Below are 57,061 nucleotides of genomic sequence, written 5' to 3'. Positions count from 1 at the left end.
CAGTACCGAAGACATGATACCAAGGGACCCAGGGCCCTTTCCCTCTGCCTCTGTACATTATGCAACTCGGGACCACACGCCTGATCCCTGCCAAGAAAGGGAGGGTTCCAGTCCATGGTCTTATTTTTTATTCATGTTTCCTCATGTCTTTTTTCTGCCCCAGGATCCCACACTGCATTGGCGTCCCATCTTCTTTGGTTCCTATGGGCTATGACGGTCCTCGTTTTTGGTATCCTGGAGGAGGTCCTGGAGGACTCCATGGAGTTTTTCTGGTTTTCATGTCTCGGGACGACAGGGTGATGGTTATTGAGAGGAGGGCCATGGAAGTAAAGTGCTGTTCTCATCACACCCCCGCAGGACGCCATGCTTTCCACATGACTCCCACTGTCAGTGTTGACCTCGGTCACCTGGCTGAGATGTCCCTGTTTTCATCCTGTCCTCTTGGGAATTAAGTCACTGTGCATGGCCCACCCTTGATGAGTGGTGGTTATGCTCCTGAGATAGGAAGAAAGGGACCAAGGCACAGTCCTTAAAGAATGACACACCCATTAAGAAAAGCAGGATATTGGAGAAGGAAATGGCAACCCACTCCAGTATTCTTGCCTGGAAAAGTCCATGGACAGAGGAGCCTGGCGGCTGAAGTCCATGGGATTACATGACTGAGCATGTGTGCACGAGGGTGGAGGAAGATGGGTTGGTAGCAATAAAGTGGTAGAACTAAAAAAAAAAAAGAAAAAAGCAGGATATGACAGAAACTGGTTAAAACTGATTACTTCCAAGATGGCAGAAGATTCTACTTTCAGTAGACCTTGAGCCCCAATGTAATGCATTAACATACTAAATGACACACCCACAGGTGACAAGACAGTTCACAGGCTGACTATAAAAGGCCAAAAAGAGGGCAATGGCCCAGTTCTTGTCAGTTTCCACCCCTTCTCCAAAATAGTTGGGATAATCCTCCCCCTAGGTAGCCTATGAAGCTTCCCAGCCCCTAAAAACTAAGCACCTATATTTCAGGACCACTGTCACCTCTGAGACACCCCACACTCTGCCTATCGAGTGTGTTGTTTGCTGCTTAGTCACCAAGTTGTGCCCCATGTTTTGCAACCCCATAGACTGTAGCCTCCCAGGCTCCTCTGTCCATGAGATTTCCAGGCAAGAATACTGGAGTGGGTTGCCATTCCCTCCTCCAGGGGATCTTCCCTATCCAAGGATCGAACCTGAGTTTCCTGCATTGGCAGGTGGATTCTTTACCACTGAGTCACCAGGGAAGCTAAGGAGTATGTTTCTCTCTGTAAACCTGCTTTCACTTTACTCTGGCTCACCCTTGGATTCTTTCCTATACAGAGCCAAGGACCCTCACCTGAGACCTGGGCATGACTATGCTCTTATGGCCCATTTTCCTGCACCATCTTTCCTGATGGTGGGACCTCAAAGGGCATAATCTTAGTCCATCTGTTGGGCTGTGGCTCTCCTCTGTGAAGGGTGGCTGGGACTCATCCCAAGCCAGGTAGATTCAAGTAGCCTCTCAGGTGGTGGCTGACACTGCCTGTGGAATCTAGCAGAGACCAGTTCTCTGGCCATGAAGGAGCCCGAGGCTTTTCTCCGTTCATCTTTTTCACTCTCCCCTACTGCTCTATCTCTTTGGACTCGAGAAGATTCACCAAGAGAACCATGGAGACATCCTAATTACGGGGGCAAATAGGGGATAAGCCAAAAAGTTCATTTGTTTTTTTCCCTAAGATGGTTCTAGTAGCACTTAGTTGTCTTTAACTTCATTCAAAATGATGCTTTTAGATTCTTTGGTGACAGCTGTCATATCAGTGAGCATTTTTTAAAAAGCATCAAAATCTGTAAACGTTTGTGTAACCATTTTAATATTGAAGATGGAAGAAAAAAGCAACATTTTCAGCATATTATGCTTTATTATTTCAAGAAAGGTAAAAATGCAACTGAAATGCAAAAAAAAAATTATGCTGTGACTGATTGAATGTGTCAAAAGTGGTTTGTGAAGTTTCATGCTGGAGATTTCTCACTGGACAATGCTCCATGGTCAGGTAGACCAGTTGAAGTTGATAGTGATCAAACTGAGACCTTAACTGAGAACAATTAACTTTACACCATTCACGAGACAGATGACATATTCAAAATATCCAAATCAAGCATTGAAAAGTCATTTGCACCAGCTTGATTATGTTAATCACTTTGATGTTTGGGTTTCATATAAATTAAGGGGGCAAGGGGTTGGGGGGAACCAAACTGTGACAGGGGATGGAAAGTGGATACTATACAATATTGTGGAATGGAAGAGATTGTGGGGCCCGTGAAATGAACCACCACCAACCACACCAAAGGCCAGTCTTCATCCAAAGAAGGTGATGTTGTATATATGGTGGGATTGGAAGGGAGTCCTCTATTATGAGCTCCTTCCAGAAAACCAAATTAATTCCAAGTACTGCTCCCAATTAGACCAAATGAAGTCAACAGCAAACACATAATCTTCCATCAGGAGAACACAAGATCACATGTTTCTTTGATGACCAGGCAAAAACTGTTACAGCTTGGCTGGGAAGTTCTGATTCATCCACCATATTCACCAGACATTGCACCTTTGGATTTCCATTTATTTCGGTATTTACAAAATTCTCTTCATGGAAAATATTTCAATTCCCTGGAAGATTGTAAAAGGAACCGGAAATAGTTCTTTGCTCAAAAAGCCAAACTGTTTCGGCAGGATGGAATTATGAAGGTGCCTGAAAAATGGTGGCTCAGACAGTAAAGCGTCTGCTTACAATGCAGGAGACCTGGGTTCAATCCCTGGGTCGGGAAGATCCCCTGGAGAAGGAAATGGCAACCCACTCCAGTATTCTTGCCTGGAAAATCCCATGGACAGAGAAGCCTGGTAGGCTACAGTCCACAGGGTCACAAAGAGTCAGACATGACTGAGCAACTTCACTTTTTCTTTCTTTAGTGGGAAAAAATGGTGACTATGTTGTTTATTAAAGTTCATGGTGAAAATGAAAAATGTGTCTTTTTTTTTTTTTTTAAAGCCCAAGGAAATTTTTTTGGCCAACCCACTCACTGGCAACTCAATTGGGTTGTTTCCCCTCTGTGGCTCCTTGGGCCTGACTCCAGCTCCATACTGGATCACAGTGTCAGTCTGGTTCCTAGACACTGGAACTGTGATGAAGAACAATTTGGGGGACTCTCTGAGGCTTCCTCAAAGTTTGCAGCTCGGCCCCCTGTGAGGGCTGTTGGGACTAGGGCCCTCATAGCACCCACAAACAGAAGTTGTAGGCGAGCACCTCCTTCTTGAGGGTCACAGTCCCTTCCCATGCTAGGAAGTGCACCTTCCTAGTCCCACCCAGTCTTCCTCTTGATTTCAACACCCTCGTTTATGGTATCACTGAAATGAGGACTGTGTTCCCCACTTGCATCTCTTAGGGGAACCTGGATACCCCTGAGTGGAAGCTGTGAGTGAACGCCTTCTCAGGGGGCTTAGGGATCTCTCCTGGGAATGGTCGTGGTTGGACACCTTCCCTCCTATCTTGGATATCCCTTATGTTTTCCTTGTCTCCTGATTTCTTGGACTTACTCCTGATCCTTGAACCTCTTAGCCAGCTTTCCCAGCAGATGGGTGTTGCCTCTTTTACTTCTGAGGAGAGGGAGGCTCTTCTCCATCACAAGGTCCATATCCTGAGGGGAACTTCAGCCTTGAGTTGTTATCACTGCCTGGTGGGTTATGAACGAGCCCTACCCTTCAACTCTATTTGTTTCTCTTTTGTGGCTGTGATAAAGGTAATCTCTAGTTGACTCAGAGCCTAGGTCTCCTCCCTCCTTCTCTGAAGGATTTAGGCCGTGGGACTCTGGTGGGTTTTTTCTCCCCCATTAATCCAAGGGGCATCCTCAGGCTAACAAACCTGGCACATTTAGGGTGCTCAACAGGGAACCCATGGTTGCCTTTGCCAAACAGACCCTTTCTCTCATAGATGGACAGCCACAAGCCCAGTTTTCCATGCTTAATTAAACACCTTTTCTGCCAAATTCCCAGAGTCAGGGACTGTCAGGGATCAGGCCAATTATACTGTCTCCTAAATTGCCATCAATGAATAGCAAGAAGACATAAGAAGACCTTAGATGAACAGTGCAAAGAAATAGAGGAAAACAACAGGATGGGAAAGACTAGAGATCTCTTCAAGAAAGTTCGAGATATCAAGGGAGTATTTCCTGCAAGAGTGGACATGATAAGGACAGAAATGGCAGGGACCTAACAGAAACAGAAGAGATTAAGACAAAAAAAGAGAGAGAGAGATTAAGAAGAGATGGCAAGAATGCACAGAAAAGTGAAAGTGAAGTTGCTCAGTCGTGTCCAACTCCTTGCGACCCCATGGACTATAGCTTGCCAGACTCCTCTGTCCATGGGATTCTCCAGGCAAGAATACTGGAGTGGGTTGCCATTTCCTTCTCCAGGGGATCTTCCTGACCCAGGGATCGAACTCTGGTCTCCTGCATTGCAGGCAGACTCTTCACCATCTGAGCCACCAGGGAAGTCCACAGACGAGCTATACAAAAAAATATCTTAATGACCTAGATAACCACAATGGTGAGCCAGACATCCTGGAGTGAGAAGTCAAGTGGGCCTTAGGAAGCATTACTACAAACAAAGTTAGTGGAGGTGATGGAATTCCAGCTGAGCTATTTCAAATCCTAAAAGATGATGCTGTTAAAGTGCTGCACTCAATATACGAGCAAACTTGGAAAACTCAGCAGTGACTACAGGACTGGAAAAGGTCAGTTTTCATTCCAAGCCCAAGGAAGGCAATGTCAAAGAATGTTCAAACTACAGTATACAGTTGTGCTCATTTCACACACTAGCAAGGTAATGCTCAAAATCCTTCAAGCTAGGCTTCAACAGTACATGAATCAAGAACTTCCAGATGTACAACCTGGATTTAGAAAAGGCAGAAAAACCAGAGATCAAATTGCCAACATCTGTTGGATCGTTGAGAAAGCAAAGCGACTCCAGAAAAACATCTGCTTCATTGACTATGCTAAAGCTTTGACTGTGTGAGTCACAACAAACTGTGGAAAATTCTTCAAGAGATGGGAATACCAGACCACCTTACCTGTCTCCTGAGAAATCTGTATGCAGGTCAAGAAGCAACAGTTAGAATTGGACATGGAACAATGGACTGGTTCAAAATTGGGAAAGGAGTATGTCAAGGCTGTATATTGTCACCCTGCTTATTTAACTTATATGCAGAGTACATCACACAAAATGCTGGGCTGGATGAAGCACAAACTGGAATCAAGATTGCCTGGAGAAATATCAATAACCTCAGATATGCAGATGACACCACCCTAATGGCAGAAAGCAAAGAGGAACTAAAGAGCTTCTTGATGAAGGTGAAAGAGGAGAGTGAAAAAGCTGACTTAAAACTCAACATTCCAGAAACTAAGATCGGGTTGGCAGCCAGTCCCATCACCTCAGGGCAAATAGGAGGGAAGAAAGTGCAAGCAGTGACAGATTTTATTTTCTCAATTCAGTTCAGTCACTCAGTCCTGTCCAACTCTTTGCAACCCCATGAACTGAAGCATGCCAGGCTTCCCTGTCTATCACCAACTCCTGGAGCTTGCTCAAACTCATGACCATCGAGTCGGTGATGCCATCCAACCATCTCATCCTGTCATCCCGTTCTTGGGCTCCAAAAATCACTGCAGACGGTGACTGCAGCCATGAAATTAAAAGACCTTTGCTCCTTGGAAGGAAAGCTATGACAAACCTAGACAGTGTATTAAAAAGCAGAGATATCACTTTGCTGACAAAGGTCTGTATAGTCAAAGCTATGGTTTTTCCAGTAGTCATGTACAGATGTGAGAGTTGGACCATAAAGAAGGCTGAGCACCAAAGAATTGATGCTTTCGAACTGTGGTGCTGGAGAAGACTCTTGAGAGTCCCTTGGACAGGAAGGAGATCAAACCAGTCAATCCTAAAGGAAATCAACCCTGAATATTCATTGGAAGGACTGATGCTAAAGCTGAAGCTCCAATACTTGGGCCACCTGATGTGAAGAACTGACTCATTGGAAAAGACCCTGATGCTGGGAAAGATTGAAGGCAGGAGGAGAAGGGGATGACAGAGGATGAGATGGTTGGATGACATCACTGACTCAATGGACATGAGTTTGAGCAAACTCTGGGAGATGGTGAAGGACAGGGAAGCCTGGTGTGCTGCAATCCACAGGGTCACAAAGAGTTGGACATGGCTTAGTGACTGAACAACAACAACAAAATTGCCATCAAGGCTTATCTCTGAAACACTGTCTCGAATGTTTAACGAGGTCTACCCATTTCACCCATTCAAATCCCTGACAGCACACTCCCTTCTTAGGCTTGTGGGATATCTATCAGGGACACTGGCAAAGTGCCAGGATGAATAACCAGGATCTGGCCAGAATCCATCAGACCCCTGTGTCGTCATGACACCCTAAACAAAATGGGAACAACTGTAGACCCCCTGAAAGAGTCTTAGCTATGATGCATATTAGCTAATTGGGGAAATTTTAGACAGTGTGGTTTAAGAAAAAAAATTAATTTTCTTTTGTAATCCTGTATGGCTCCAATACAAACTAGAAGACCAAGACATCTGGCCAGAAAATTGAGTCATTGAGTTACAACCTTATCTTGCAGCTGGACCTATTTTGTCAAAGGAAAGGGGAATGGAGGGGAGTCCCATTTGTTCAAATTCCTGTCCTTAATCTAAGATCCAAGTCTAAAGAACTCCCATCAGACGTGGCTGGCTGACACCCCTTCAAAGTGGCTTCTTCCCTGACAGGAGACTGATGTTTTGGAGAGTCCCCTTATGAGTCCAGCTCTGGGAATTCCCACCTCCCCCGATTCTGAGAGGGGACAGTCTTCCAGATCATCCCCCCTAACTCCTCATCTGGGCGTCTGCAGTCCCCAGGTCCCCATGAATCAGCTCATGGACTTGGCCTTTGGAGTATTCAGTGATACTCCAAAGTATCACTCCAGCGATAAGGTTGAAGAAACAAACAAGATTCAGGGACAATAAGGATGAAAAGCACAATTACTGGGGGCAGCCCTGACCCCTGCACCACCTCAGAGTTACCCTCCCTTACAAAAGCCCATGGTGTGGCCAGAGTTCAAGAAGCCGGGATCAGAGCCACTGTCTTGCCAAGAAAGTATCAAAGTTTGGCCCAGAGGGCCATTGCAAGGATGAATGCCCTCTGTATGGGAAAAGCCCACTGGGTCCCTGCCCAATATGAAAACGAGAGGGCCACTGGAAGTGGGACTGGCTAGGACCCTCCCTTGCTTGAAAAGGAAACCTGGTCATTTGTCTGGAGGAGCCTCAGGTAACACTTGACGTGGCAGGTAGGACAGTTATTTTCTTATCAGATACGAGGGCCACCTACTCTGTGCTAACTGATTTCCCAGGATCCTGGTCATCCTGATCGTGTGTGATAATGGGGCTCGATGGATAGCCAAAGCGAAGCAATAAGCCCCCTACCACCTTCAACTGCTTGCTAGGAAGTCATACCTTCACACGTCAGTTTCTGCTCAGGCCTGAGCATGCCTTCCCCTTGCTGGGAAGGGACTTGCTCACTCAATTCGAGATAAGAGTCCAATTTGGAGAACCTTACAAGGAAGCCACCCCCCAAGAGAAATGATCATTCTTGCCTGTGGGAGCCTGCCTCAGTTTTAAGCCAGAGGGAGTCTCCCCTCCACCTCAGGTCGATTCTCAAGGGAACCCCACTGTGTGTGATGCTGAGATTTTTGGTGGAGCTACTGCTGTCAGGCTACTTTTAGAAACAAGACCACGTGAGGCTGTTGGCCAGTCTCTGCAGATATGAGGCTGAACTGGGGGCCATCATCAGAGAATTTTTTTAAATCCATGGAAGATCTTCAAATAAATAGTTTATAGATAAGTTACCAAAATGGGAGGCCACCTCTCTGATTAAACTAACCATGTGTTAGTCGCTCAGTTGTGTCTGACTCTTTGCGACCCTGTGGACTGTAGCCCACCAGGCTCCTCTGTCCATGGGATTCTCCAGGCAAGAATACTGGAGTGGGTTGCCATTTCCTTCTCCAGGGGATCTTCCTGACCCAGAGATCGAACCTGGGTCTCCTGCACTGCAGGCAGACTCTTTACCATCTGAGCCACCAGGGAAGCCCTGTAACCATAGCTAACCATAGCTGGTAGGAATCTGGGGGGAGGCTTTCTCCCCTAAGCTAAATGAGGGAAACTGAAACATGCCAACATAGGTGAATGGATGTGTCAGTCCTTTAATGTCATTGAGGTGGCCACCCAATTGTTTGATGTAAAAAAAAAAACAAAACAACAATGATCTTCTTGTTTTGTAAATCTAGTCTTTACAGGACCAGAGGTGTGGCTCCAGAAATAATCAAATGCAGGGGACGTGAGTTGGCTCCCTGGTCTGGGAAGATCCCACCTGCTGTGGAGCAACTAAGCCCATGTGCCACAACCACTGAGCCTGTGATCGCAGAACTCGTGAGCTGCAATTACCGAGCCTACGCCCCCTAGAGCCCATGCTCAGCAACAAGAGAAGCCACCGCAATGAGAAGCCTGCACACTGCAACTAGAGAGTAGCCCCCACTTGCTGCAACTAGAGAAAAGCCCACACAGCAACGAAGACCCAGCACAGCCAAAATAATAATAATAATAATGATAATATAAAGCTGAAAAAATGCACATCTTGCAAAAGAGGGTAGGTAACTTAGACCTTAACTGGTTAAGGACAAATAGAAATTCCTTCTAGTACTTGCCCCTGCTCGTGTGTATCTTCCCACTGGCTCCCAGCATTTGCCTTCCATGTATTTAATTGACTAATTCCAGCGGGCAGGCAGAGAGTGCTCAGAATTATTAACCCTTACCTTCAGGAGAAGCAATGTTGGAAACTACAGCCAAGGGCTTACATGTTGCTCCTTCTGCCTTTGCTTTTGACAGATGCCACTCATTTCCAAAGACGTAGATCAGCTCCTTTCCACCCCACCCCCTATTCAGTGACATGGTTTTGTACATTTCTAACCCGTGTCGATTCTTTTTGTCACAGTCTGCATTCCTTCTGAGGCTGAAAGCTCAGCCTCTCTGCACACTGGAGCTGAATCGAGTCTCAGAGACAGAGTTTCATGTAAAGTAGAAAGAAAGAAAGAAAAGTGAAGTCACTCAGTTGTGTCCACCTCTTTGTGACCCCATGGACTGTAGCCCACCAGGCTCCTCCATCCATGGAATTTTCCAGGCAAGAGTACTGGAGTGGGTTGCCATTTTCTTCTCCAGGGGATCTTCCTGACCCAGGGATCAAACCCCACATTGCGGGCAGATGCTTTACCATCTGAGCCACCAGGGAATCCCAAAGTAGAAAAGTAGAAAAGAATAGCTTTATTGCTTTGTCAGGCAAAGGGGGACACAGTAGACTACTGCCCTCAAAACCGTGTGTCCTAGCTTGGAGAAGACAGTGAGGAATTTTATAGTAATTGTTCAAAGAGAGCAGGATCAGCTTGTGGAGCTTCTTCAGATGGTGGTGAGGTAAGTAAGCGTCAATATTATCAAACTTCACGTCCAACTGATCTGGGGTCTAAATTTTTTGTGGGCAGTGTACCAGAGGGTGTTTCCAGAATCTGCAGGACAGCTCAAAGATGTTGTTCTGTGTAGACAGGGAAACAAGACCTTGCACCAACCCTGCTCTGAACAGTTGATTTCTCCCTGGTGTGACATCCCCTCCCTCTCCTAATGAACAACTGCTTGAATCTGCCCATTGGAACTCAGGGAAGGTCATGGAGGCTGAATGAAGGCTGTTTCCTGTGATCAAAGACACAGGCACACAGAAAGGGTTTGGGCCCCGGAGGATCACTTCCTGGGATCTCCCAACCTCCTCCCTCTTTCTACTTGACGGCTTTCTGCAGGGTGTCACGTATCTACCATTGACAGCATCATCACGCAGAGTATTTTCATGGCCCTAAACACACCCCGGGCTTACCCTAGTCAAACCCTACCCACCTTCTCAAACCCCTGGCAATCCCTGATCTGTTACCACCTGTAGCTTTGCTTTTTCTGAAATATCATATAAATGTAATCATACAGTATGCAGCCTTTCCCAAACTGGCTTGTTTTGTTTATCAATGTGTATTTAAGATCTGTGCTTTTTTTTTTTTATGCTCTTTCCTCTTTATCACTGAATCGTATTTCATTGACCAGATGGGCCACAGTGCGTTGATACATTCACCTAAGAAAGTACATGTTGGCTGCTTCCAGTTTTTGCTGATTGTGAATACAGCTGATGTAAATATTTGTGTGCAGGTTTTTCTGTGCCTGGTTTGTCTCTGAAAATACAAAGGGGTGTAGTTGCAGGATTGTATGGTAAGAGTGCATTTAGTTTGGTAAAACACCACTAAGCTGTCCTCCAAAGTGGCTGCACCATTTTGCAATCCCTCCAGATTGCAAACTCCAGGAATCAGAGTTCCTGTTGCTCTACAGCCTCTACATGCCACTATGGGTGTTGTCCATGGTCCGGATTTTGGCCATTATCATGGGTATGTAGTGGTGAATTTGAATTTGCAGTGCATAAATCACCTATGATGTTAAACACCTTTTCATATGCTTATTTGCCCTCTGTATTTTTCCTTAATTAGGTATCTTCGGCCTATCTTTAAATTGGGTTGTTTGTGTTCTGTTCAATTCTCAGAGTTCCTTATCTATTTTGGTCCTTTCATGGATCACAACCTTGAGATGGTGAAGGGGCTTGCATAACTCAATGAGAAAGCAAAGGAATTCCAGAAAAACATCTATCTACTTCTGCTTCATTGACTACAGGGAAGCCTTTGACTGTGTGGATCACAGCAAACTGTGGAAAATTTTTAAAGGGATGGGAATATCAGACCACCCAACCTGTCTTCTGAGAAACCTGTATGCAGGTCAAGAAACAACAGTTAGAACCTTACATGGAACAACAGACTGGTTCCAAATTGGGAAAGGAGTATGTCAAGGCTGTATATTGTCACCCTGCTTATTTAACTTATATGCAGAGTACATCATGCAAAATGCCAGACTGGATGAAGCACAAGCTGGAATCAAGATTGCTGGGAAAAATATCAACAGCCTCAGATATGCAGATGATACCACCCTTAATGGCAGAAAGTGAAGAGGAACTAAAGGGCTTCTTGATGAAAGTGAAAGAGGAGAGTGAAAAAGCTGGCTTAAAACTCAACATTCAAAAACGAAGATCATGGCATCTGGTCCCATCACTTCATGGCAAATAGATGGGGAAACAATGGAAACAGTGACAGACTTTATTTTTATTTTCTTGGGCTCCAAAATCACTGCAGATGGTGACTGCAGCCATGAAATTAAAAGACACTTTCTCCTTGGAAGAAAAGCTATGACAAACCTAGACAGCATATTAAAAAGCAGAGACATTACTTTGCCAACAAAGGTCCATGTAGTCAAAGCTATGGTTTTTCCAGTAGTCATGTATGGATGTGTAGAGTTGGACTATAAAGAAAGCTGAGCACTAAAGAATTGATGCTTTTGAACTGTGGTGTTGAAGACTCTTGAGAGTCCCTTGGACTGCAAGAGATCAAACCAGTCAATAAAGGAAATCAGTCCTGAATATTCATTGGAAGGACTGATGCTGAAACTGAAACTCCAATACTTTGGCCACCTGATGTGAAGAACTGACTCACTGGAAAAGACCCTGATGCTGGGAAAGATTGAAGACAGGAGGAGAAGGGGATGACAGAGGATGAGATGATTGGATGGCATCACTGACTCAATGGACATGAGTTTGAGCAAGCTCCAGGAGATAGTGAAGGACAGGGAAGCCTGGTGTGCTGCAACCTATGGGGACCCAAAGAGTTGGACACGACTTAGTGACTGAACAGCACCATCTATTCTAGATACCAGTCCTATATCAGATATACCTTTTGCAAAGATTTTCTCCCAGGCTGTGGCTTGTCTTCTCCCTGTCTCTCTCTTTTTTTCTCATTGTTTTAATAGTGTTGTCTACATAGCAAACATCACAGTTTGATACAGTGCAAAGTATCATTTTTTCTTTCATGGACCATGCTTTCCATATTGCATCCCTAAATTCATCACCAAACCCGAGGTAAGACAAATTTTTCTCCTATGTTTTCTTCTAGATGTTTGCCATTTTACATTTAGGTCTGTAATCCATTTTGAGTTCATTTTTCTGTAAGGGATCCCCTGAAAAGACTTTGAAAATCTCTTTACCCACCACCATATAACACACACACACATGTATTGTGAAGTTGACATCTACAGTATTTCAACGGATGTTTCAACAGTCGTGAAGGTATAATTTCCGGTGTATTGTAAATAGTAGATTTCAAACAAAAACTATGAGATCACCTTTTCCACTTCCACAGGTGATTTTCATGCCGCAGGCCCTTTGGAGGTGGTTCTTTTTCTTCCTGCCTCCCCTTTCCATCTGCTGCCCCTCCTTTGCGGTCCTTCTTCACGCGGGCCGCCTTTTATTATTCACCCATCCTTGTACTTCTCCAAAACACCAATTACATTTCTTGTTAGGACCTGTGACCATGGGGGCAGTGGATTAGACATGTGGATGTGTAATTATGAAACAAGCAAGTAAGATGTGGTTTCTGTGTCAATTAGTTCAAGTGTCCAAAAACAAATAGTACTTCCTGCCAGCATGAGATGAGTTTCACTGTTGGCTCCGTTCCTCATTTTTTCGTCTTTTAGGTGGAGACTCTAGGAAACCCTGTGCACAGATCAGAGCAGTTGGGAGGGGGGCCCAGGCTGCCAAGGGCTGAGGCCCCTGGAGCCTTCTCAAGGGAATTGAGAGAGGCGGTTGAGAAAGCGAACCTGAGGGGGTGTTCCCCGACCCCCAGGTTTTAAAATGTAGTTTGAATTGGAGGATAATTGCTTTACAATGTTGTGTTGGTTTCTGCCATACATCAACATGAATCAGCCATAGGTATACATATGTCCCCCTCCCTCTTGAACCTCCCTCCCATCTCCTATCCCAGCTCACCCCCTCGGTTGTCACAGAGCACCGAGACCCTCTCTTTCGAACAGAGGATATGCAAGCATTGAGTTATGGAGAGATGATTTTCATTTTTTTATCTTTTGGCCTGCATGGCATGTGGGATCTTTGTGTTTCCCCTGACCAGGGATCAAACCCATGCCCCTCCACTGGAACAGCAGGGTCTTAACCACTGGACCGCCAGGGGTCTTGAGAGAGAGTTTTAAAAACCTTTGCCTGCCCCGTGGACCCTCTTGAACACTTTGTGTCAGACTGAGGGCCTACAGACACCTAGAGGACAGATTCAGTGGGATACTCCCAGACCCTGAGATTCCTTGAAGACCCCACAACACTGGCCTGTGTGGGTGCCCTCCTGTCAACAGCCAGGACACCTGTTGTCCCCATCCTTGGTGGGACCTGGACCCCCTGGGAGGAGTGCCAGAACTGAGATGTGACTGGATGGGCCGAATCACTTATTGTCGGATGAAGGACTGGATTCAGTCACCCAGCACTTACCTTCCTAAGCGATTCTCCTGGGCCAGGTCGGCAGAGACACTTTCTGGGAATGGACGCTTTGCTGAGATGTATGCTCTTCAGACAAGGCAGGCAGGGTGAGGTTTTATAGAACGTGTTGGAGGGGGACAGTTGAGGCCTGTTGGAGGAAGTAACATTCAAGTTGAGACCTGATGGAATGAGGGAACCAGCCAAGCAGAGGCCTGAGTGAAGAGTATTCCAGGTGCAAGGCTGGCAAGGGCCAGTGCAGAAGCCCTAGGGCACGTGCCTGGGTGGCATGTTTGAGCAGCAGTTAAGCCGGTGTGGCTGAAGCTGGCCACAGCTGCTAGAGCAAGGGGCAGAGTGTGTAGAGAGCGGCCAGAGCATTGATGGGGGAGAGGGACCCATCCTGCAGAACCCTGGGCCCCCTGAAGGATTCCTGCTTTGGTTTGCAGTGACACAGAGTGCCCCAGCAGGGTTTGGAACTCATGGTTGGCCAGATCTCAAAGAAAGGCATACTCCAGCGGCTCTGGGTGGGGGGGGTGGGGTGGGGAGAAGGGGTCAGTCGGAGAGGGTAAGGGTGTAATCAGAGGGCAGGGGACCCCAGCGAGGAGGCTGGTGCTGTCCCCACCTGAGTGCCCAGGCGGGCTCAGGCCAGGGCTGCCAGAAGAGGCAGTGGCAAGGCTGGGGTGAGGGCGGGAAGCTGTTTTTGGCCAATTGGTCTGGACGGCCTGTCGTCGGAGAGGACGGTAGAGCGGGAGACCTGAAGGCAGACGAAGAGCCAAGGGCAACATGTGGGTGAAGAAACTTCTGCATGGCTGCCGCTGGTGGTGGTGCAAAGGCCCTGGGGTTGACCCTGTCAGGGTTTCGGGAGGTGGTGGTTTCTGCAGCCAGCGGGAACCCGCACAAATGACCAAGGAAGGAGGTGGGGGCGGCCGGCATGGGCCGATTGCCTTACAAGGCGCCCTGTAGGGCCACGGCCACGTGCCGCGTGCTCGGCTGCCAGCGGGCAGCAAGGCTGTGCACGGAGGAGGCGGGGCTGCCAGGGCGCGGGAGGGGGGCTTGGCGCGGCGGCCACTGCCCAGGGGCGACGCTGCGGCTTCGCCGGGGCCCCAGGTCCGCAACGGGCGCGCGCCCAGGCGGGGCGCTGGCTGGCGGAGGCGGGGGGGCGCGCAGGCAGGGGGGCGCGCGCAGGGGCTCGGGCCGTGGCCGGCGCCGCGCACACCTGTCACGCCCAGCGCGCCCCCGGCCGGCACGCGCGCGGCCCACGCAGCTCCGGACGCGGGAGGCCCGGGCTGCCGAGTCCCTCCCGCCGCGAGGCGCCGCGGGGCTGGGCTGCGCTGGGCCGCCGCGTGGGTAGCCGTGGCGGGCGGCTGTGCGCGGGGGTCGCAGGTGCATCTCGGGCGGGTCGGAGCCCTCGGGGGGCGGAGGGGGGCCGTGGGTGGCAGGTCTAGGCCTGGGGGTGAGCGCGAGCGGTGGGGGGGGGGCGAGCGGCCGCGGGGGGGCGGGAAGGGGTACGGAGCCTTCTGGAAGGCAGCCGATCACGGCTGACTAGGGGGTGCAGGGGCGGAGAGGGGGCGTCTGGGCGCTGGGCGCTGTCGGGGGTGGCCGTGCGCGGGAGCTGGGAGGAGGGTGGGCGTCCGCCTGGGAGTGCGGACCCGGACGGTGGGGGAGGGGTGGGCCGGGCCGGGCCGGGCTGAGGGAGGGTGTGCGGGACTGGGTTTCCGGACTGAGGCTGTCGCTGAGGGCGCCCTGGGGGCACTGCTGAGTCTGGGATTGGAGGCCGGGCTGCCCCTCGCCCCGGGGAGCCTCCCCCCACCTCGCACTGCGCCCCCAGATATGCTGCTGCTCAAGAAACAGACGGAGGATATCAGCAGCGTCTATGAGATCCGGGAGAAGCTCGGCTCGTGAGTGTGTGTGTGTGTCTAAGGGAATTTGTGTGTCTGCGTCGGGGGTGGGGGGAGGGTGCCATGGGACCGAGAGGGCTTCCCCATCTCCTTCAGCTCGGGGGGTCCTTTCCTGTCCTCTCCCTCCCTGCCAGCCTGCCTCTCTCCCGCAGGGGCGCTTTCTCCGAGGTGGTCCTGGCCCAGGAGCGCGGCTCCTCACACCTTGTCGCTCTCAAGTGCATCCCCAAGAAGGCTCTTCGAGGCAAGGAGGCCTTGGTGGAAAATGAGATCGCGGTGCTCCGAAGGTGTGCGCCCCGCCGGGTCCGGGGAGTATTCTGGGCTGGAGTGCCTCCCCCCCCCCGCCCCCCCCCCCCCCCCCCCCCCCCCCCGCCTCCTCCGTGGCCCCAAGAAAGGCCTGTCCTGGGGCTCTGCCTGGCTGGACTGGGCTGAGAGGAAGTAAAGAAGGTGCTGGGCTTCCCAGTGGCGGCCCACAGGGGACTTCTTTGTGCCGTTGCAGGGTCAGCCACCCCAACATCGTGGCTCTGGAAGATGTCCACGAGAGCCCTTCCCACCTCTATCTGGCCATGGAGCTGTGAGGAGGGCAGGATCAGGCGGGGTGGGGTGGGGGGGCGCTTGGTTTGGGTGGTAAGCTGGGGCCCGGGAGGTGCCTGGGTCTGCTGAGTTGCTGCTCTCCTCAGGGTGACAGGGGGTGAGCTGTTCGATCGAATCATGGAGCGTGGTTCCTACACGGAGAAGGACGCTAGCCACCTGGTGGGCCAGGTCCTTGGCGCTGTCTCCTACCTGCACAGCCTGGGCATCGTGCACCGAGACCTCAAGGTGCCTGCCCACCTTGGGCTTGCCCGGTGTCCCTGTGCCAGGGATCTGGGGAACCTGAAGGCACCCAGCTCCAAGAGCTGCTCCAGGGCTGACCTGCCGTTCTTTCTGCTATCTGTGCATCACAGCCTGAAAACCTCCTCTATGCCACCCCCTTCGAGGACTCCAAGATCATGGTCTCTGACTTCGGCCTCTCCAAAATCCAGGCTGGCAACATGCTAGGCACCGCTTGTGGGACCCCAGGCTATGTGGGTGAGTGAGGGGGTGCCCCCAGGCTCCACCGGGAGCTGGGGGAGGGGGCAGGGGACCCTGTGGGTGCCGTGGTGCCAGGGGTAGGCCAGGTGGTGGGTCCACTAAGCCATACTGAAGGCTCAGTGTGCGTCTGTCTGTCTCTGGCCTCCAGCCCCGGAGCTCTTGGAGCAGAAACCCTATGGGAAGGCTGTAGATGTGTGGGCCCTGGGTGTCATCTCCTACATCCTGTGAGTGACCACGGGGAAGGTTTTTCTTCTGCCTGCCTGCCCCCAGCTGGGTTGGGGAGGTTTGGACAGCTGGCTGATTCATCTGTGGGTGCCAGGCTGTGTGGGTACCCCCCCTTCTACGACGAGAGCGACCCTGAACTCTTCAGCCAGATCCTGAGGGCCAGCTACGAGTTTGACTCTCCCTTTTGGGATGACATCTCAGAATCAGGTGAACTTGAGGCTGATCCAGAGCTCAGGGAGGCGGGTAGGGACGAGGGCCCGTGGGGACGTGGGGGACTGACCCCAGCCTGATCTGGCTTCCTGGCTCCAGCCAAAGACTTCATCCGGCACCTTCTGGAGCGAGACCCTCAGAAGAGATTCACCTGCCAGCAGGCCTTACAGCATCTTTGGTGAGTGGGACCCCTGCTGAGCTGTCCAAGGGGACCTTCAGAACCCCCACTGCCACTGACCTCCGGCTGCCCCCTAGGATCTCTGGGGATACAGCCTTTGACAAGGACATCCTGGGTTCTGTCAGTGAGCAGATCCAGAAGAATTTTGCTCGGAATCACTGGAAGGTCAGTGTGGACAGGGACCTGGGGGAACTATCTTAAGGCTGGCTGCTCCTTCCGTCAGTCTCAGGAGGATGGTCTGGGCGACCAGTGACCTTTGTGGGCCTGCAAGTCTTAGAGGACCTCTTTATGGGCCTTCAAGTCTTGGGCCTGAGACGTGGTGGCCTGATACCCCTCTCTCCTGGCAGCGCGCATTCAATGCTACCTCCTTCCTTCGCCACATCCGCAAGTTGGGGCAGAGCCCAGAGGGTGAGGACGTCTCTGGAAGAAGGGTGATGAGCCGCAGCCACCCGGGCCTCCCGACTGGCCAGCCTCCTGAGTGGTGACAGCCAGGTGCATGCTGGGAGATGGCTCCTTGACGAACTCCAGAAGTGGCAGGCCTCAGGCGGCCTAGAGCTCAGTGGGCTGAGGGCGGAGAGTGCAGACAGGGGTGGGGGGGTGGGGGCGGGGTCCCTGAGAAACGGATGAGTGAGGTGGGGGGTCAGGCCATGCTGCCGGCCTGGATTCTTGAGGGGCCGAGTGCCGGGCCCCAGTGGGCACCTGTGCTGAGAGCCTGGGCTGGAGGCCGGGGGCACAGGGCAGGCCATGGGGGGCCTCCTGAGCGTCAGCTTTCCTGTGCTTCTCTCCTCCCCTCTCCTCCAGGCAGGTGTCCAGGCTGAGTGCATGGCCCCTCAGACCCCCCCTGCTCCACACCCCCCCCCCCCGCCAGTCCAGGGCGGGTCACCACAGGGAGAGTTCGAGTCCTGTTGGGTGGGGTGCATGGCACTGGGGTGGGGTGTTTGCAGACTTCCCCTCCCCTGTTGCCACCACACCCCAGCTACGAGCCAAGAGGCCCCCAGGGGTGTCCGGCCCTCACGTGTTCTGTGCTTCACTGTGGGTGGTCCTGCTTGTGTTGTGGCCCTCCGGATCCCCCACCTGCCCCAGTCTCCCCCAAATCAATAAAGACAGACAGAGCAGTGGGCAGTGGTGAACTGGAAGGAGGGATGAGGGGTGGAAGGGCGAGGGTGGAGGGGGCTGGATGTCTTCCACGGGAAGGAAATCAAGGAGGCAGGTCCACTGCCATGAGACTTGGCCCATCACTGCCCGAGCGTTCGCACACAAGCGCCTGGCGGGCCAAGGATTTCCTGTCCCCACTCTCCAAAGTGCCAGCAAGAGGCAGCCCAGAGGGCCAGCGGGGCCACCAGTCGGGGTTGGCCTGCATGTGGCTCTGGGGCCCTGGGAGAGAATGGGTGCATCTCCTGCTGGCAGCGGGGGTGGGAGGCGGGGAGGGCTGTCTCCAGGCCTCCAGGGATGGGCTGGGTCAGGCTCAGGGGCAACCAGAGTCCGGGACATTTTTTGCCCACTCTCCATTCCTTCCCCTGCTTCCTGGGGCCCTGGATGGACAGTGCACGCCCTGTATTTGCAGGCAAAGGCTCTCCCGCCTCAGTATCCAAGGCTGAGGGAGACGCCCCTGGCCAGTAGAGGGCTGCACTGGGGCCCCCACCATCTGCTGGGTCGTGGCTTCGGTGCACCTGGGCTCCAGGTTCCACAGGGCCTTTGCCCTGTTTGTGCTCATCATGGGAAGACTCTGAGGACCTTGGCCCCATCCGGGGCAGAGGGAGCACCCTGAGTTCTGGGCGAGCGGGCCACCCCTTTGCCCCACCGCTCTGTGCTAGCCTGAGACGCCCTGAGCAGCACCAGGCTCTGGGCCCATCAAGGCCAGCCTCTGGAGCTCCGCCCTGTCCAGCCACTGCAGAACCTGATGAAGACGCTTTTCCATGTTGACATTTGGGCCCTGAACGGAGGCAGTGAGAAAGCCCAGAGCAGGACTGGCCTGGGGCTCAGGGGTGGGGCTGGAACAGGGCATGCCTGCCTGCTGCTTCCCAAACCCCAAGTGCCTTCTCTGGCTTTCTCCTCTCCCCACTCACTACCTTCCATGTACATCTGCCCACGGGCCCCTGAGCCCCGGGGCAAGTCTTGAGGGCGTAGGCAGCTTCGTCCTCTGTTGCTACGGGCACTTTTTGCTCCAGGCTTCAGGGTCAAACAGGGTCAAACACTGAGGTCCCACCACACCAGCTGCCAACAGCTCAAGGAACCATGGACAGGTCTCCAGAGCTTGGCCTCTTAACCTCCAACAACCTGGCCTGCCTGCCACTTGGGGCCTTGTCAAGAACTGTCCTGCCCCCTAGGACATCCACTTCACTGGCCCCCCTTCCCTGATTTCGGTTGTTCACACTGTCTCCCCAGTGCACTCACACTGTCTCATTTTGCTGTCCAAATTAATGAGGCCTGTAGTGTGTGCCAAGCGCTGGGCCCGCGGGCCAAGGGTGCCTGCCTTTATGCAGAAGGCCCTGCAGCAGAGGGAGTGGGCTTCCTCAGACGCAGGAGAGAGTAGCCGCTGGCTGCTCCTGGAGGCTTGAGCTGGCACACCAGAGCCAGCCTTCCAGAAGGAATGGCGCTCCTTCAGAAATACCCAGCCCAGGTTGCCCCCTGGTCCTCACTGAGGAGTCAGAGCCCTGGCTCCAGAAGCAGGGAAGTGAAGTGAAGTGAAGTGAAGTCACTCAGTCGTGTCTGACTCTTTGTGACCCCATGGACTGTAGCCTACCAGGCTCCTCCGTCCATGGGATTTTCCAGGCAAGAATACTGGAGTGGGTTGCCATTTCCTTCTCCAGGAGATCTTCCCGACCCAGGGATTGAACCTGGGTCTCCCGCATTGTAGGCAGATGCTTTACCGTCTGAGCCACCAGGGAAGTCGGGCCACAGGGAGATACGGTGCAACTTGACCTCCAGCCAGCAGGTGGCGCCAAGGTCACATTTTTCCCCCCCACCCTGTTGATCCTTCAGCACCTGGGGCAGCTGCTCAGAACCACTGTCTCCCCCAAATCTTGCCTTCCTGCGAGTCAGGCAGAGGTGGCACCCTTTCCTTCATCCCTCCAAGCCCTTCCCGTCTTAGCAGTTTGTGAAAAGAAAGCTTTGGGTCACCCAGGCCGTGGGAGCATTTCCAGGCTCAGGGAACAGCAGGGGCTGCTACTGGAGGGACCTATCAGACTGAAGCCTGGTTTGGGGGAGTCTCTGGCCAGTGATGAGTCAGTGTTGGGGTGGGAGCCAGACAGCGCCCTTGTCCACACTGGGCAGGTGCTGAGCTTCTGTGAGTTGGGAGTTGGGATCAAAGGACTGGCCAGTCCATCCTAAAGGAAATCAGTCCTGAATATTCACTGGAAGGACTGATGCTGAAGCTGAAACTCCAGTACTTTGGCCACCTGATGATGTGCAAGAACTGACTCATTGGAAAAGACCCTGATGCTGGGAAAGATTGAAGGCAGGAGGAGAAGGGGACGACAGAGGATGAGATGGTTGGATGGCATCACTGACTTGATGGACATGAGTTTGAGCAAGCTCTGGGAGTTGGTGATGGACAGGGGCGCCCCTGTGGGTGAGACGAGATGAAGCTGTCTCCCTCGTTCTGGGCCGCCCAGGGTGGGTCACATGCTCTGTCCTGGAGCAAACCCCTTGGTGTCAGGAGTTTTGGGGATGCTCAACCTGGGGGGCCTCCCTGGGGATGGGGAGACTAGGGCAGTGGTCCTGGGAGCTCTTCAGAAGTCAGTGATGGGTTGAGGGTGGGGAATGAAGGAGAGGAGGTCTGAGGTGGCTCGTGGAACCATTCACCAAGAGGGGTTCAGCTGGGGTGGGTTTGCGGGAGAGACAGCGAGATTGGCTTTGAACATGGTGGTTTGGTGCTGCCTGAAGGGACATAGAAGTAGAACAAAAGAGACATGTTCCTCACCTTTCTCTGATCAGAAGAGTTAGCTCAGTGGCGAGTTTTTATTGAGTACTTACTGTGTTAATCTGGATTAACTCCAGCCTCAACTATGAGGTAGTCATTCTCATGAGCATCAGCCCCACTTTGCATACGGGTGGACCAACACATCAGTTCAGTTCAGTCACTCAGTCGTGTCCGACTCTTTTCTTTCTTTCTTTCTTTCTTTCTTTTTTTTTTTGTATCTGACTCTTTTCGACCCCATGGACTGCAGCATGCCAGGCCTCCTGTCCATCACCAACTCCTGGAGCTTGCTCAAACTCATGTCCATCGAGTCAGTGATGCCATCCAACCATCTCATCCTCTGTCATCCCCTTATCCTCCTGCCTTCAATCTTTCCCAGCATCAGGGTCTTTTCCAATGAGTCAGTTCTTCACATCAGGTGGCCAAAGTACTGGAGTTTCAGCTTTAGCATCAGTCCTTCCAATGAATATTCAGGACTTCTTTCCTTTAAGATTGACTGATTGGATCTCCTTGCAGTCCAAGGGACTCTCAAGAGTCTTCTCCAACACCACAGTTCAAAAGCATCAGTTTTTCAGTGCTCAGTCTTCTTTATGGTCCAACTGTCACATCCATACATGACTATTGGAAAAACCATAGCTTTGCATAGACGAACCTTTGTTGGCAAAGTAATGTCTCTGCTTTTTAATATGCTATCTAGGTTGGTCATAGCTTTTCTTCCAAGGAGCAAGTGTCTTTTCATTTCATGGCTGCAGTCACCATCTGCAGTGATTTTGGAGCACAAGAAAATAAAAATAAGTCTGTCACTGTTTCCATTGTTTCCCCATCTATTTGCCATGAAGTGATGGGACTGGATGCCATGATCTTCATTTTTTGAATGTTGAGTTTTAAGCCAGATTTTTCACTCTCCTCTTTCACTCTCATCAAGAGGCTCTTTAGCTCTTCTTCACTTTCTGCCATAAGGGTGGTGTCATCTGTGTATCTGAGGTTATTGATATTTCTCCTGGCAACCTTGATTCCAGCTTGTGCTTCATCCAGTCTGGCATTTCACATGATATACTCTGCATATAAATTAAATAAGCAGGGTGACAATATACAGCCTTGATGTACTCCTTTCCCAATTTGGAACCAGTCTGTCATTCCATGTCCATTTCTAACTGTTGCTTCTTGACCAAGACATAGAGGCCATAAGACTGAGCTAAGGTCACATAGCCTTGTGCTCGACCTTCTGCCAGCCTCTGGGCAAGGAGGATGGCTCCCTGGGAATAGGAAGGCCAAATGGGGACTGAGAAGAAGATGGCGGAGCTCTTCTCTACCTTTCCTTTGGTGAGTGCAAATTGTTGGTGTGAGGACAGAGGAAGAACACTGGGCTAGGGGGGCACCCTGGATTGGAGTCTCAGCCTTGCAAGTGGTTCTCTTGCCTTTAACATCCTCTGTGCCTCTATTTCACTGAGTTAATTCTTTGTGAAATAGGAACCTGGGTAGTGGGGTCAACCCCTGGGGTTCACTGTGAAGGGCTACTGGGAAGTGGGGCAGGGCTGACACTTCTGGGGGACTGTGTCGGGGGGCAAGGCAAGAAATGGAGGGAGCCAGTATCAAGGCAACTGAAGAAGGACAGGAAAGATGAAGGTTGGCAGTGGTGGATGGAACAGGGCTCTGTGAGGGAGTCTAGGAGAGAAGCAGACCAGTTGAGGAGATGAAGGGGCCAAGCCAGGCCCTCTGTCAGGACTCAAAGCCTAGCTCTTTCCTACCAGCCACTGGGTGGTCCTACAGCAGCCATGTTCTCTACCCAACCCCAGCTCTGCTCAGGTATCCTTGTCTCCATCCCTGTCTCCTCAGGTGGGCAAGACGTGGAGTATGGAGTGTTTCAGGAAGAAGCAAATAACCTGATTTGATTTCTTGAAGGTGGTTGTGAAAAGTGGTTCAGAGATTGGCCAGAAAAAGTGAACTTTCTCAAGAGGGCACTGTGGAGCTACTGGAGGGCTGTAGGTAGGATAGTGACAAGATTAGATTTTTGCTTGAAGAGAGTTTTCCGGTATTTTTTGACCCTATCTGGCCTCTCTTGATAAATATAAAAATCTCATCTCTAGATTCCACCCCCCCTACCCAGGCCCCATTGAGAGTTCTATAGTTCCCCTCATGCCAGGGAGCCAAGCCTGCCTCATGTGATATTCTGAGTAGAGGCCCAGTTGCTTTTTCCTCAGTTGAGGCTTGTTGTTCAGTTGCTCAGTCGTGTCCAACTCTGTGACCTCATGGACTGCAGTACTCCTGGCTTCCCTACCCTTCACCGTCTCCTGGAACTTGCTCGAATTCATATCCATCGAGTCAGTGATGCCATCAAACCATCTCATCCTCTGTTGTCCCCGTCTCCTCCTGCCTTCAATCCTTCCCAGAATCAGAGTCTTTTCAAATGAGTCAGTTCTTCGCATCAGGTAGCCAAAATATTGGAGTTTCAGCTTCAGCATCAGTCTTCCAATGAATATTCAGGATTTGATTTCCTTTAGGATTGACTGGTTTGATCTCCTTGCAGTCCAAGGGACTCTCAAGAGTCTTCTCCAGCACCACAGTTCAAAAGCATCAATTCTTCAGCATTCAGCCTTCTTTATGGTCCAGCTCTCACATCCGTACATGACTACTGGAAAAACCATAGCTTTGACTACACAGGCCTTTGTCAGCAAAGTAACATCTCTGCTTTTTAATATGCTGTCTAGGTTGATCATAGCTTTTCTTCCAAAGAGCAAGCGTCTTTTAATTTCGTGGCTGCAGTCACCATCTGCAGTGATTTTGGAGCCCAGGAAAATAAAGTCTGTCACTGTTTCTATTGTTTCCCCATCTATTTGCCATGAAGTGATGGGACTAGATGCCATGATCTTCATTTTTTGAATGCTGAATTTTAAGCCAGCTTTTTCACTCTCCTCTTTCACTTTCATCAAGAGGTTCTTTAGTTCCTCTTTGCTTTCTGCCATAAGGGTGGTGTCATCTGCATATCTGAGGTTATTGATATTTCTCCCAACAATCTTGATTCCAGCTTGTGTTTCATCCAGCCTGGCATTTTGCATGATGTACTCTGCATATAAGTTAAATAAGCAGGGTGACAATATACAGCCTTGACATACTCCTTTCCCAATTTGGAACCAGTCCATTGTTCCATGTCTGGTTCTAACTGTTGCTTCTTGACCTGCATACAGGTTTCTCAGGAGGCAGGTAAGGTGGTCTGGTATTCCCATCTCTTGAAGAATTTTCCACAGTTTGTTGTGATTCACACAGTCAAAGGCTTTAGTGTAGTCAATGAAGCAGAAGTAGATATTTTTCTGGAATTCTCTTGCTTTTTCTATGATCCAATGGATGTTGGCAATTTGATCTCTGGTTCCTCTGTCTTTTCTAAATCCAGCTTGAACATCTGGAAGTTCTCAGTTCATGTACTGTTGAAGCCTTGCTTGGAGAATTTTGAGCATTACTTTGCTAGTGTGTGAGATGAGTGCAACTTGTGTCAGTAGTTTGAACATTCTTTGGCATTGCCCTTCTCTGGGATTGGAATGAAAACTGACCTTTTCCAGTCCTGTGGCCGCTGCTGAGTTTCCCCTATTTGCTGGCATATTGAGTGCAGCACTTTAGCAGCAGCATCTTTTAGGATTTGAAATAGCTCAGCTGGAATTCCATCATCTCCACTAGCTTTGTTCATAGTGATGCTTCCTAAGGCCCACTTGACTTCACACTCCAGGATGTCTGGCTCTAGGTGAGTGATCACACCATCATGGTTATCTGGGTCATTAAGACCTTTTTTGTACAGTTCTGTGTATTCTTGCCACCTCTTAATATCTTCTGTTTCTGTTAGGTCCATACTGTTTCTGTCCTTTATTGTGCCCATCTTTACATGAAATGTTTCCTTGGTATCTCTAATTTTCTTAGAGAGATTTCCAGCCTTTCCCATTCTATTGTTTTCCTCTATTTCTTTGCATTGTTCACTTATACATGAACAGTTATATGTATACATATATCGACTCATTTTTAGATTTCCCTCCTGTTTAGATCACCACAGAGCACCTAGTAGAATTCCCCGTGCTGTACAGTAGGTTCTCATTAGTCACGTATTTTATACATGGTAGTGAATCTATGTCTGGAGAAGGCAATGGCAACCCACTCCAATACTCTTGCCTGGAAAATTCTATGGACGGAGGAGCCTGATGGGCTGCAATCCATGGGGTCGTGAAGAGTCGGACATGACTGAGTGACTTCACTTTCACTTTTCACTTTCATGCATTGGAGAAGGAAATGGCAACCCACTCCAGTGTTCTTGCCTGGAGAATCCCAGGGATGGCGGAGCCTGGTGGGCTGCCATCTATGGGGTTGCACAGAGTCGGACACGACTGACGCGACTTAGCAGCAGCAGCAGCAGTGTATCTATGTCAACCCCAGTGTCCCAATTCATCCCACCTACGCCTCCCCCCCTTGGTGTCCATATGTTTGTTCTCTCCATCTGTGTGCTTGTGCTTTATAGTCGACTTATACAGTGATAGTAACATAGCAACTGTATCTTTCTTTTGGTGAATACTTGTCTGGCATATCTTGCTCAGTTCTTTTTCTTTCAAACTTAATTTTTTTTTACTGAGATATAAATCACATACCATAAAATCCACGTTTTAATGTACAATTTATTTTTTTTTAGTATACAGATGGTCCCTGACTTAAAATGGTTTGACTTTTTGACTTTTATGCTGGTGTGAAAGCAATAAACATTTAGTAGAAACCATGCTTTGAATTTTCAATTTTGATGTTTTTCCAAGCTAGCAATATGTGGTGCAATCCCCTCTCATGATGCTAGGCCATGGCAGTAATCTGAAGCTCCCGCTCAGCTACTTGATCACGAGGGTAAACAACCAATAACGCTTATCAAAATTCTGTACCCAGATAGCCATTCTGTTTTTCACTTTCAGAACAATATTCAAAAAATTATGTGAGATGTTCAATACTTTATTATAAAATGAGCTTTGTGTTAGATGATTTTGTCCAACCATAGGCTAATGTAAGTGTCCTGAGCACATCGAAGCTAAGCTATGATGTTTGGTAAGTTAGGTGTATTAAATGCATTTTTGACTTAGGATATTTTCAACTAATGATGGGGTTTATTGGGATGTAACCCCAGCATAAATTAAGGAAGATCTGTATTTACAGTTTACATCATCACAATCTAATTTCAGAACATTTTCATCACCCCAGAGGAAAATGCTGTACCCGTTAGTGGTAACTCTCCACTTCCCCTTTCCCAGCCCCTGGCAATGAATGATTTACTTTCTTTCTCTGTGGATTTGCCTGTTCATATATTTTACATAAATGGAATCCTAACATGTGGCTATTTGTGTCTAGCTTATTTCACTTAGCATAAAGTTTTCAAAGTTCATCCACATTGTAACATGTATCAGTACTTCATTCCTTTTTATAGCTGAACAATGTTCCATTGTATGGATAGATCATGTTCTATTTATCCATGGATCCACTGATGGACATTTGAGTTGTTTATACCTTTTGGCTATTGTTAATAACGCTGCTATGATCATTTCTGTGCAAGCTTCTGTGTGGACATACATTTTCAGTTGCCTTATTTGATAGAATTCACCAGTGAAGACTTCTAGAGTTGGATGTTCTTTGTGGGAAGACTTTCAATTACTATTTCAACTTATTTGCTTGTTATAAGCCTATTGAGATTTTCCATTTCATTTAAAGTCAGTTTTGGTCATTTGTGTCTTTTTCCATTTCATCTGAATTGTCTTAATTTGTTGGTATAACGTTTGCCTTAGAATTGTTAACATTTTTTAGTTCAATAGTAATGTCCCTCTTTTCATTCTAGACCTTGATAACCTATTTTTTTTTTTTTTTTTTGGCTCACTGCATGGCCCTAACCACTGGACCACCAGGGAATTCCGAGGTAATCTTTTTTTCTTGATCAGTCTAGGTAAGATCAACTGTTGTGGTCTTTTAAAAAAAACAACTTTTGTTTTCACTGATTTTCTGTAGTTTTCCTGTTTTCTAAATCATTTCTGCACTTATCTTACCTCTGCTTACTTCGGATTTAGTTTGCTTTTCTTTTTCTAGTTTATTAAGATTTATCATTTGGCCATTGATTTGAGACTTTTTTGTTGTTGTTGGTATAGGCATTTACAGCTATAAATTTCTCTTGTAAACAATATATATTCAATAGTTGAATCTTGTTTTTTTGAATCTCTGATTTTTGATTGGGGTGTTTAGACCATGAATATTTAATGTAGTGATTGATATGGCTGAATTTACATTTGCCATTTTGCTATTGGTTTCTCTGTATCTTCTTGTTGGTCTCTTCCTCCTAGACTGCCTTCTCTTGTGTTAAATGTTTTTTAGTGTACCTTTTTTTTCTTCTGTTGATTTTTAACTATATGCTTTTGAATTGCAGTTGCAGTACAATATATATCTTAAGTAATTACAGTCTACTTCATATTAATACTCATTTAATTTTGGTAAAATGTAGAGACTTTTCTCTAACGTAGCTCCATTCCTGCCTTCCTCTTTTCTGTTATTAATGTCATATATATTACATCTGTATTGATTATCATAGAAACTCAACATGACAGTGTTATAGCTATTGCTTTATATCAGTGCACTCTAACTTTTTTGGAAGAAGTTAGGAGAAGAAATGAGGAATAATAAGAGGCACATTTGTATTAACACAGATATTAATCATTTTGGCTCCTCTTCATTTCTTCTTGTGAATTCAACTTACTAACTGGTGTCAGCCTGAAGGACTTCTTTTAGTATTTCTTGTAAAGAAGTATAGTAGCAATGAATTCTCCCAGTCTTTGTTTATCAGGAAATATCTTTTTTTAACCTTCAATTTTTTAAGGGATAATTTTGCTAGATACAGAATTTTTGATGGATACTGTTCTTTTCTTTCAACTCTTTGATTATGTCACTTCACTGTCTTTTGGCCTCCATTATTTCTGGGTAGTTAACTGTTAATTTTATTATGGTTTTCTTCTACATGGGTCATTTTTCTCCTATTGCTTTCAAAATTGTCTATCTTTGGTTTTCAACAGTTTGACTGTAAAGTGTCTATGACTATCTCTTTATCTTATTTGGGGTCCATTGAACTTCTTGGATCTTCTTAATGTTTCTCATAAAATTTTGGAAGTTTTGGTCTTATTTCTTCAAATACTTATTCTGACCTTGTTCTTCAAAATCCCCCACTACACATAGTTTAGAATGTTTGATGTTGTTCCAGAGGTGTCTGAGTGATATCATTTTTCTCTCCATCCTCCAGATTGTATAGTGTATATTAATATTGTTGATCTATTTTCAAGGTCAGTAGTAATTTCTTATAACATCTTGAACTTACTCTTGAATACTTCTAAAAAAGTTGTCATTTCAGTTATTGCACTCTTTAAAGCTATTTTCATTTAGTTATCATTTCTTAATTTGTGTATCCATATGGAGAATCTCTATTTGTTGATTTGTTCTTGTCATCATACTTTCCTTTAACTGTTTAAATGTGGCTTCCTTTAGTACTTTGAACCTATTTATACTATGTGCTTGAAGTTTTCATCTGCTAATTCTAACATTTGGAAACACTCAGAGACAGTTTATGTTGACTTTTTTCCCTAATGTGGATCATACTTTACTGTTTCTTTGCATGTTATACAGTTCTTTTGTTGAAAATTGAACTTTTAAAAAAATATTTATTTATTTGGCTGTGCTGGGTCTTAGTTGTGGCATGTGGGATCTTTAGTTGTGGCATGTGGGATCTAGTTCTCTGACCAGGGATGGAACCTGAGACCACAGCATTGGGAGTGTGGAGACTTACCCACTGGGCAACAAGGGAAGTCCCCACAAATAGAACATTTTAGACCATAGTTTCCATCAACTCTGGATTATTATATTCCCTTTACCCCTAGAAGTAGTTTTCGGTGTGTGTGTGTGTGTGTGTGTGTGTGAACTTGTTTCTTTGTTGTGTAACTTTTTTGAACAAAGTCTGTGAAACTGTACTGCCTCCCACCCCCACCTGCAGTGTGCAGTCAGTGGTGTCTCTGTTGAGTTAAAAAAAACAGTTTAAAATGTAAGCCTGATTTTCTAGGGGCTGCCGCATTATCTGTCCAACTTAGTGGCCAGTCAATGATTGGACAGAAACTATGTTGAAAGATCTCAGGCCACTAAGGCTTGTGTGCTCTGATGATGAATCTGTGTGTGGGAAGGGGCGTTCTTTCAACATTCAGGTAATTTGCAGGCCTTCCCAGGGTTTTCTTTCCCCTGATGCCTTTGAATCTCCTACATACATGTGTATAGCCTCAGTGTAGTCAGGAAAGCCTGATTAGATTGGGACCTCTCCATTCTCCAACTAGTCAGGAACATGCTTGCCCCAACCACATTCACAGCCTGTCTAGTAGAGCTGAGCTTTTGGCCCTTTCCTGTTGGTCTGCCCCTGAGAAGTTTATTTCCATTAACAATGCCCCTGGGTGTGGATATTCCCCACCAAATTGACTTAGCCCCCTTCAAACCTAGGCAGAGAAGCAGCTGGTTTTCATGAGCTGCCTTGTACTGGTAGAACCTCCATGCCAAACTGAGCTCGGAAGGATGGGAGTAGCTCTAGGCCAGAATGCCACAGATTCCCAAAGTTTAACTTCTCATTTTATTATATACCTTTGGTTGAGTTCTAGATCATAAAGGTTGTATTTGTCAGCTTTGTCCAGCTTTATTGCTTTTTTTTTGAGGTTATTTGTTGATATCTTTGTTTGGCCATAGCTAGAAGTCCTGACTTTTCAATCTTTTCCTTTTCTGTCCTATCATTTAGCTGTACCACGTTTTTAATTTTTATTTTTGTGTATTCTTTTTTTTTTTTTTTGGCTGGGCTGCATGGCATGTGGGATCTTAGTTACCCATCCAGGAATTGAGCCCATGCCCCCTGCAGTGGAAGTATGGAGTCTCTACTACAAACCACTTATGGGTGGATTTTTAAAACTCTTGTCTTCAGTTGAATAATTTAGTCGATTTTTTCTAGTGATGTTTGGCCTAATTTCTAAATTCTTATTTTATGCTTTCTACTTATTCCAATGTTTCTATTTCTTTATTTTCCTCTTTTTACTTCTTCTGAATTGAGATTTTTCTCCTTGTTATTTGATATTTTCCTCTACTAGTTTGAAAGTAGTATACTCTATTTATATTCTTTTAGTAATTAGTCTAGAAAACCTAGCATGCATATTTGTCTTAACAAAGCTTAAAGTTAATACTGATATGGCCATGAAGGAATAACATGGTTCAGAATTTCCCTTCCTCCATACATGACTGGAAAACTTGGCAGATATATGAATCAACCGTTTTAAGATGGTGAAGACCTGGTGGTACCAGAGAGAAAGGAAACAAATGAGGTGAACTCCACCACCAAGACTTTCTAACTGAGAGAGAAGAAGCATAAAAATGTACCCTGTAATGACAAAGAATCAGACAATCAAAACAGACCCAGGGAATTTCCAGTCTCTGATCTGGCATGTGAGAAGCCTGAAAGTCATGACTTGATGCCAACAACAAGAAAATGTTGAACAAACTGAAAAACCAACAACTGTTTTTAGATCCATTAGAGAACAGGGGTCAAATGGCAAAGTATTGCTCACACAACTGAAGAAACAGACAGGTGGATACAGAAAATCACAATTTACCAGAGCAGAAACTTGTGAGTGGGTACAGTGTTGGGGTAGGAAAACCTGAACTTTAACTAATGATTTGCTGGAGGCTAGTGTGGAGAAGTATGAGAGTTAAAAACTGCAGGGAGCCTATTCTTAGGGAGGCTCTCACCTCCTACACTTCTGTGAGTTTTACCTCTAGGAGTCCCATCAGGTTCTCACAGTGAAGACTGGAGAACAATATCCTCATGTTTCTGGCGGGGGGGAGGGGGGATGGTTGACACTTTGAAATACACCAGAGCATTCTGTTCTTAACAAAGCCTGCTCTGAAGACAAACCATTATACCAGAGTCTGACCTATTGGGCATTTATTAGAGTCTAAGGGACTTGGGGGAAGGGAAATATCCAACTTCAGCCCCCTATAGCTATCCTAGCCCACCTTGGAGAGGGGGGAACTGATAAGCACTTGCGAAGGTCACAACCCAGAAGCACAGGCTCACCAAAAGACTGAGAGCTAACCATTGGACTACAGAACACTTCCACTCCCACCATACTTCACCACTAGTAAGTAATGACCTCCTTACTGCAGCTCCTTTACCCAGTATATCGTGCCTGGCTTTCAACCAAAAATTGCAAGGCACACTAATGGGCAAAACCCTCCACAGTTTGAAGAGACAGAGCAAGCATCAGAACCAGACTCAGATATGGCAGGGATGTTGGAATTACCAGAACAGTCATTTCAAATACTATGATTAATATGCTAAGGGCTTTGATGGAAAAGCAGACATCATGGAAGAACTTGGCCATAACTAACTACAAGGGAGGATGGGAAATCAAGTTTCTGGTTGGGAACCAAGATTCCCCATGAACCTTTGGAGATTTTACTTCTAAAAGGGGGGAGGTCAGAAATCCAGCATAGATTTCACTGAGCTAAAATTGAGGTGTGGGCAGGGCTGCATTCCTTTAAGAGTCTCAAGGAAAGAATCAGTTGTCTTGCCTTTTCCACCTTCTAGAGACCACCCACACTCCTTGGCTGGGGGCCCCTTCATCTTTCTTCAAAGCCAGCAGTGTCATATCTTCGAATCTCTTTGACTCTGACACCTTTTCTGTCATCACATCTCATCTCTCCTGCCACCCTCTTTCCCTTATAAAGATGCCAATAATGGCATTTAGGGCCCACCTGGGTAACCCAGGACAATCTCCCCATCTCAAGATCCATGACTTAATCACATCTGTAGAGTCCCTTTTTGCCATATGCACAGAATTCCAGGATTCCCATGAGGCCATCTTCTGGTGGGGGGCAGGATACAGTGCTGAAGACACCTGTTGAGAGCACAGCACCGCCCTTCAAAAATCCTGGCTTTATGTGTGGGCCCAGGCGGTATCTCCTATCCTGTGATTGGTGTCTGGAAAGCCATGGAAAGAAGGTGTCCCAGGAGAAAGGATGGGCTCTGGCTCCTGGGTGTAGATGCCCCTGGGTCAGGTGCTGGCCCCAGAGCTGACTCACTTCTCTGGACTCAAGTATCCTCATCATTCCTGATCTTGGAGGCTTTCTCTTATTTCCCTACCAGCTCAGCCATTCACACAAACAGATTTTTAGGTTCATTCTGTTTTAGAGGTTCTGGACCAGGAGGGTGGCTCTGGAAATGCGGGTCACGTTGTTCACAAAGTCTCCAGTGCCTTCTCACACCGTGCTTGTTTCTGCCCCCGCTTCAGCTCCCTGCTACTTCCTGCTGTGTCTCTGTCACCAGGAATTGTGGCTTTAGAATGGCTGCTCCAGCTCCAGTGTGCAGAAGGCCCTGGAGGAGGCCAGAGAGGAGCAAGGTCCTGCTGTCACTTCAAGTGACCCAGTGGCCTCTGCATGCTTCTCCCAGCCCCCAGCCCCGGCCTTCAGAGTCCCAACTCCACCCTATGTCAGCGAGGGCTGCACGCCGGGACGGGCAGTCTTCCCACATCCCTCACCAGCTTGGGTCCTCCTGTGGCTCCATCTCCTTGTCCTGGGGCTTGGGTTTGACTCCGTGCTGAGTCTCGGGGCTCAAGTACCCACCCCTCACAGTCACACCTGGGTCCCTGCTCCCCCCATCTGTTTGCCACCCTGGGGACCTGACATCATTTGCTGCATCACCAGATCTCAGTGCCTCCCTCCCACTCTGGGAAGCTGACCGTGAGCAGGAGGCCTCTGACTTGCAGCTGCATGCTAGTCTGCAGCCTGCGTCCTAGTCCCGAGCCACGGGGCACAGAGTTGGAGTTCAGTGGCTTGTGAGAGCAGGAGGGGTTCAGTCAGAGGCTGGGCAGTGTGGACGCCGGATGGCACATGACAGTGGTGATAGGGTGTGGTGTTCGAGTACCCCGTGCACCCCCTTCCTCAGGCCTCCCACCCCACCTCCCCCCCCAAAACTCTCCAAGATGCTCAGGATCTCAACAGAAACCATTTATTGAGGAACAATTAAAGAAAGCAACCGTGCTGTGGATTCCCCAGGGTGAGATGGCCTTGCCACGGAGACTGCTGGTCCTGGGCTAGGTCTGTAAGCCAGGAGGGTGTGTGTGTGCGAGTGCTGATACATGGACACACAGACACACATGCACACAGGCTGCCCGTCAGGGAGATGTACTGCAATGAATGACCGTGTGTGTGTGTGTGTGTGTGTGTGTGTGTGTGTGTGTGTGAAGCTTGGCCTTTTCCCCACCCTCCAATCCAACCAAGGCCGCATGGGACCCACAGCAGCAAATTCCAGGCTGTCTTCTCCCCCTCCCCCACCCAGCTCTTGCTTAGACCCCATCTCCTCCGGCGGCAGTCTGACCACCCTCAGTCACAAAGAGCCCCAGTGATCCTGTCAAGACATCTGGGGGAAGAGGAAAAAAAAGCATCTTTTCAAATGTCAAGTGGATAAACAGTCAGGGCACCAGATGTGCAGCTGGGAACCCACCCAGTGGCTCCTGGCTAGGAGCACACCCAGACGGGGACGGTCCCTGTGGCTGTGGGGTGGCTGCTGTGTCTCCAAGGTCATGTCCCCTGGGAGTCCCCCCACCCCTCCCCCGCATCCCAAGAGGCCTCAGGCCCCTGTGGAGGAGCACGGGGTGACTATGCTGGTGGTGATGGTGGTCTAGCCGCATGGCAACAGGGATGGGGCTGGGAGCAGGTCCCTGTGGCCATAAGAGGCCCACGCCCTTCCTGAACGGGAGACCCCGGGGAGGCTTGGGAGTTGGCTGAGCACACATCTCCTGGGCCCAGGGAACCGGCAGCCACCTGGAATCATCCCTCAGAATGGGAATCCACACCCCCACTCCCAACCACCCCCCCCAAAAGAAAAGTAACAGTCGTAGAACAGGCAGGTTCTGGAGCGGGGTTCCGCCCCAAAGCGGCGCGGGTCAGGCCGGTGGCCCCAGGCCTGGCCCGTAGGCACGTTTAATAGGATTCCCCGTGGATGTTTCCAGTGGGTAAGACAGGGCTGTCCCCACCACCACCCTGGAGGGGGTCCCCAGCCTCTGCCTCGTCCCACAGCCCCAAATGAGGTATTGTGCTCTCCCCCCCTCCACCCCCCACTTCTGCTTAGGCCAAGCCCCCTCTGGCCTCCTCCCCAGCACGCGGGTGGCTGGGCTGGGCACACCCGCTGGAGGGTGCCCTGGGGCCCTATGTGGCGTCCAGCTCGAAGACGCCATCACTGGTCGGGGTGGTGAAGAAAGAGGGGGGATCAGAGGCAGCCGACTCCTGCCCTCCACTGCCCCTCTCCTGGGCACGGCGCTCTTCCAGCTGCAGGCTGCGCTCGAAGTCCAGCAGCTGCCCCATGAAGCTGAAGTTGGGCGAGATGTTGGACTTCTTCCTCTTGACCAGATCGTAGGCGTCATTGAGCGAGAGGTGCAGCTTCTGCATGAGGTAGGCCACGGTGACGGTGACGGACCGGCTGACGCCCGCCAGACAGTGAACGAGCACCCCGCAGTTCTGCGACAAGGCCTCGTCTAGTGGGGGCAGATGGGGACCCCGTGTGAGATGGCCCATCGTGGGGATCACATCCTTGGAGCCGCCCGGCCCCAGCAGGGCCATCCTGGGCTGGGCCCCGGGGGAAGGCAAGCCTGTGGGGGCTGGGGAGGGAGTGGGGAGGGCGGAGTGGACTCACCGATGAACGCAATGGCCTCCGGAAAGAACTGGGACAAGTTCTGGCTCCAGTGGTCTGAGATGGGGATCTGCTTGTAATGAAAGTCGCCATTCTTCTCGAAGAGGTTGGGGAGGTTGGGGGTGACATTAAGGATGTAGCGGATGCCCAGCTTGGCCAAGCTCTCCACGTTGGCCGAATCGCGGGCACTGCCCAGGTAGAGGTTGGGCAGGATCTGGACAGGGAAGGATGGCAGCAGCCCTGCTGGGGGGGGCGTGGCACCCTCCGAATCCAGGCCGAAGCTCATTGCATCACGGTCAGGCTCGGAATCCACATCAGAGCAGTCGGAGCCCAGGCACAGGCCCCCCAGCCCCACCACTGGGCTGGGCAGTGGGGCCATGCTCGGGCCCCCCCGGCGGTCGAGGCTGGTCTCACAGAGGTGAGGGCACTCGGCCTGGAATCTGCTGAAGCCACCTGGGAGAGGGGACGAGACGGGGAGCCCATTGAGGTGGCCTCCCGGGCAGCTGAGTGCCCTGGCTGGGGTTAGGGATCCAATCCTAGATCCTTCTGATGCCTGAAGAGGGGGGTGGGCAGATGTACCCAAGGGGCACTCAGGAGTGAGCAGCCTTGACCTACATGGTGTCCCAAATGATGTGCTTAGCCCTGGAGCCAGTCCTCTGGACGGCAAGCCAAAGAGGATCTCACATCCCTGGGGCCAAGCCAAGGCAGGCGTGAGGGCTCAACACATAGTGCCAGCCTTGGGAAGGACAGCGGGCATCAGTTAAAGACAAGGAAAGGTTCAGATGTGAGTTGTCTGCCTGGGTGAGATCAGGGGCCAGGGCACAGCCACGTCTGTGTGCTCTTCAGAGCACGGGAGAGAGTGCAGCGTGTCACCTGAATGGTCCCAAAGTGCCCAGAAGGGAACAACTCCATCTCCAAATAACTACTATTTTCCCCCGGCTGGGAGGGGGGGGCGGCACTAGAAATCCAACATGTTCTATATTTCTATATCCCTGTGCATTCAGAATTGAGCAAGGGATGACAGTACAATGACCCTCCTCAATGGGGAGAGGGGTCTAGGTTCCTGGAAATCCTGTCTCTCTCCTGGATCTCTGGGGCGGGGGGTGTGTTTGGCTTGGCAAGGAGCCAACACGCCTGTGTCTGTCCATCGCCTCTCCGCCCCCCAGCCCTGTGCTGACCGTGGCAGGGGGAGGGGAAGTCTCTGCCTTAGCGGTTTTTCTCCCTGTCTTCCCCTCCCCCTTCCAAGCCCTTGGGTGAGCAGGGGGGATTTGTCCTGGGGCTCCAGCCTCCTTTACCCATGGCTTAGAAGCTAGGGGAGGGGGCGATAGGGACCCACTGGGGTCCCAGGAGCCAGGTCATATCAGATTCTCCCCATTTTCCAGGCTCAGAAACTGGGGCTCCCAAGAGTAAAGGGCTTCCCCAAGGTCAGGCTCAGAGGAGGACAGACTCTCATCTCTACTTTGGACCACAGGAGGTCGGGCTCGCCCACGATCAGATGGATTCGGCTGGCCCTCCGAAGGTGGGGTCCTGCGCTCCCTAGGCAGGGGTCCTCCCCAGACGGGTGCCCGCCAGCTGCCCACCACCGGTACCTACCCTGTAGGTAGTAGGCCAGGTAGCCTTCCTCCCGAAGCTTCTGCAGCAGAGTGCCCAGCACCGAGTCGGCCTCCCACTCCTCAGCCTCGGCCTCGGTGCGCCGGTGCCGGCCCCCGCCCTGGTCGTACAGGAGCACCGGGGCGGGCGGCGGTGGCTGCAGCGGCGGCCCAGGCAGGAGTGCTCGCACCGACAGGCTCCCCCGCCGCAGGCGGCGCAGCAGCAGCGCCGGCAGGGCCACGCTCAGCGCCCCACCGATGCGCGCCGACTCGTAGAGCTCACGGCTGCGGCAGTCGAGCAGCAGCAGCCGCGGGCGCGGGGGCGAGAGCTCCCGGCGCAGCCACAGGCACGAGCGGCCCAGACCCTCCATGGCTTCGCAGCTCCCGGCACGTCGGGCTTCCGGAGCTGCGGAGAGAGGGAAGGCACGAGACGTGAGCCCGCGATCTGCGTGCCCAGAAACAAGGCGCCTGGGATCCCGCAGGGGAGCCCCTCTATCGCCGGATCTTCTTCTCCTGCCTCTCCCACAGCATGCCCAAAGGCACCCCCGTGCGCCCCAAGAAAAACGCCCCAGGCAGCCACTCAAGTGTCCACCGGAGAAGGGAAATTCGAAAGGTGCCCCAGCCGAGGAAGGCTGGGTGTCCGACGGCCCCCTTTGAGAGCCGCTAGGGTCCCTCCTGGCCCCTCAGAGGGGCTCAGGCCCCTTCCTGCGTCTCGCACGCCCGCAATCACTCCCCGCTTTCCAGCTTCCTACTGGGGTACCCGCGTACGCGCGGGGTGAGGGGAGGGAGTGGGGGGGAGAGGGGCTCTAGACCGAGATCGTCCCCACTGCCCGCCAGGGCCTGGGAGATAGAGTCGGTGCACAGGTTCTGGCCCTCGGCAGGGGGGACCTCTCGGTGCTGCCCGACTCCACCCGGAGAAAACAAAAGGAGAGACCTGGAGCGTGATCCCGCGGCGAGGGGTCGCTCGCGGATGTCCCGGACACAGCCACCGCGGCTCGAGGGGGGTCGTTCCCGGGCTGGGTTGCCCCGGCCCCGGCCACTGGGAAGAGGGAAGGATGGCAGAAGGAGCGTGCCGCACGTGGAGACAAGTCCACCGCCGCCCGCGCGCACCCGCAGCTTCCTGGCACTGCGACCCAGCTTCCCACCTTGGAAGCCAGCTGCCTTTGGACGTGGAGTTGCCTTTGGAGGGGCGGGGCGGCGGGGGCGGGCTCAGGGGGGCCAGCGAGCCAACGGGTGCCCTCGAAAGCCAGTGAGTGGGCCCCCGCAAGTGGCGCGCTGGGCTGGGGCTTCCACCCAAGCGGGACAGGGCCAGGGGCAGAGGCCAAGGGCAGGTCAGGGGCCCAGCAGGGGACCAGCTGCAGCTCTCCTGGCCGGCGCCAGCCAGGCCCCTGGAGACAGGGGGAGGGGTGTGGACAAGAGCCCTGTGCCCCCGCCCCACCCCGCCCCACCTCCAGCCAGGCTCACTTGGGGTGCCCCTGGACCACCTCGTCCTGGGACTGGAGTTTAGTGGCTTCATCCATATAACAGGCTTGTCACCATGGCTGCCAGGGAAGTGGTGGAGGGGAAAAGGAAGTGGAACCACAAATCCACTGCTGCCTTCTGGCCAGAACTCGGCCCAAGGGCTAGCTGGAAGGCTGGGTAGGCAAAGGGCAGCTTCGGGGCACCCCAGTAGCTTTATTGGCATGAGCCAGGCCAACGACTCCAAGAGCCCTGCCCTATTGATCCTGGGAGTCAGCCTGGCTCCTCGGGCTGCTTCCTTCCTAGTCAAGAGTCAAGGCGTTTCTGCCTAAATGTCTCTCACTTCTGTACTGTCCCCTCCACCCCTGTGCTGGCCCAGGTCGCCATCAGAGCTTTCAAAGCCCTCTCCCCATATCCAGGCCTGTTTGCCTCAACTCCCTTCAGCCCTGCCCTGCAGTAAAGGCCCCGTGGTAGCCTCCAGAACCTTCTGTGGACACAGGACAATGAACTGACAGGACACATTTGGGCCCTTGATGCAAGGCACTCCCAGGCCAGCAGGACAGATCAGTAATAAACCGAGGGATGGAACGAGAGAATACCAGGTGCGATAAATGCTGACAATGAAATGAGATGGCGGAGCTTCTGAAAAGTCTGGTCTATGTCCCTTTTTTTTTTTGGCTTAAAGCCCTAAAGCAAATAGGCCAGTTGAAGGAAGGTGTACAGCAGATAAGAGAAAGCTCATACAAATTAATCAAAAGGTTGAGACTCCTATGGGTACATGGCAAGGAACCAGAAAAGACTGCATGAAGGAGCACATGCAGCTGGTACAAGGCATTTAGAGAAAGGTACAACTTCAGGCATGGGAAGGAAAACAAATTTAAAAGCCCACCTAACAATGACAGAAAACAAGGTAACACTTCCTGCTTGTTACATTAGTAAAATGTTCTCAGACTGAGAACACCCAGTGTTGGCATGGCTACTGTGAGATGGGCACGCTGCTCTGTTGTTGATTGCTAGAGGTATGCTGGTGTGGCTCTTTTGGAAATTGGTAATATACACCCAGAGTTGGGAAGAACCCCACACTGGGACTCCACCCCCAAGGAACTAAGTAAACAAAGGTAGACTGTGGTGCGCACAAAGGGTGGGCACCACAAGAGAGGTGACTAAGGAGTGAGAGATGCAGAGCTGCTGGGGGGGTCACTGATCAGAACACAAAGTAGGATGGGGACATGCAGGAGGTATTGCTGGGGAGAGGGCAGGTCACAGAGAGCCAGGTTGCCTCAAAGGGGCCTCTAATTGCCCCTTCCTACCCTGCCTCCCTTCCCAGCCCAGTGGGCCACCAGGCTGGGACTTGTCTCCAGCCACACTCCACCATGTCTTGGTCTCTGGGATGAGTCCCATCACTTGGCTCCAGGGGCCGTGGGCAGCTGGCCTGGGTCCCTTCGCCCCTAGCCTGGGCTGCCTCCTCTGCAGCCTGTTCTGATTCGATTACTTCTTCACTTCCCCTCCCTCAGGTTTCTGTCTCCCTCCTCTGTGCTCCAGACCTCAGTTCCCTCAGGTTACCAGCTGAACTGGAGCCGAGTTGGGGGGGGGGGGTGTTTTGTGTGTGCATTTCGTTTCTCTCACATCCCAAGTTCCCAAAGGCAGAGGTGGGAAGCCACCAGCCCTGGGGGGCTCCCTCCAGGCCTGCTGCAGCTGTGGGAAGGACCCCAGAGTGGGCCGGGGTTGAAGGCACTCAGGGTTCCGGGATGTGCCAGCCTGGTGTGTCTGGCTTGGCCAAGTCGCCAGAGTGGGGGTGGGCGCCCTGTTGCCAGGAGGTAGAGAGAGACACGCCTGGGCTCCTGCCCCGTTCTGTGGTCTCAAGGGGTTGGAGAGAGGGTCGCCCACCCCGCGGGAGGCAGGAGCTCCCGTGGTGCCAAGGCCTGCTTTCTGGAGAGGGCTCCCTGGGGGAGGGGACCAGCATCAGGCCAGGGAGGCAAATTCTGCCCCTGGGCAGGGGTTGTGCAGGTCTGCCCCTTGCCCAGATTCCTGCTGGTCAGCCGCGTGGGAGTGAGCCTTCGGAGGGAGGGGGCGTTCAATCACCAAAGTGCTCGCTGCCCAGCGCCAGCAGCGCCCGCTGTGCCAACAGCAGGAAGACATCCTGGAACCTGTTGCCACCTCCGCAGTGCAGGGCTGAGCGCCGCCAAGCCCCCCTCCCCCGACCCTCGCCGGGCCCCCCTGCAAAGCCGTCTGGGGGGGGTGCACCGGGCCCCGCACCCACTCCCCAGGCACGCTCGCGGGGCGTGCAGGGGCCTCGCCAGGCCCCCTCAATCCGCGCGCGCTTCCCGTAGGGTGGGCCCTGCGCCCGCCGCCCGCCCCCCTCTCCTGCCGGGCGCCCCTGGCCTCCGCCCAGCTCAAGCAGTGCCCCTCTGAGGCCGCGGAAACGCCGCTGCCCGTGCGCCCCTGGGGCTCGGGAGCCTCCTGAGAGCGGCTCCCCGCCTGCCCCCCACACGCCCGCCCCCACCCCCAAACACTCGGGTCCCGCCGGCCCGGTGGCAGCAATTGGGCCGTCTGGCCCGGTTGGAACTCCCAGCCACAGCGCTTCGGCCAAATCCAGTGTCTTTTCCTCCACATCCACTTTCCGCTGGGGATGGCTTTCTGCTTTGCCGGGTCGGCCTCCTGGCGGGACTGGGAGTTCCTCCAAGGCAGGAGCGGGTGTGTGCCCGGCCCCGAGCTGGCCCCAGCCCCCCAGGGAAGGGCCTGGCACGCGGCGCTCACGGAAGAAATGCTCGTGAACAAAGAAGGCATGAATGAATGAAACCAATTGTTGCACCAGGGAGCCCAGGGGGGTGGCCGGTCCTGCTTTCTCCCTCAGCGGGTCACACACCCAGACATGCAGAAGCACACGTGCGCACACGGTTCCTACCCCCCCCCCCGCTGCCCCCACTGCACGGGAAGGCGGGCACACACACACGGGTACTCTGACTCCTGCCTCCAGGAAAGCCACCTACTACGTGCATGCCAACACCTGGGGCCCCTTTGGCCTCAGCTGGGTGGCCTCCATCTCAATTGCCTGCCTCTCCCTTGCCCTCCCCCATCTAAGTAGGGTACCTTGCACCCCCAGTGCCTTTCTTATCTCTTAGGGACCAGGCCAAGTCAGTCGCTGGGGAGACTCAGGGCCTGTTTAGGGAGCCACCTGGGGGGCCTCAGGGTGGCGAGCCACTGCTGCAAAGGCGAGCCAGAGGCGCCTGGCAGAGATGCCACCAAATGCTGCAGCCTCCAGAACCCGTGTGCCAGGTGTTGGAACGTGCTTGGTGGGAGAGACTGAGACGTGTTAGAGGACGTGGAGGGCTATGTGCCATGGGGGCGGGCCAGGGTGCCCAAGATCCAGAATCCCACAGGTGTGCACACATGTTGGGGGTGTACAAGGTGCAGGCCTGGGGAGCCAGCTGGAGTGTGGTGTCGGCCTCTGGGTGGGGGTTCCTGCTGGGGCTTCGTCCAGGGGTGGGTGGATGGCAGCGTCTCTGGGCTGGTAACGTGGGTGGGGTGTCTGTAATGAGCATATGGGGAGTTAGAGATGGTGCGGGCCGGCGAGGGGGGCTGTGTTAGTGCAGATATCCCAGGGATGTGTTGGGTATCTATGTATGTGTGTGCGCATCTGTGTGTGTGTGTGTGTGTGTGTGTGGTGTGTGAACGCGCGCGCACGTTCTCGCGCGCCTGGGTGTGTACTGAGGCGTGGCAGCGTCTGGGATGGGTGCTGGCCTGAGTTGGGGACAGTAGTCGATGGTGACTTAGCCGCTGCTGGGGCGTGCACTGCAGGGCCCTGGGTCCGCGGTGCACGGTTTGTGCACGCGCGTGTAAGTGTCAGGGGGTGTGCGTGGCCATGGACACGGGAGGTGCACGGGCGGGCGCACTGAGTGGGTCTCCCAGGGGCGCGTGCGTCGGCCTGGCAGGGTGCGCGCTGGCGAGACTTTGGGGGCGCAGGGCGGAGGCGCACACACGTCGGGGGGGGCGGCCAGGCGGGGTGGGGGTGGGGTGGGTGCCCGGGCGCCGCGTGCCCCGCTCACCTCCGTTCCGCTCGGCTTCCTGCGCCGGCTCCGCGCGTCGCGGCCGGGAAGTTTCCAAAAGCCGGGCCGGCGGGAAGCACTACCGCCGCGGCCGCCGCGCGCCACCGGAGCCTCGGGCGGCGGCCTCGCCTGGAGCCGAGCGGCCGCTGCCGCCGCCGCCGCCGCCGCCGCTGCGGAGGGAAACTCCAAATCCCGCCTCCGCCGCCGCCGCCTCCTCCCCTACCGCCGCCGTCTTCTCCGCCCCCTGCCCAGGAGGGGCAATGTCGCCGGCTGAGGCGCGCGAGGAGGGAGCGGGGAGGGGCCGCGGCCTGCCCGGCGTCTGCTCCCACCTCCCCCGCCCGCCTGCCTCCCACCTGCCGCCAGCGGCCCGCTCTGCCCCCGGCGGCCCCTCTCGGCGGGGATGGGGAGGTGGGGGATGCCCCTGCGGCCCCGGCCCCCCCAACCGCCTCGCCGCGGGGTCTCCGAGCCTGGAGCCTGGGCCGCCGGAGTCGGGTGGGAGGCCCTGACCTCGGTCGGGCCTGGGCTGGTTGCCTGGAACAGTCCGCCCTGGCACTCCTGTGGCCATCGAGGACCAGGCACAGCTCGGCCCCCTGGGGCCATCTCCTGATGCCCCAGGGGCTAAGGTGTAAGGTCCGGGTGAGAGCATACCAAGCGCCCAACCCGCAGTTCCCCGACTCCTGTCTTCTGCCATCCTCGCATATCAGATTCTGGCTCCTGGAGCTTTGGGGCCTGAGTGCCTGGAAGGGGTGTGGCCAGGACGGTGGGGGGTGGGGCAGGGAGGGGGTGCTGTCTGCAGGCCTGGGGTGCTTTCCTCTGGCCCTCGGGCCAGGGTCCCACCCATCACGAGCCTCCTTTGGTTTTTACACCCATCTGGGAGTTGGAGGAGACGGTTCCCCTGCTATAGCTAGGGAAACTGAGGCAGTGGTTTCCTGGGGGTCATGCCACTGTGTGGTGACAGGGTCAGAGTGGAGGGGGATGTTGGGAGGGCTGGGATGCCAGCGGTAGCCTGAATTCTCCTGAGTCATCACCCCTGGGAAAAAGAGGACAGAGGCTGTGTGTTTGGGGATGGAGCAGACCTCACCATCTCCAAGGGCCCTCCCCAGCTTTGCAGCAGTCTCTCTCCAGGGTGTGGAAGCTGGGGCAGGGTCCAGATTCCACCAGCCTGGCAGGCCCAGCCTGCCCTTTGGCCTCCTTCAGCCCTCAGCACGTGCCTGCCCTTACCGCCCTCCACCCTTGAATGTCTGGGCTTTTCGAGGCTACCCTCGCTGGCAGGTGCATCTGTGCGCTGGGCTGATCGTTCACCTCCCATTCAGCAGCAGGGTCCCAGGGGCCGGCGTGGAATCAAACTGCCAAGACGATGGCAAGCAGGCAGGCAAATGAAACCGTGAGTGGGTCCTGCCACTCTACCCCTTGCTTCTGTGCCATCCACACTGCCAGCTGTCCTGGAGTCAGAGGGCCCTTTGCTAAGATAGCAACCTGTCCTAAAAGGCATGCCGTTCAGCGTTAGGACCATTTTGGTCTGTCAAAGGGGCAAAATACATGGAAAGCAGAAAAGATGGGGGCCAGCTCTCCTGGGGACCCTCCCATTTGGGGAAGACACATGGCAGCCGTGCCCCTGGCCCTGGGCATTCGGCCCCCTGCAAAGGCTTTGGTGAGCTGACTCGCAGAGGAGTTTCTGAAAAGGTTGGAGTACTACCCACCCCCCCCAATCCTGTGCTTTAGTGACTCAGGGTTGAACGGCTGGAGGAGGAATATTTGGACTGGATGATGCCACCCTCACCCCTGCAGAGCTGCTATCCCAGCCCTCCCACAGGGCCTCTGCACTCCAGGCAAGACCCACCCAGCGCTGGAAGCGAAGAAAGCTAACCCGAACCGCCGGGCCAGTCCTGGGAGCTCCGAGGACATAGACCTGGTCCTCCTGGGGAAACGGAGTCCACCTGCCTCATCCTCAGGGGCTTGGCTAGCCAGGCCTAGCCTGTGACCCTGTTGAGGGATGAGGTGGAGAACCTTCTCGAAGAGGACTTGAGTGAGAGGCCAGCCATGTCGGAATGGAGGCTGTTTTGAAGGCATAGCTGGGCCTGCCTCTGAAGCAGCCAAGCCTGCATGCTCAGGTCCTAACAGAAACCTCAGGGTGGGTTCTCCTCTTTGGCCTCCCTGCTTCTCCCACTGGGCACCCCCCAAGCCCCCCACCCACCCCAGACACACAGCAGAAATTGCCTGTGCAGGGCAGAGGAGCAGAAAGCTGGGCGGTGGCCGGGATGCGCTCCTATGCACCTGTGACTGAAGGCGGCCGTACCTGTGAATATGCAGCTTTTCCAGGTCCTGATTCTGGGTCACTTTTCAGACAATCAAAGCTTTGAAGAAAGGCCTGTCTCACTGGGTCCTTGCATGGAGGCCCCGGCGTCCCCAGAGCACCGGTGTTCGGGTGCACGTACACGTGAGCCTTTATTTCTGGGCAACCATTGGGTCCCACCGAGCGCAATATCCTCCGCTGAAGCCATTTGCTCACATGACAACCGCCCCCCCCGGCCGCCGCCGCCCCTCCACCGCTGGGTAACAGGCTTCACCGCCCCTCCCCCCTCGGAGGCGCGTAGCCAGCATCTTCTGGACGCATCTCGCGCTACCAGTTGCCATGCCTCCGGGAGCACATCCTAGGCCCTGTTCCCAGGCACCCCACTTGCCCGCCGCAGCCCCCCTGGCAGGACCATCTGCGGGCATTGGAAACCAAATGACCCAGTGATGGCTCTCAGATCGGCACTTGAAGCCCAGGTGAAAGGGACAGAGAAGACAGGAGGGAGGCAGTGTGTGCAGCGCAGCAGCGATTGATTTCTGTGGGGCCAGGACCTCAGGAGCCATTAACATCCCCATTCTGGGAGGGCTCCAGTTCAGGTTTGATAACCTGGTTATCAACCCACTCTGGCCAGCCGCGCAGGCTCCTGGTCCTTGTCTTCCCAAGAAGCCGTGCAGCACGTGTGTTGGGATGTACGTTTCAGATGATATAATTCTTTTACTGGGAGAGAACTGGACTCCCACGCCCATTAGCTGGACAGGCAAAGGGAGGCGAGAGGGAACCAGGGGCCGGTGGTGGGAGGGGATGAGACAGAGGGCTGAATGGTCCCAGGAGAGGGGAACCAGAAAGGTGGAAGGGACAGGCCAGGAAATCAGGCCCCTTTCAGCCCTGTCTTTCATCCCCTGCTGCGGGACCTGTCACCAACCGCTCTGATGAAGACCTCTGTGACTGAGGCCATCACCGGGTTCTCTGGTCACATTTCCCTGTCCTCCCGCCAGGAACATGGCTCTTGACTCAGGCCATCGCCTCACAGGAAGGAATGTGTGAAACAGAACAGTGGGTTCAGGCCCCTGGCTCTGGCTCAGTTGTCTTTGGGGGGCTGGGAGGGGCTCCTGGGGATGCTGTGGGGTTTTCTCATGTCCTCATCTTCAGGGGTCTGCCTCCCTGTATCACAGGTTGATCACCTCGCGTCCCAATACAGCAAGGCCAGCCTGTGTCCCGGGAGCTCCTTGCACCCAGACCAAGGCCTGCTAGCAGGTTGGCTGGGTCACTGCTGTCCTGGGGTCAGGGGTGCTGGGCACAGCTCTGCACACATCTCCTCCCGTTGTGGGAGCTTTCCACCCCAGTCCGGTCTGGGAACACCTCAGCAGTGACTGGGATCAATGAAGTCAGGAGGGGGCCAAGGCCCAGGTCAGGGACCTGCCCCTTGGCTATGGCTTCAGTGCTGAAGCTGCAAGAGTCAAGGGGAGAGCGTTGCACAGGGCGAGCCTGGAGCCACTTGGCCCCTGGAAGGGAGACTTGAGTGGGCTTTTGCCATGTCAAGTCATACTTGCTGCCCTTTGAAGCCTTGCTGTCACGAAGTTTGGAGCTGGCCCTCCTTGCTGGCCCAGAAGGCCCCCTCGTGAGACCCTTAAATAATGAGAACAGTGGCTTTTTCCGGTCACCGTGCCAGGAACAAGGGCCACGAAGCTTCCATATGAGGAAACCAAGCCCCTGAGAGATGAGGCTGAGGATCCCAGTCTCTGGTGTCAGGGCTCGGGTCCAAGCCCATCTTTCTCACAGATTTCAAGGTTTCGTGGTGTCGGGAGGGGGCCCAGTAACACAGCCCCAGCGAGGAAGGATGGAGCTCCAGGTCGCAGAGAAACCACAGAGAGTGGTCCACATGGTCCAAAATGGCGGTGAACAGCCAGTGGAGAGACCCTGGTCTGCCTGTGAGTTCAGACCCACTCTGGCCCAGACGAGGCCTTCTGTCATTGCCCCTCGGCCTTGTCCCTGTCCCCAAGCATGCCTCCCCGCCAACCCCACTGTCACCCTCTCCCTAGTCTTGTACTCGAGAGGCTTGCCACAAGGAAGGCCCAGGATCTCTCTGCCAACTCTGTGGGGATTTTTCCCGTCTAAATTGAGAGAGTAGCTATTACTCTGCTGTACCTGCTTCTCACAAAGAGGAGAGACAGAAGAAGAGCGAGGGGAAGGCCAAGGCCTGATGGCGCCAGGGCCAGGGGAGGGTCACTCTCTCCCCACAGATGCTGCTTCAGGCCCTTGAAGCTGGCCCTCTTGGCAGGTGGCTGTGAGGGTCGGGGGTTCCTCTCAGGGGTCCTCAGAGCTGTCTCCCTCCAACATGGTGTGTTCACCCCTCCTCAGTACCTGCCACCTGCCCCCCATCGCCCCTCACCCCCAGCACCATTTCACTATCACAGAGAGAAAAGCCAAGGCCTGAGGTTCGTTTCCTAGCCATGGTGGCCTCTCTTCACCACGCCTCCATTTTAGGGACCCCTGTTGGGGCTGGCGTGGGCAGGGACCATGAGTGTAACCTAGAGCCCAATGTGTCAACCTGCAGGACTTGGCTCTTGGGACCTGTCCAGAGCCACAGGGACTGTGACTGGGACTTTGGCCTCCCTATGGCATCCCTGGCTTGAGCTGCCTGTTCTCTACGGCCCCAGAAGAGAAGAGGGAATCAAAGATGGAGTCCCCACGTCTATAAGCCTGAGCGGACTCTTCCTAGTCAACAGAACAAAGTCCCCAAGGTCTTGTGCTCTGGCTCCCAGTAACAGCTTGGGACACTGTCTCTGTCTTAGCCAAGCCTCCCCTCCCCATCTCTGTGTCCTCTCCCCCCACCACTGGCCCTGTCCTTCCAGCACCAGCCTTGCCTCCACCCAAGTCTCTAAATTGCTCTCAAAGCTCCTTCTGTAATACTTTGTAATAACATATCAGGGAAAACAATCTGAAAGAGTATATGTATATATATGCATATATGTGTGTGTGTGTGTGTATATATATATATATCCGAATCACTTTGTTATATACCTGAAGCTAACATAACATTGTAAATCAACTATACTTCAATAAAATAAATAAATACCTTGTGAAATTTTAAAAAAAAGCTATGACAAATAACACAACATGTCTAAAGAAAAGCACTCCTGCGTGTTCTTGCTCACTGCACCTCCCAGAGCCCAAGGCCGGTTGGCATAACCTTTCCTCCCAAGGTGATGGCTTCGAGATGTGATTTGTCCATCTTCCTGTCGAATGCCAGGACCTTTGAAGCTCTTCTTCTCAATAAACCCACCTCTCACGCCCTGGTTTTGGATTCAGCACTGGAGCCTTGGGTCTGGGCTCCCACCTCTATCCTGTCCTGTCCATTCGAACCCCTGTGTCTCTGGCCTTCTCCCATAACCTTGGTCCCCTCTCCACTTGGTACCCTGTGGATCCCGTACTTGCCCCTGGCCACCTTCCTTTTCCACCATTCTCAGTGGCCAGTCCCAAGCTCCATCAGTCTTCTGGAGCCCAACTGAGGCCTGACCCTTCCAGTGGGCACCTTTGCCACTCATATGACCTGGCATCTTCAGGACAATCAGGTGAGAGCTCCTTGGACTTCCTGCCCTTCCTGAGTCAAAGCCAGCAGCAGTTGTAGTCCCAGTGCCCTGGCATCCAGGCTCAGAAGAGCTGGGGTCCACTGTCCCATCCCCTCAGCTACTGTCCCAGATGTCACCTGCAGAGGTGCCTTCCTATGTCCCTCCCACTCCCCCATGTCACTCCAGGTATGCTTCCCACTACTCGGGCCATTTCTGTCAAGTTTGTCTCAGGCTCTGAGTCCTCTTCTCCCACTGCGTGTTCCCCCGAGATGGCCTCTGCTACTGTTCTGGGTGGGCTTCCCTGGTGGCTCAGACAGTAAAGAATCTGCCTGCAGTGCAGGAGACCCAGGTTCCATCCCTGGGTGGGGAAGATCCCCTGGAGGAGGAGTGGGCAACCCACTCCAGTGTTCTTGCCTGGAGAATCCCATGGACAGAGGCGCCTGGTGGGCTACAGTCCATGGAGTCGCAAACAGTCGGACATGACTGAGTGACTGACACTTTCACTTCAACATGTTCACCTCTCCTGGGTGATGACTGTGCCATCACAGTCTCCATGGCTCCCTGGATGACCCAAGGCCCTTCAGATGTGTTCTTTGCCACAGGGAATTCACTCTCTCCTCTCAGTTGCCCAGATCCCAGCCTCGGGGCCGTCATTCAGTTCCCTTTTCTATCAACCTCTCCCACCTTGAGTTGCCACCTTCTGCTGGGTTCCCACCTAAAAAGTGGGCATGTGCTGCCTTCCTGTCCCTGGCCAGACCCTTCCTCAGTCTTGCCCTCATCCCCACAGAGTGGACGTGGTGATTCTCCTAAAGCAGAGGCTCTTGCCACCTCACCCCCCAGCATTGTTCAATGGCCTTGAGTGGCCTTGTGGACTTGGGGACAAAGTCCAAGCACTTCAGCTGGCTCACATGGTCCTGTGTGACCTCTTGACTTCCAGCCCCCCTCTCTCAGGAATCTTCTGCAACCCCACTGCAGTTCCACTGCTTACCAGAATGTACCAGCTTTCTTGTGTCCACTTGCCTCATTCAAGATAAGCTGACGCGCAGAGGCTCCAGGCACACAGGTGTTTTGTGGGGCCACTCTTCAGCCCACTACGGCCAGCCCACTGCCCCCAGTGCACATCAGCCCATGTGCAAAATACATTCCCCCCAACCCTGTCATCTCCTAGAGACTTCACCAGCCATACCACCACCACTTAGTGTTGCAGCTCCTCATTGGCCTGGTGAGGGCACACCATCTTTCTTCCCTTTACTGGTACAGAACAGTTGGGGACAGAGGACACACCGTGTTGGCGTCTCTCTCCAGCATGAAGCGCCCAGCCTGGCTCTGGGATGGGGCTCCTGTAATGTGTGTGGACCCCAGGAGTGAATGGATCCAAGAACCTGGCTATGATGGCTAGACAACTGAACTGGGTCACCAGACCCTGCTGATTAAGAAGCAGGAAGACAAAGCCAGCTACCAACGAAGGAGCTGGGAGACATGGGCGTCACTGCCAGCCACCTCCATACTGACCACAGGGGACCTCAGAGTGTGGGGCTCTGGTTCTCCTGGCACCCTTTGGAATCGCGGGTCTGAACTCAGACTGGTCCTGAACGCAGGTGGATGCCACCCAGCTGCCGCGGGCCCTTCTTCCTGATGGGCCCCAGCACATCCTCTGGCCCTGCACCACAGGGCACTGGGCATCCTGGCACAGCCACATGTTGACACTCACTCTGGACCCACCAGGGTCGAGGCCAGTGCTGGTGGACTCCGAACTGAACCTCTGCAAGATGACCACTGGGCAGCTCGTGGTGGTGAGACCAGCCTGACTGTGAAACACTCAGTGCCCTCTGCAAGGACTGGCTGGGGGCTGCTTCCCAGGACCCCATCCCTGGAGGCCCCCAGAGAGGCCCACATGGCTGTGACTCTGGGTGAGAAGGGGGTGGCTTGGCCAGGACCCCCAGCCTCCCTCTTCCGAGCAGGAGGCAGCACTGTCGTCTCATTGCAGGGGGTGCCAGGCCTTTTGTCCCAACTCATCCCCCACCATCCACCAGCCGCTTCCTGGCTCTCAGCCTTAGTGGGCATCTGGCCGGGAGCAGGCCAGGAGGGAGCTCAGGGCACCAGGAAGGAGGAGATTTGGAACCCGGGGAAAGGCTGGCCTGCATCTCTGATGGACTGTATTGCAGGGCTTCCCTGTCTGCTGTCTGCTCCTCTGTCCGGGCAGCTGGTGAGCCCAGCGCCCCCATTGCAAGTGCCTCTGGGCTCTACCTCACCTGGCATCGGGCCTGGGCACCACAGGCCCTCCACAGATGTCTCCTGAGTGAATGATGTGTAACCCCACATGGACCTTCCCAGCACCCCCGCCCTGGCCCACTGCTGTCTGACCATGGGGCTGACCTGTGGCTGTGGCCACTTGCCAGGGCCCCTCCCTGCCCCGGGTTGTCCTCCTCCTCCAGGTGAGGACTGTGAATTCCTGGGGTTGAGCTCCAATGACTGTCTTGGCTGCCTCCTCTGTGCCCAGCTGTACCCACAGCCTGCAGGCTCGGTCACAGAATCTGGATGCTCCCGCTGGCCCGGGTGCCCCCACACCACCAGTTGTCTCTCCTAGAACCCTCCAACTGCCCACACATCCCTCTTCCAGTCCAGGCAGCTGGCCGGGGCCCCGGGGTAGCTCCTACCCACAGCTGAAGGCTGAGCATGTGCTTGCTGATGATGGGGCCAGCCACCCCTGCCCTACCTGAAGGCACTTGCTGGGCATATAATGCAGAGGAAAGGGGGGCAGGGGCCGGAGGGGGGATGAGTTGCCATGCCATCCTGTTGGCATCCCTGGGACACCTCTGCTGCAGGTTCTGTGACCAGTCACCAGCCTTGGTTACTGCGGAAACAGGAGCCTCCTCTGAGTGCTTGTCAGCTGTGTGGAAGTGGACAAGCAGAGTGCATCTCTCCAAGAGATGAGGGCCAGGGTGCCCACAAGACTGCATGGAACCCCACTGGTGTCCACCAAGACCCTGGCTGGCTTCCAGGCTGACAGGGGCCCTGGATTGGGCTAAGGGAGAAGGTTAGGAGCACCAGAGGCTCCCAGTATCAGTGCTAAAACTTGCTTCATCAATGGTGCTATAGTAGCACAAACCCAGAACCAGGACAGTCACATGGTGTCCACACGTGAATGTGCACAAGCCTTTACAGGGCATAAATTCACCTCCCCAGGGAGCCTGCCAAGGTTGAGACACATGCGCACATGCACACACTTGTATATATCCAATTAGGATTTAATTGGACCACATAAGGTGTAGCCAACAAAAGGGACAGTGATGCAAAAGACCAAAATGTTCTAATAGGACATTAGTGTAGGGCTTGTTACAGATTGAATGGTCCCCCTCCCACCACTCACATGTTGAGTCCTAACCTCCCTGTGCCTGTGAATATGACAGTCTTTGGAAACAGGGCCATTGTCGATGTAATTAACATGAGGTCATACCAGAGTGGGGTGAGCCTCTAATTAAATATCAGGGGACCCCAGCCCCTAGGCCACAAACTGGGCTGCACAGGAGGAAGTGAGCGGTTGTCTTCCACAAAACCGGTCCCTGGTGCCAAAAAGGTTGGGGACAGCTGAGTATGACTGATATCCTTATGAAAGGGGGATATTGATTTCTCTGTTGCTACAGCATGTGGGATCTTAGTTCCTCAACCAGGGATGGAACCTATTCCCCTGCACTGGAAGCATGGAGTCTTAACCACTGGACAGCCAAGGAAGTCCCAATAGGGGACACTGAGACACAGACACTCCCAGGGAAAATGCTGTGTGGAACTGTAAAACCAAGGGGCATCAAAGGCTGCCAGCACACCAGTGGGAGCCAGGGGCGACCTCTGGGGCAGACCCTTCTCTACTGCCTTCAGAAGGAGTAGAACCCTACACACAACTCTTTCTGAGACCTTCAGCCTCTAGAGCTGCGACACAATAAATGTCTTGTTATTTTAAGCTGCCTAGTTTGTGGTGCTTTGTTATGACAGGTGTAGCAAAAAAGTGGAGAGCCTTAGAGCTCTTGAAAGGCTTTCTCATCTATTGCATCATTTAAAGCTAAAAGATACCCTGTGAGGTGAGAAAGTGTTAGTCACTCAGTCATGTCTGACTCTTTGTGATCCCATGGACTGCAGTGCACCAGGCTTCCCTGTCCTTCACCATCTCCTGGAGTTTGCTCAAATTCATGTCCATTGAGTTGGTGATGCTAGACAGTCTGGATACATACTAGTTGGTGATGAGGCAGATAGCCTTAGCATTTCTCAGATGAAGAGTTTAAGATTCAGCACACTTGAATGACTTTCCCAGAGTAATTCAGTTGGAAGCAGACCTGGGGCTCAGTGCAACTCTTCTGGTTTAAAATCTAGATCCAGTGATATGTAAAAGCGCTAAAGTCTCCAAGCTTCCTGATATAGTCAGATTTTAATTCTGTTGTAAATGATGAATTTCGGAAGTTTTCAGCCTGACAGATACTGTTGATTGAATGAATCAAGGCAAATTGTCTATCCTTACCCTATGCACTGTCCTACCTCTGATAAATTGATTCCTTTTGAAGGAGAGAAAGAACCTTTATTTTTCTTCTTTTTTTTTCCTATAAATATCCCTCCTCAGCACTGCTTTAGCTGCTTCTCACAAAATTTACTATATTGGAATTTTATTTTCTTTAATTTCAGTGTATTTAAATTTTTTTCTTTAGACTTAATCTTTGCCCCATAGATTATTTAGATGTGTGTTTAGTTTCTTAGTGTCTGGAGATCCTTTTCTGCTATCTTTCTGTTACTGATTTCTAGTTTGATTCTATCATGATTGGGGAATAGACTCTGCATGATCCAGTTCTTTTTGGTTTGTTGGGTTGTTTTATGGCCTGGGTATGGTCTGTGTCAGTACATATTTCATGGTGTTTGTAAAGAATGGGGATCTGCTATTATTAGGTAGTGGTGGTGTAGTGGTGGTTTAGTCACTAAGTTGTGTCCAACTCTTGCGACCCCATGGACAGAGGAGCCTGGCGGGCTACAGTCCATGGGATTTTCCAGGCAAGAATACTGGAGTGGGTTGCCATTTTCTTCTCCAGGGGATCTTCCTGACCCAGGAATCAAACCCGGGTCTCCTGCATTGCAGGCAGATTCTTTACTGACTGAGCTATTATTGGGTAGAGTGCTTCATAAATATCTATTACATCGGGTTTATTGGTGGTGGTGTTGAGTTCTTCTACATCCTTGTTGATTTTATCTCGTTCTTTTGCCAGTTTTTGAGAGATGAGTGTTGACCTCTCCAACTGTAACTGTGGACTTCTCTGTTCATCCTTTTGGTTCTAACAAATTTTGCCTCATGTATTTTGTAACTCTGTGGTTTGGTGCATGCACATTTAGGAATGCTATGTCTTCTTGGTGGACTGGCCCTTTATGATAAGTTTTTATTGTTGTTGAGATGACTTTATTTATTTTTATGTAGATGATTTTTTTTTTGCCAGTTACAGTTTTCATGATTTAGGGGATGCAGCAGAATTAGAGGGTCTTGGAAAGCAAGGGAACTCATCTCAGAGGAGGTAGTTTTACTTTGTTTGGCCATTCTAGACTGAAATTAAGGAAAAGAAAAGAAAGTCTGCACTCTTTTCTGCCCCTCCCCATGGAAAAGGGAGGTAGCCATGAGTGGACATTGTCACCTGCTTGGGAATTCCAGCATAGCAGAGGTATGGATGGGGCTGGGCATTTTGATCAGAAATCACAAAGAGGTGTTTGCTTATTTTACCTCTGGGACAGACCCAGCTTTAACAAGCAGCTGCAATTCATAGTTGACATTGGAACAAGGTTCTTAATTTATCTTTTTTTTAACTGTGTCCTGTAGCATGCAGGATCTTAGTTCCCCAACCAGGGATCGAATTTCTGCCCTCTGCTGTGGATGTACAGAGTCTTAATCACTGGCAGGAATGTCTTTTTAGCTTATTCTTAATTAATTGTATTCCTTTAAACCCTGCTCTAAATTATAGCTTTTCCCAAATATGCATCCCAACCTAGTAATTGATAATTAGTTATGTTAGCTAAGAGCTTATCTTTAGGGAGGAAGCATAATTTAGTTGGCATCTAACAAATGCCTGTGGAATAAATGAATGAGCTGATTCTGTTGGTTTCCAGGGGATAATCTAGGTCTGGGAATAGTTACTGACATGGCAGTCGAGAAACTAGGAGGAAGTGGACTGCCTTCAACAAGTGGTCAACAAAATCCACAGGCTGAGAAAGAACAGGGGAAGCTCTGTATAAGGTGGGCCCTGGACCCTAGTCTTGCAGTAGGAGTCCACCGGATGGAGCAGGGAAGAAAGTGGTACAGGCTGGAACAGCATGGGCAAGAGCAGGGAGGGAGGAAAATTCTGAACCTCTTCAAGGACTCAGAAAGACTCCCTGTGGCACGTATGTGTGTTTATCTACTTTGGGTAAAGATGAAGCTGGAGGCAAAGAAGAACTGAACGTGCAGAGCCACACGGCTGCCACATCAGAGAAGGGGACTCTGGGGAAGGCAATGCCCAAGACTGCCCCCCTCCTTTGTTCAAGAGCTGGAGGCTGCTTCCCAGATGGCAGCTTGTCTCCCAGAGCCCCTGGGACACACACACACACACACACACACACACACACATTTTTGGGCCTTGATCACTCCCACCCCTCCCACACACTTCTGCCTGAAGTCACGGTACACGCACCCACACGTTCACAGTGTGAGTGCGAGCTCCTGGGTACCACCTTACCTGCCCTGTATAGCTGCCTGCATGCACACATGCATGTGTGTACACACACACACACACACACACACACACACACACACACACAACACACTCATACATAGAACTCTTTGCCTCCGCTGGGAAAAAAGCAGACAGACATGCCTGTCCTTGGGGCCGAACCCTTTAGCTAGTGGCCTCTCACCGAGCCTTCCCCTTGCCCCCTCTTATGCCAGCTTCTGGTTCTCTATACCCTTCCAGAGGTGGGCAAGGAGAGCCAGGCACCACGCAGCATGACAGATCCCTGCGAGGGAGGCAAGACGTCTGTGCATCCCCATTAGATGGTGGGTGGGCAGTTCGGTCCACGGATCAGTGGCTTGGCTGCCAGCCTGGGACAGGCACAGTGGGTCATGGATGGGGGTGGGCAGAGCCCCGGGTGAGCCCAGCTCTCCCGTCTGGCCCACCCCTGAGGCTCAAGCTCCAGTCACACCTGACCTTTGTGCTGAGTTGATGCACATTCTCTCTCTTCTGGTGATTCTGCCTCCTTGTGATGCAAACCCCCAGGGCAATGGCCGACCAGGCCAGCTCCCACTCCAGGACCCTGCTTTCCCCACGTGGCCCTGGAAGCCACCTTGTGCCCTCACCAGCTCTGAGCTGGTCCCCTGGGGGATAAGAGGTTGATCTGTGAACTCAAGACTCCTGAGTCACAGCCCAGTCCAGCTGAGGACACCCCAGTGGGCTGCCTGCAGCCCCCAGCCTGAGCCACAATAAGGGCAGGACGGCCCTGTCTGGTGCTGGCTGGTGCATCAGCAGAACCTCCGCCCTCCTTGTTGCCACCAAGCCAACGTGGCACCAACATCCACTTCCTACTCCCGGCAAAGTTGGCCCATGGCCTCCTTGGGCCTGGCCTCCAGGGCCAGCCCATGGTCTCCTTCTTAAGGGGCTCGCCTGCTTCCCACCTGTGTCGTTGCTTCACCCTGGACTCTTTCTCTAGGTTCCTTCCCCAATGGTGTCCCAAAGGACCTGCTTCTGAGCTCAGTCGGTGACCCCAGCACTCCCTCCCCGGGGCCTTAGCTCCATCCTCGGCTAGTCTCAGACAAGGGGAGACAGGATGGAGAGAAGGGGGCCCGGGGCAGCCTTCCCCTGCCCCTCCCTTCAAGCTCTTCTTCATCCCTGCTCCTTCCTGCCCCTCTGGACCACCAGCCTATAATGGTCTTGGCCCTTTGGCCTGCGGCCTCCATGCGTCAGTTCAGTTCAGTCGCTCAGTCATGTCCAACTCTGTGACCCCATGGACTGCAGCACACCAGGCCTCCCTGTCCATCACCAACTCCCAGAGCTTACTCAAACTCATGTCCATCAAGTCAGTGATGCCATCCAACCATCTCATCCTCTGTCGTCCCCTTCTCCTCCTGCCCTCAATCTTTCCCAGCATCAGGGTCTTTTCCAATGAGTCAGTTCTTCACATCAGGTGGCCAAATTATTGGAGCTTCAGCTTCAGCATCAGTCCTTCCAATGAACATTCAGGACTGATTTCCTTTAGGATGGACTGGTTGGATCTCCTTGCAGTCCAAGGGACTCTCAAGAGTCTTCTCCAACACTACAGTTCAAAAGCATCAATTCTTTGGCACTCAGCTTTCTTTATGGTCCAACTTTCACATCCATACATGACTATTGGAGAAACCATAGCCTTGGCTAGACAGGCTTCTGTGTCTGGTGAGCATTAACTCAGAGGCCAGTAGTCCCAGGCAGGTGGTTCAAGACTCGACTGTGGGGAGGAGACCTAGATCCACGGATGGACAGCAAGGACCTGGAACAGGGCTTTGGTGATGTGTACCCAGGGGTCAGCTTCATGGTTTTGAACACCCTCTCCTCCCTGCTCTTGTAGGGTGTGATGGGCCTCTTCATTTATTCATTCATTCAAAAAATAGTGAAGTACCTCTGGCATGTCATGTACTGTGCTAGGAGCTGATAGAACAGGCAACAAAGCCAAGCAACTATTGTCGAGGTGCTAATATTCAAGCAGGGCAGGCAAATGGTGACTCAGATGAAAGGCAAGTTTCCCAAAGCTCAGGGGAAACCTGGGCCCAGGCATCCTCCCAGAGCCCCTTGGAGCCAGCATGGCTGTGCCAGATCCCCTCTGGTGATGGCTAGGCCCTGAGTGGCAGCTGCCTAGCCGCTGTGAGGCTGGGTTCAGGCTAGCACACTGTCCCCTGCAGCCCCCATCCCCATGGGGGAGCCCCTGGGGCCATCCCCTCCTTGTGCGTCTGGTGTCTCTCTTGACTACGGCCTTCACTCCTGCCCGCAGTACTGTTTCTGCACTGTTCTCATCTTGGCATATAAACCCAAGGAGGCCTCAGAGAACTGGCCTGCCTGGCTGCCCTGGGTCTCCACCACTCCCCTGCCCCCCATCAAGGCCAGGGAACACGGAGCTGAGACTGCAGACAGACAGGTAGACAGGTCGATGGGCCATCAGGCCTGTAGGGAGGAGGGTCATTGTGGAAAGAAAGGAAATAGCTGAAGTCACCAGCTTTGGTGACATGGAGGGTCTTGGCCAGAGCAGTGTCTGTAGACACTGGGTGGGTGGCCATCGAATGGGTGGAAGGCTTGGGGCTAGGG

General features: G+C 52.5%; 2 protein-coding genes and 1 non-coding gene across 9 annotated transcripts in view; 1 reads left to right on the top strand and 2 right to left on the bottom strand.

Annotated features, from left to right (window-relative positions):
- LOC139033572 (small nucleolar RNA SNORA57) overlaps positions 1-104 on the bottom strand; it is a 128-nt gene extending 24 nt beyond the window's left edge. Inside the window, exon 1 of the small nucleolar RNA XR_011486123.1 lies at positions 1-104. This exon is cut by the window's left edge and continues 24 nt beyond it. This is a non-coding gene — a small nucleolar RNA (small nucleolar RNA SNORA57).
- Positions 105-14,561: 14,457 nt separating this feature from the next.
- PNCK (pregnancy up-regulated nonubiquitous CaM kinase) lies at positions 14,562-18,237 on the top strand. 5 transcript variants are annotated; one of them, XM_070462925.1, is made up of 12 exons: positions 14,562-14,645; positions 15,367-15,446; positions 15,589-15,720; positions 15,933-16,007; positions 16,114-16,252; positions 16,378-16,501; positions 16,653-16,728; positions 16,824-16,936; positions 17,039-17,117; positions 17,195-17,282; positions 17,465-17,609; positions 17,919-18,237. In XM_070462925.1, exons 2-11 carry the CDS (start codon positions 15,412-15,414, stop codon positions 17,600-17,602), a joined length of 999 nt encoding a protein of 332 aa, XP_070319026.1. In that variant the 5' UTR covers positions 14,562-14,645; positions 15,367-15,411; the 3' UTR covers positions 17,603-17,609; positions 17,919-18,237. The 5 variants fall into 5 exon arrangements, with proteins under 5 accessions (XP_070319026.1, XP_070319023.1, XP_070319025.1 ...); XM_070462922.1 differs by having other exon boundaries at positions 14,563-14,645; positions 15,367-15,436; XM_070462924.1 differs by lacking the exon at positions 14,562-14,645 and adding an exon at positions 14,654-14,921.
- Positions 18,238-33,089: 14,852 nt separating this feature from the next.
- DUSP9 (dual specificity phosphatase 9) lies at positions 33,090-42,554 on the bottom strand. 3 transcript variants are annotated; one of them, XM_070462914.1, is made up of 5 exons: positions 41,877-42,554; positions 37,307-37,411; positions 36,377-36,778; positions 34,787-35,236; positions 33,090-34,628 (listed from the first exon to the last, which is right to left on the bottom strand). In XM_070462914.1, exons 3-5 carry the CDS (start codon positions 36,741-36,743, stop codon positions 34,303-34,305), a joined length of 1,143 nt encoding a protein of 380 aa, XP_070319015.1. In that variant the 5' UTR covers positions 36,744-36,778; positions 37,307-37,411; positions 41,877-42,554; the 3' UTR covers positions 33,090-34,302. The 3 variants fall into 3 exon arrangements, with proteins under 3 accessions (XP_070319015.1, XP_070319014.1, XP_070319016.1); XM_070462913.1 differs by lacking the exon at positions 37,307-37,411; XM_070462915.1 differs by lacking the exon at positions 41,877-42,554 and having other exon boundaries at positions 37,307-39,998.
- Between the last annotated feature and the right edge of the window lie 14,507 nt (positions 42,555-57,061).

This window comes from Odocoileus virginianus, unplaced genomic scaffold (genome assembly GCF_023699985.2).
Source record: "Odocoileus virginianus isolate 20LAN1187 ecotype Illinois unplaced genomic scaffold, Ovbor_1.2 Unplaced_Scaffold_18, whole genome shotgun sequence".
Lineage (NCBI taxonomy): Eukaryota > Metazoa > Chordata > Mammalia > Artiodactyla > Cervidae > Odocoileus > Odocoileus virginianus.
This window is presented reverse-complemented; position numbering and strand designations above follow the sequence as displayed.

Bases quoted from the DNA above. Each gene is read 5' to 3' on its own strand.
- PNCK (XM_070462922.1), top strand. From the start codon at position 15,369: ATGCTGCTGCTCAAGAAACAGACGGAGGATATCAGCAGCGTCTATGAG. The intron at 16,253-16,377 runs GTGCCTGCCCAC...TGTGCATCACAG, and splicing joins TCGTGCACCGAGACCTCAAG to CCTGAAAACCTCCTCTATGC. The intron at 16,937-17,038 runs GTGAACTTGAGG...TCCTGGCTCCAG, and splicing joins GGATGACATCTCAGAATCAG to CCAAAGACTTCATCCGGCAC.
- DUSP9 (XM_070462914.1), bottom strand. From the start codon at position 36,743: ATGGAGGGTCTGGGCCGCTCGTGCCTGTGGCTGCGCCGGGAGCTCTCG. The intron at 35,237-36,376 runs GTAGGTACCGGT...CCCCTCTCCCAG, and splicing joins CCTGGCCTACTACCTACAGG to GTGGCTTCAGCAGATTCCAG. The intron at 34,629-34,786 runs GTGAGTCCACTC...TGCCCCCACTAG, and splicing joins GGAGGCCATTGCGTTCATCG to ACGAGGCCTTGTCGCAGAAC.